Source organism: Pipistrellus hanaki (assembly GCF_964339955.1).
Source record: "Pipistrellus hanaki genome assembly, chromosome: 6".
In the NCBI taxonomy this organism is placed as follows: Eukaryota; Metazoa; Chordata; class Mammalia; order Chiroptera; family Vespertilionidae; genus Pipistrellus; species Pipistrellus hanaki.
In genome coordinates this window covers 1,967,948-2,040,036 of record NC_140508.1, presented here as the reverse complement: position 1 = coordinate 2,040,036, position 72,089 = coordinate 1,967,948, and positions in this window count along the sequence as shown.

Here is a 72,089-nt window from a genome sequence, read left to right as displayed (position 1 = left end):
TAACCCTCACCAGTGGCTAAGGCCCTGGGGCCCTATGAAACCTGGACGAGGGTCTCAAGTGCCCACAAAAGCCTCACCTGCCTGAGCTTCAGACTGGATGCCAGCAAGAGGGACCCTTGTCCTCAGGGCAGGGCGTTCCAGGCGAATGGGGCGAAAAGCAGACCCCCGGGGCCGGGCCACCAGACCAGTCAGAACCTCCGGAGGGGCCGGGGAGGTGCCCCCAGAGTGGAAAGTGATAATTTCTCGGACTTGACACAGCTCTCTCCCGGTTGTCAAAGCCCATAGGCAGGGCTCTGGGCGTCCCAGGACACTCTCCTCTGAGCTGCCCTTTGGTGGGAGCGATGTGGGCCGGGGAGGGGGGGTTAGAGGGCCGGCCCCGAGGCTCATGGAGGACCCTGGGTGTCCTGAAGGGATGGCTGGCTGGTCTGCCCACGCTTGGGGACCTGGGAGGCACCCTGTGAGCAGAGGGCTATGTGCCTTTACATCCCAGTGGTGGGGCTATTCCTCTGTGTTTGGGAGCAGGGCAGGCTGGCTGGTGCTGCTCGCTCATTGGTCGAATGGACCAGGGGCGTGGTTTCCGGAACCAGGATGCGGGCCCAGGCCCACAGCTGAGCCAGGTCAAGTCAAGGCGGGGGCGGGGCCAGGTGAGCAGCTGGAGGCGGTCACGGGATCAAGGGGGCGGGGCCAGGTGAACAGCCTGAAGTGGTGACGTAAGCAGGAGAGAGGGTCTCTGGCAGGGACACGGGTGACCAGCAGGCGGGTCTGCCGGCGGCAGGGGCCTAAAGAGGGGGCCCGGCGGCTTGGCCGGCCCCTTAGCTGACCTGCGGGAAGCGGTCAAGGGAAGAGTGGGTTGGGGCCGGTGTCAAAAGCTGGAGGTGGTCCAGTGGGGAAGGCCCTGGGGCCCGGTGAAGGTGCCCCAGGAGCACAAAGTGATTTTCTCGGACTTGACACAGCTGTCTCCCCGTTGTCAAAGGCTAACCCTAACCCTAAAACTAAGCCTATCCCTCAACCTAACCCTCACCAGTGGCTAAGGCCCTGGGGACCTGTGAAACCTGGACGAGGGTCTCAAGTGCCCACAAAAGCCTCACCTGCCTGAGCTTCAGACTGGATGCCAGCAAGAGGGACCCTTGTCCTCAGGGCAGGGCGTTCCAGGCGAATGGGGCGGAAAGCAGGCCCCCGGGGCCGTTCCACCAGACCAGTCAGAACCTCCGGAGGGGCCGAGGAGGTGCCCCCAGAGTGGAAAGTGATAATTTCTCGGACTTGACACAGCTCTCTCCCGGTTGTCAAAGCCCATAGGCAGGGCTCTGGGCGTCCCAGGACACTCGGCTCTGAGCTGCCCTTTGGTGGGAGCGATGTGGGCCGGGGCGGGGGGGTTAGAGGGCCGGCCCCGAGGCTCATGGAGGACCCTGGGTGTCCTGAAGGGAGGGCTGGCTGGTCTGCCCACGCTTGGGGACCTGGGAGGCACCCTGTGAGCACAGGGCTATGTGCCTTTACATCCCAGTGGTGGGGGCTATTCCTCTGTGTTTGGGAGCAGGGCAGACTGGCTGGTGCTGCTCGCTCATTGGTCGAATGGACCAGGGGCGTGGTTTCCGGAACCAGGAGGCGGGCCCAGGCCCACAGCTGAGCCAGGTCAAGTCAAGGCGGGGGCGGGGCCAGGTGAGCAGCTGGAGGCGGTCACGGGATCACGGGGGCGGGGCCAGGTGAACAGCCTGAAGTGGTGAGGTAAGCAGGAGAGAGGGTCGCGGGCAGGGACACGGGTGTCCAGCAGGCGGGTCTGCCGGCAGCATGTACCTAAAGAGGGGACCCCGCGGCTTGGACAACCCCTTAGCTGACCTGCGGGAAGCGGTCAAGGGAAGAGTGGGTTGGGGCCGGTGTCAAAAGCTGGAGGTGGTACAGTGGGGAAGGCCCTGGGGCCCGGTGAAGGTTCCCCAGGAGCGCAAAGTGATTTTCTCGGACTTGACACAGCTCTCTCCCCGTTGTCAAAGGCTAACCCTAACCCTAAAACTAAGCCTATCCCTCAACCTAACCCTCACCAGTGGCTAAGGCCCTGGGGCCCTGTGAAACCTGGACGAGGGTCTCAAGTGCCCACAAAAGCCTCACCTGCCTGAGCTTCAGACTGGATGCCAGGAAGAGGGACCCTTGTCCTCAGGGCAGGGCGTTCCAGGCGAATGGGGCAGAAAGCAGGCCCCCGGGGCCGGGCCACCAGACCACTCAGAACCTCCGGAGGTGCCGGGGAGGTGCCCCTAGAGTGGAAAGTGATGATTTCTCGGACTTGGCAGAGCTCTCTCCCGGTTTTCAAAGCCCATAGGCAGGGCTCTGGGCGTCCCAGGACACTCTCCTCTGAGCTGCCCTTTGGTGGGAGCGATGTGGGCCGGGGCGGGGGGGTTATAGGGCCGGCCCCGAGGCTCATGGAGGACCCTGGGTGTCCTGAAGGGATGGCTGGCTGGTCTGCCCACGCTTGGGGACCTGGGAGGCACCCTGTGAGCAGAGGGCTATGTGCCTTTACATCCCAGTGGTGTGGCTATTCCTCTGTGTTTGGGAGCAGGGCAGGCTGGCTGGTGCTGCTCGCTCATTGGTCGAATGGACCAGGGGCGTGGTTTCCGGAACCAGGATGCGGGCCCAGGCCCACAGCTGAGCCAGGTCAAGTCAAGGCGGGGGCGGGGCCAGGTGAGCAGCTGGAGGCGGTCACGGGATCAAGGGGGCGGGGCCAGGTGAACAGCCTGAAGTGGTGACGTAAGCAGGAGAGAGGGTCTCTGGCAGGGACACGGGTGACCAGCAGGCGGGTCTGCCGGCGGCAGGGGCCTAAAGAGGGGGCCCGGCGGCTTGGCCGGCCCCTTAGCTGACCTGCGGGAAGCGGTCAAGGGAAGAGTGGGTTGGGGCCGGTGTCAAAAGCTGGAGGTGGTCCAGTGGGGAAGGCCCTGGGGCCCGGTGAAGGTGCCCCAGGAGCACAAAGTGATTTTCTCGGACTTGACACAGCTCTCTCCCCGTTGTCAAAGGCTAACCCTAACCCTAAAACTAAGCCTATCCCTCAACCTAACCCTCACCAGTGGCTAAGGCCCTGGGGACCTGTGAAACCTGGACGAGGGTCTCAAGTGCCCACAAAAGCCTCACCTGCCTGAGCTTCAGACTGGATGCCAGCAAGAGGGACCCTTGTCCTCAGGGCAGGGCGTTCCAGGCGAATGGGGCGGAAAGCAGGCCCCCGGGGCCGTTCCACCAGACCAGTCAGAACCTCCGGAGGGGCCGAGGAGGTGCCCCCAGAGTGGAAAGTGATAATTTCTCGGACTTGACACAGCTCTCTCCCGGTTGTCAAAGCCCATAGGCAGGGCTCTGGGCGTCCCAGGACACTCGGCTCTGAGCTGCCGTTTGGTGGGAGCGATGTGGGCCGGGGCAGGGGGGTTAGAGGGCCGGCCCCGAGGCTCATGGAGGACCCTGGGTGTCCTGAAGGGAGGGCTGGCTGGTCAGCCCACGCTTGGGGACCTGGGAGGCACCCTGTGAGCAGAGGGATATGTGCCTTTACCTCCCAGTGGTGGGGGCTATTCCTCTGTGTTTGGGAGCAGGGCAGACTGGCTGGTGCTGCTCGCTCATTGGTCGAATGGACCAGGGGCGTGGTTTCCGGAACCAGGAGGCGGGCCCAGGCCCACAGCTGAGCCAGGTCAAGTCAAGGCGGGGGCGGGGCCAGGTGAGCAGCTGGAGGCGGTCACTGGATCAAGGGTGCGGGGCCAGGTGAACAGCCTGAAGTGGTGAGGTAAGCAGGAGAGAGGGTCGCGGGCAGGGACACGAGTGTCCAGCAGGCGGGTCTGCTGGCAGCATGTACCTAAAGAGGGGGCCCCGCGGCTTGGACGGCCCCTTAGCTGACCTGCGGGAAGTGGTCAAGGGAAGAGTGGGTTGGGGCCGGTGTCAAAAGCTGGAGGTGGTCCAGTGGGGAAGGCCCTGGGGCCCGGTGAAGGTGCCCCAGGAGCGCAAAGTGATTTTCTCGGACTTGACACAGCTCTCTCCCCGTTGTCAAAGGCTCACCCTAACCCTAAAACTAAGCCTATCCCTCAACCTAACCCTCACCAGTGGCTATGGCCCTGGGGCCCTGTGAAACCTGGACGAGGGTCTCAAGTGCCCACAAAAGCCTCACCTGCCTGAGCTTCAGACTGGATGCCAGCAAGAGGGACCCTTGTCCTCAGGGCAGGGCGTTCCAGGCGAATGGGGCAGAAAGCAGGCCCCCGGGGCCGGGCCACCAGACCACTCAGAACCTCCGGAGGTGCCGGGGAGGTTCCCCCAGAGTGGAAAGTGATAATTTCTCGGACTTGACACAGCTCTCTCCCGGTTGTCAAAGCCCATAGGCAGGGCTCTGGGCATCCCAGGACACTCGGCTCTGAGCTGCCCTTTGGTGGGAGCGATGTGGGCCGGGGCGGGGGGGTTAGAGGGCCGGCCCCGAGGCTCATGGAGGACCCTGGGTGTCCTGAAGGGAGGGCTGGCTGGTCTGCCCACGCTTGGGGACCTGGGAGGCACCCTGTGAGCACAGGGCTATGTGCCTTTACATCCCAGTGGTGGGGGCTATTCCTCTGTGTTTGGGAGCAGGGCAGACTGGCTGGTGCTGCTCGCTCATTGGTCGAATGGACCAGGGGCGTGGTTTCCGGAACCAGGAGGCGGGCCCAGGCCCACAGCTGAGCCAGGTCAAGTCAAGGCGGGGGCGGGGCCAGGTGAGCAGCTGGAGGCGGTCACGGGATCACGGGGGCGGGGCCAGGTGAACAGCCTGAAGTGGTGAGGTAAGCAGGAGAGAGGGTCGCGGGCAGGGACACGGGTGTCCAGCAGGCGGGTCTGCCGGCAGCATGTACCTAAAGAGGGGGCCCCGCGGCTTGGACAACCCCTTAGCTGACCTGCGGGAAGCGGTCAAGGGAAGAGTGGGTTGGGGCCGGTGTCAAAAGCTGGAGGTGGTACAGTGGGGAAGGCCCTGGGGCCCGGTGAAGTTTCCCCAGGAGTGCAAAGTGATTTTCTCGGACTTGACACAGCTCTCTCCCCGTTGTCAAAGGCTAACCGTAACCCTAAAACTAAGCCTATCCTTCAACCTAACCCTCACCAGTGGCTAAGGCCCTGGGGCCCTGTGAAACCTGGACGAGGGTCTCAAGTGCCCACAAAAGCCTCACCTGCCTGAGCTTCAGACTAGATGCCAGGAAGAGGGACCCTTGTCCTCAGGGCAGGGGGTTCCAGGCGAATGGGGTAGAAAGCAGGCCCCCGGGGCCGGGCCACCAGACCACTCAGAACCTCCGGAGGTGCCGGGGAGGTGCCCCTAGAGTGGAAAGTGATGATTTCTCGGACTTGGCACAGCTCTCTCCCGGTTTTCAAAGCCCATAGGCAGGGCTCTGGGCGTCCCAGGACACTCTCCTCTGAGCTGCCCTTTGGTGGGAGCGATGTGGGCTGGGGCGGGGGGGTTAGAGGGCCGGCCCCGAGGCTCATGGAGGACCCTGGGTGTCCTGAAGGGATGGCTGGCTGGTCTGCCCACGCTTGGGGACCTGGGAGGCACCCTGTGAGCAGAGGGCTATGTGCCTTTACATCCCAGTGGTGGGGCTATTCCTCTGTGTTTGGGAGCAGGGCAGGCTGGCTGGTGCTGCTCGCTCATTGGTCGAATGGACCAGGGGCGTGGTTTCCGGAACCAGGATGCGGGCCCAGGCCCACAGCTGAGCCAGGTCAAGTCAAGGCGGGGGCGGGGCCAGGTGAGCAGCTGGAGGCGGTCACGGGATCAAGGGGGCGGGGCCAGGTGAACAGCCTGAAGTGGTGACGTAAGCAGGAGAGAGGGTCTCTGGCAGGGACACGGGTGACCAGCAGGCGGGTCTGCCGGCGGCAGGGGCCTAAAGAGGGGGCCCGGCGGCTTGGCCGGCCCCTTAGCTGACCTGCGGGAAGCGGTCAAGGGAAGAGTGGGTTGGGGCCGGTGTCAAAAGCTGGAGGTGGTCCAGTGGGGAAGGCCCTGGGGCCCGGTGAAGGTGCCCCAGGAGCACAAAGTGATTTTCTCGGACTTGACACAGCTGTCTCCCCGTTGTCAAAGGCTAACCCTAACCCTAAAACTAAGCCTATCCCTCAACCTAACCCTCACCAGTGGCTAAGGCCCTGGGGACCTGTGAAACCTGGACGAGGGTCTCAAGTGCCCACAAAAGCCTCACCTGCCTGAGCTTCAGACTGGATGCCAGCAAGAGGGACCCTTGTCCTCAGGGCAGGGCGTTCCAGGCGAATGGGGCGGAAAGCAGGCCCCCGGGGCCGTTCCACCAGACCAGTCAGAACCTCCGGAGGGGCCGAGGAGGTGCCCCCAGAGTGGAAAGTGATAATTTCTCGGACTTGACACAGCTCTCTCCCGGTTGTCAAAGCCCATAGGCAGGGCTCTGGGCGTCCCAGGACACTCGGCTCTGAGCTGCCCTTTGGTGGGAGCGATGTGGGCCGGGGCGGGGGGCTTAGAGGGCCGGCCCCGAGGCTCATGGAGGACCCTGGGTGTCCTGAAGGGAGGGCTGGCTGGTCTGCCCACGCTTGGGGACCTGGGAGGCACCCTGTGAGCACAGGGCTATGTGCCTTTACATCCCAGTGGTGGGGGCTATTCCTCTGTGTTTGGGAGCAGGGCAGACTGGCTGGTGCTGCTCGCTCATTGGTCGAATGGACCAGGGGCGTGGTTTCCGGAACCAGGAGGCGGGCCCAGGCCCACAGCTGAGCCAGGTCAAGTCAAGGCGGGGGCGGGGCCAGGTGAGCAGCTGGAGGCGGTCACGGGATCACGGGGGCGGGGCCAGGTGAACAGCCTGAAGTGGTGAGGTAAGCAGGAGAGAGGGTCGCGGGCAGGGACACGGGTGTCCAGCAGGCGGGTCTGCCGGCAGCATGTACCTAAAGAGGGGGCCCCGCGGCTTGGACAACCCCTTAGCTGACCTGCAGGAAGCGGTCAAGGGAAGAGTGGGTTGGGGCCGGTGTCAAAAGCTGGAGGTGGTACAGTGGGGAAGGCCCTGGGGCCCGGTGAAGGTTCCCCAGGAGCGCAAAGTGATTTTCTCGGACTTGACACAGCTCTCTCCCCGTTGTCAAAGGCTAACCCTAACCCTAAAACTAAGCCTATCCCTCAACCTAACCCTCACCAGTGGCTAAGGCCCTGGGGCCCTGTGAAAGCTGGACGAGGGTCTCAAGTGCCCACAAAAGCCTCACCTGCCTGAGCTTCAGACTGGATGCCAGGAAGAGGGACCCTTGTCCTCAGGGCAGGGCGTTCCAGGCGAATGGGGCAGAAAGCAGGCCCCCGGGGCCGGGCCACCAGACCACTCAGAACCTCCGGAGGTGCCGGGGAGGTTCCCCCAGAGTGGAAAGTGATAATTTCTCGGACTTGACACAGCTCTCTCCCGGTTTTCAAAGCCCATAGGCAGGGCTCTGGGCGTCCCAGGACACTCGGCTCTGAGCTGCCCTTTGGTGGGAGCGATGTGGGCCGGGGCGGGGGGGTTAGAGGGCCGGCCCCGAGGCTCATGGAGGACCCTGGGTGTCCTGAAGGGAGGGCTGGCTGGTCTGCCCACGCTTGGGGACCTGGGAGGCACCCTGTGAGCACAGGGCTATGTGCCTTTACATCCCAGTGGTGGGGGCTATTCCTCTGTGTTTGGGAGCAGGGCAGACTGGCTGGTGCTGCTCGCTCATTGGTCGAATGGACCAGGGGCGTGGTTTCCGGAACCAGGAGGCGGGCCCAGGCCCACAGCTGAGCCAGGTCAAGTCAAGGCGGGGGCGGGGCCAGGTGAGCAGCTGGAGGCGGTCACGGGATCACGGGGGCGGGGCCAGGTGAACAGCCTGAAGTGGTGAGGTAAGCAGGAGAGAGGGTCGCGGGCAGGGACACGGGTGTCCAGCAGGCGGGTCTGCCGGCAGCATGTACCTAAAGAGGGGGCCCCGCGGCTTGGACAACCCCTTAGCTGACCTGCGGGAAGCGGTCAAGGGAAGAGTGGGTTGGGGCCGGTGTCAAAAGCTGGAGGTGGTACAGTGGGGAAGGCCCTGGGGCCCGGTGAAGGTTCCCCAGGAGTGCAAAGTGATTTTCTCGGACTTGACACAGCTCTCTCCCCGTTGTCAAAGGCTAACCGTAACCCTAAAACTAAGCCTATCCCTCAACCTAACCCTCACCAGTGGCTAAGGCCCTGGGGCCCTGTGAAACCTGGACGAGGGTCTCAAGTGCCCACAAAAGCCTCACCTGCCTGAGCTTCAGACTGGATGCCAGGAAGAGGGACCCTTGTCCTCAGGGCAGGGCGTTCCAGGCGAATGGGGCAGAAAGCAGGCCCCCGGGGCCGGGCCACCAGACCACTCAGAACCTCCGGAGGTGCCGGGGAGGTGCCCCTAGAGTGGAAAGTGATGATTTCTCGGACTTGGCACAGCTCTCTCCCGGTTTTCAAAGCCCATAGGCAGGGCTCTGGGCGTCCCAGGACACTCTCCTCTGAGCTGCCCTTTGGTGGGAGCGATGTGGGCCGGGGCGGGGGGGTTAGAGGGCCGGCCCCGAGGCTCATGGAGGACCCTGGGTGTCCTGAAGGGATGGCTGGCTGGTCTGCCCACGCTTGGGGACCTGGGAGGCACCCTGTGAGCACAGGGCTATGTGCCTTTACATCCCAGTGGTGGGGCTATTCCTCTGTGTTTGGGAGCAGGGCAGGCTGGCTGGTGCTGCTCGCTCATTGGTCGAATGGACCAGGGGCGTGGTTTCCGGAACCAGGATGCGGGCCCAGGCCCACAGCTGAGCCAGGTCAAGTCAAGGCGGGGGCGGGGCCAGGTGAGCAGCTGGAGGCGGTCACGGGATCAAGGGGGCGGGGCCAGGTGAACAGCCTGAAGTGGTGACGTAAGCAGGAGAGAGGGTCTCTGGCAGGGACACGGGTGACCAGCAGGCGGGTCTGCCGGCGGCAGGGGCCTAAAGAGGGGGCCCGGCGGCTTGGCCGGCCCCTTAGCTGACCTGCGGGAAGCGGTCAAGGGAAGAGTGGGTTGGGGCCGGTGTCAAAAGCTGGAGGTGGTACAGTGGGGAAGGCCCTGGGGCCCGGTGAAGGTTCCCCAGGAGCGCAAAGTGATTTTCTCGGACTTGACACAGCTCTCTCCCCGTTGTCAAAGGCTAACCGTAACCCTAAAACTAAGCCTATCCTTCAACCTAACCCTCACCAGTGGCTAAGGCCCTGGGGCCCTGTGAAACCTGGACGAGGGTCTCAAGTGCCCACAAAAGCCTCACCTGCCTGAGCTTCAGACTGGATGCCAGGAAGAGGGACCCTTTTCCTCAGGGCAGGGCGTTCCAGGCGAATGGGGCAGAAAGCAGGCCCCCGGGGCCGGGCCACCAGACCACTCAGAACCTCCGGAGGTGCCGGGGAGGTGCCCCTAGAGTGGAAAGTGATGATTTCTCGGACTTGGCACAGCTCTCTCCCGGTTTTCAAAGCCCATAGGCAGGGCTCTGGGCGTCCCAGGACACTCTCCTCTGAGCTGCCCTTTGGTGGGAGCGATGTGGGCCGGGGCGGGGGGGTTAGAGGGCCGGCCCCGAGGCTCATGGAGGACCCTGGGTGTCCTGAAGGGATGGCTGGCTGGTCTGCCCACGCTTGGGGACCTGGGAGGCACCCTGTGAGCAGAGGGCTATGTGCCTTTACATCCCAGTGGTGGGGCTATTCCTCTGTGTTTGGGAGCAGGTCAGGCTGGCTGGTGCTGCTCGCTCATTGGTCGAATGGACCAGGGGCGTGGTTTCCGGAACCAGGAGGCGGGCCCATGCCCACAGCTGAGCCAGGTCAAGTCAAGGCGGGGGCGGGGCCAGGTGAGCAGCTGGAGGCGGTCACGGGATCAAGGGGGCGGGGCCAGGTGAACAGCCTGAAGTGGTGAGGTAAGCAGGAGAGAGGGTCGCGGGCAGGGACACGGGTGTCCAGCAGGCGGGTCTGCTGGCAGCATGTACCTAAAGAGGGGGCCCCGCGGCTTGGACGGCCCCTTAGCTGACCTGCGGGAAGTGGTCAAGGGAAGAGTGGGTTGGGGCCGGTGTCAAAAGCTGGAGGTGGTCCAGTGGGGAAGGCCCTGGGGCCCGGTGAAGGTGCCCCAGGAGCGCAAAGTGATTTTCTCGGACTTGACACAGCTCTCTCCCCGTTGTCAAAGGCTAACCCTAACCCTAAAACTAAGCCTATCCCTCAACCTAACCCTCACCAGTGGCTAAGGCCCTGGGGCCCTGTGAAACCTGGACGAGGGTCTCAAGTGCCCACAAAAGCCTCACCTGCCTGAGCTTCAGACTGGATGCCAGCAAGAGGGACCCTTGTCCTCAGGGCAGGGCGTTCCAGGCGAATGGGGCAGAAAGCAGGCCCCCGGGGCCGGGCCACCAGACCACTCAGAACCTCCGGAGGTGCCGGGGAGGTGCCCCTAGAGTGGAAAGTGATGATTTCTCGGACTTGGCACAGCTCTCTCCCGGTTTTCAAAGCCCATAGGCAGGGCTCTGGGAGTCCCGGGACACTCTGCTCTGAGCTGCCCTTTGGTGGGAGCGATGGGGGCCGGGGCAGGGGGGTTAGAGGGCCGGCCCCGAGGCTCATGGAGGCCCCTGGGTGTCCTGAAGGGAGGGCTGGCTGGTCTGCCCACGCTTGGGGACCTGGGGGGCACCCTGTGAGCAGAGGGCTATGTGCCTTTACCTCCCAGTGGTGGGGGCTATTCCTTTGTGTTTGGGAGCAGGGCAGACTGGCTGGTGCTGCTCGCTTATTGGTCGAATGGACCAGGGGCGTGGTTTCCGGAACCAGGAGGCGGGCCCAGGCCCACAGCTGAGCCAGGTCAAGTCAAGGCGGGGGCGGGGCCAGGTGAGCAGCTGGAGGCGGTCACGGGATCAAGGGGGCGGGGCCAGGTGAACAGCCTGAAGTGGTGAGGTAAGCAGGAGAGAGGGTCGCGGGCAGGGACACGGGTGACCAGCAGGCGGGTCTGCCGGCGGCAGGGACCTAAAGAGGGGGCCCGGCGGCTTGGCCGGCCCCTTAGCTGACCTGCGGGAAGCGGTCAAGGGAAGAGTGGGTTGGGGCCAGTGTCAAAAGCTGGAGGTGGTCCAGTGGGGAAGGCCCTGGGGCCCGGTGAAGGTGCCCCAGGAGCGCAAAGTGATTTTCTCGGACTTGACACAGCTCTCTCCCCGTTGTCAAAGGCTCACCCTAACCCTAAAACTAAGCCTATCCCTCAACCTAACCCTCACCAGTGGCTAAGGCCCTGGGGCCCTATGAAACCTGGACGAGGGTCTCAAGTGCCCACAAAAGCCTCACCTGCCTGAGCTTCAGACTGGATGCCAGCAAGAGGGACCCTTGTCCTCAGGGCAGGGCGTTCCAGGCGAATGGGGCGAAAAGCAGGCCCCCGGGGCCGGGCCACCAGACCAGTCAGAACCTCCGGAGGGGCCGGGGAGGTGCCCCCAGAGTGGAAAGTGATAATTTCTCGGACTTGACACAGCTCTCTCGGTTGTCAAAGCCCATAGGCAGGGCTCTGGGTGTCCCAGGACAGTCTGCTCTGAGCTGCCCTTTGGTGGGAGCGATGGGGGCCGGGGCGGGGGGGTTAGAGGGCCGGCCCCAAGGCTCATGGAGGCCCCTGGGTGTCCTGAAGGGATGGCTGGCTGGTCCGCCCACGCTTGGGGACCTGGGAGGCACCCTGTGAGCAGAGGGCTATGTGCCTTTACATCCCAGTGGTGGGGCTATTCCTCTGTGTTTGGGAGCAGGGCAGGCTGGCTGGTGCTGCTCGCTCATTGGTCGAATGGACCAGGGGCGTGGTTTCCGGAACCAGGAGGCGGGCCCAGGCCCACAGCTGAGCCAGGTTAAGTCAAGGAGGGGGCGGGGCCAGGTGAGCAGCTGGAGGCGGTCACGGGAACACGGGGGCGGGGCCAGGTGAACAGCCTGAAGTGGTGAGGTAAGCAGGAGAGAGGGTCGCAGGCAGGGACAAGGGTGACCAGCAGGCGGGTCTGCCAGCGGCAGGGACCTAAAGAGGGGGCCCGGCGGCTTGGCCGGCCCCTTAGCTGACCTGCGGGAAGCGGTCAAGGGAAGAGTGTGTTGGGGCCGGTGTCAAAAGCTGGAGGTGGTCCAGTGGGGAAGGCCCTGGGGCCCGGTGAAGGTGCCCCAGGAGCGCAAAGTGATTTTCTCGGACTTGACACAGCTCTCTCCCCGTTGTCAAAGGCTCACGCTAACCCTAAAACTAAGCCTATCCCTCAACCTAACCCTCACCAGTGGCTAAGGCCCTGGGGCCCTGTGAAACCTGGACGAGGGTCTCAAGTGCCCACAAAAGCGTCACCTGCCTGAGCTTCAGACTGGATGCCAGCAAGAGGGACCCTTGTCCTCAGGGCAGGGCATTCCAGGCGAATGGGGCGGAAAGCAGGCCCCCGCGGCCGGGCCACCAGACCAGTCAGAACCTCCGGAGGGGTCGGGGAGGTGCCCCCAGAGTGGAAAGTGATAATTTCTCGGACTTGACACAGCTCTCTCCCGGTTGTCAAAGCCCATAGGCAGGGCTGTGGGTGTCCCAGGACACTCTGCTGTGAGCTGCCCTTTGGTGTGAGCCATGGGGACCGGGGGTGGAAGGGTGTGAGGGAGGAGGGCCGGCCCCGAGGCTCATGGAGTACCCTGGGTGTCCTGAAGGGAGGGCTGGCTGGTCTGCCCACGCTTGGGGACCTGGGAGGCACCCTGTGAGCAGAGGGCTATGTGCCTTTACATCCCAGTGGTGGGGGCTATTCCTTTGTGTTTGGGAGCAGGGCAGACTGGCTGGTGCTGCTCGCTCATTGGTCGAATGGACCAGGGGCGTGGTTTCCGGAACCAGGATGCGGGCCCATGCCCACAGCTGAGCCAGGTCAAGTCAAGGCGGGGGCGGGGCCAGGTGAGCAGCTGGAGGCGGTCACGGGATCAAGGGGGCGGGGCCAGGTGAACAGCCTGAAGTGGTGAGGTAAGCAGGAGAGAGGGTCGCGGGCAGGGACACGGGTGACCAGCAGGCGGGTCTGCCGGCCGCAGGGACCTAAAGAGGGGCCCAGCTGCTTGGCCGGCCCCTTAGCTGACCTGCGGGAAGCGGTCAAGGGAAGAGTGTGTTGGGGCCGGTGTCAAAAGCTGGAGGTGGTCCAGTGGGGAAGGCCCTGGGGCCCGGTGAAGGTGCCCCAGGAGCGCAAAGTGATTTTCTCGGACTTGACACAGCTCTCTCCCCGTTGTCAAAGGCTCACGCTAACCCTAAAACTAAGCCTATCCCTCAACCTAACCCTCACCAGTGGCTAAGGCCCTGGGGCCCTGTGAAACCTGGACGAGGGTCTCAAGTGCCCACAAAAGCGTCACCTGCCTGAGCTTCAGACTGGATGCCAGCAAGAGGGACCCTTGTCCTCAGGGCAGGGCGTTCCAGGCGAATCGGGCGGAAAGCAGGCCCCCGCGGCCAGGCCACCAGACCAGTCAGAACCTCCGGAGGGGTCGGGGAGGTGCCCCCAGAGTGGAAAGTGATAATTTCTCGGACTTGACACAGCTCTCTCCCGGTTGTCAAAGCCCATAGGCAGGGCTGTGGGTGTCCCAGGACACTCTGCTGTGAGCTGCCCTTTGGTGTGAGCCATGGGGACCGGGGGTGGAAGGGTGTGAGGGAGGAGGGCCGGCCCCGAGGCTCATGGAGGACCCTGGGTGTCCTGAAGGGAGGGCTGGCTGGTCTGCCCACGCTTGGGGACCTGGGAGGCACCCTGTGAGCAGAGGGCTATGTGCCTTTACATCCCAGTGGTGGGGGCTATTCCTCTGTGTTTGGGAGCAGGGCAGACTGGCTGGTGCTGCTCGATCATTGGTCGAATGGACCAGGGGCGTGGTTTCCGGAACCAGGAGGCGGGCCCAGGCCCACAGCTGAGCCAGGTCAAGTCAAGGCGGGGGCGGGGCCAGGTGAGCAGCTGGAGGCTGTCACGGGATCAAGGGGGCGGGGCCAGGTGAACAGCCTGAAGTGGTGAGGTAAGCAGGAGAGAGGGTCGCGGGCAGGGACACGGGTGACCAGCAGGCGGGTCTGCCGGCGGCAGGGACCTAAAGAGGGGGCCCGGCGGCTTGGCCGGCCCCTTAGCTGACCTGCGGGAAGCGGTCAAGGGAAGAGTGGGTTTGGGCCGGTGTCAAAAGCTGGAGGTGGTCCAGTGGGGAAGGCCCTGGGGCCCGGTGAAGGTGCCCCAGGAGCGCAAAGTGATTTTCTCGGACTTGACACAGCTCTCTCCCCGTTGTCAAAGGCTCACCCTAACCCTAAAACAAAGCCTATCCCTCAACCTAACCCTCACCAGTGGCTAAGGCCCTGGGGCCCTGTGAAACCTGGACGAGGGTCTCAAGTGCCCACAAAAGCCTCACCTGCCTGAGCTTCAGAATGGATGCCAGCAAGAGGGACCCTTGTCCTCAGGGCAGGGAGTTCCAGGCGAATGGGGCGGAAAGCAGGCCCCCGGGGCCGGGCCACCAGACCAGTCAGAACCTCCGGAGGGGCCAGGGAGGTGCCCCCAGAGTGGAAAGTGATAATTTCTCAGACTTGACACAGCTCTCTCCCGGTTGTCAAAGCCCATAGGCAGGGCTCTGGGCGTCCCAGGACACTCTCCTCTGAGCTGCCCTTTGGTGGGAGCGATTTGGGCCGGGGCGGGGGGGTTAGAGGGCCGGCCCCGAGGCTCATGGAGGACCCTGGGTGTCCTGAAGGGATGGCTGGCTGGTCTGCCCACGCTTGGGGACCTGGGAGGCACCCTGTGAGCAGAGGGCTATGTGCCTTTACATCCCAGTGGTGGGGCTATTCCTCTGTGTTTGGGAGCAGGGAAGGCTGGCTGGTGCTGCTCGCTCATTGGTCGAATGGACCAGGGGCGTGGTTTCCGGAACCAGGATGCTGGCCCAGGACCACAGCTGAGCCAGGTCAAGTCAAGGCGGGGGCGGGGCCAGGTGAGCAGCTGGAGGCGGTCACTGGATCAAGGGGGCGGGGCCAGGTGAACAGCCTGAAGTGGTGAGGTAAGCAGGAGAGAGGGTCGCGCGCAGGGACACAGGTGACCAGCAGGCGGGTCTGCCGGCGGCAGGGACCTAAAGAGGGGGCCCGGCGGCTTGGCCGGCCCCTTAGCTGACCTGCGGGAAGCGGTCAAGGGAAGAGTGGGTTGGGGCCGGTGTCAAAAGCTGGAGGTGGTCCAGTGGGGAAGGCCCTGGGGCCCGGTGAAGGTTCCCCAGGAGTGCAAAGTGATTTTCTGCCTTCTGGTCCAAGTATAAGCTTTGCCCACTTTATCAAACAACTTCCTACACACTGTTATGAACTGAGGCAGCTCGGGAACATTGTCTCTCAACTGTGTTATAGAGTGTAGTACTACATTTCAGTGAAGTGTAAGGCTTTCCAAAGCTGCCGAACGTGTTTCTTTCTCTATTTCAATGGTATTCTGCCTTGTATAACACCCATTTACCACTCTAGTCTCCTTTAAGTAAGGAATATAGGATTCATACAGTGTTTCATGTGATCTTAACTCGAATTAATGATTTCTCGGATCTTAGCTACCTTTACTACGCTAAGAACTGACTTGGAGAATCTCTTTGAGCGGTTCTAAACAAGTTCTCATCTGTTTACAGTCATTTTCTCTGAATTAATCATGTTTTCATGTAGTTTCCTATATTCTGCCTTCTGGTCCAAGTATAAGCTTTGCCCACTTTATCAAAGAACTTCCTACACACTGTTATGAACTGAGGCAGCTCGGGAACATTGTCTCTCTACTGTGTTACATAGTGTAGTACTATATTTCAGTGAAGTGTAAGGCTTTCCAAAGCTGCCGAATGTGTTTCTTTCTCTATTTCAATGGTATTCTGCCTTGTAAAACACACATTTACCACTCCAGTCTCCTTTAAGTAAAGAATATAGGATTCATACAGTGTTTCAAGTCATCTTAACTTGAATTAAGGATTTCCCGGATCTTAGCTACCTTTTCTACACTAAGAACTGACTGGAGAACCTGTTTCAGCTGTTCTGAACATGTTCTCATCTGTTTACAGTCATTTTCTCTGAATTATCCATGTTTTCATGTAGTTTCCTATATTCTGCCTTCTGGTCCTAGTATAAGCTTTGCCCACTTTATCAAACAACTTCCTACACACTGTTATGAACTGAGGCAGCTCGGGAACATTGTCTCTCAACTGTGTTATAGAGTGTAGTACTACATTTCAGTGAAGTGTAAGGATTTCCAAAGCTGCCGAACGTGTTTCTTTCTCTATTTCAATGGTATTCTGCCTTGTATAACACCCATTTACCACTCTAGTCTCCTTTAAGTAAGGAATATAGGATTCATACAGTGTTTCATGTGATCTTAACTCGAATAAATGATTTCCCGGATCTTAGCTACCTTTACTACGCTAAGAACTGACTTGGAGAATCTCTTTGAGCTGTTCTAAACAAGTTCTCATCTGTTTCCAGTCATTTTCTCTGAATTATCCATGTTTTCATGTAGTTTCCTATATTCTGCCTTCTGGTCCAAGTATAAGCTTTGCCCACTTTATCAAACAACTTCCTACACACTGTTATGAACTGAGGCAACTCGGGAACATTGTCTCTCAACTGTGTTATAGAGTGTAGTACTACATTTCAGTGAAGTGTAAGGCTTTCCAAAGCTGCCAAACGAGTTTAATTCTCTATTTCAATGGTATTCTACCTTGTATAACACAGATTTAGCACTCTAGTCTCCTTTAAGTAAAGAATATAGGATTCATACAGTGTTTCATGTGATCTTAACTCGAATTAAGGATTTCCCGGATCTTATCTACATTTACTACAATAAGAACTGAATGGAGAATCTCTTTGAGCTGTTCTAAACAAGTTTTCATCTGTTTATAGTCATTTTCTCTGAATTATCCATGTTTTCATGTAGTTTCCTATATTCTGCCTTCTGGTCCAAGTATAAGCTTTGCCCACTTTATCAAACAACTTCCTACACACTGTTTTGAACTGAGGCAGCTCGGGAACATTGTCTCTCAACTGTGTTATAGAGTGTAGTACTACGTTTCAGTGAAGTGTAAGGCTTTCCAAAGCTGCCTAACGTGTTTCTTTCTCTATTTCAACGGTATTCTGCCTTGTATAACACACATTTACCACTCTAGTCTCCTTTAAGTAAAGAATATAGGATTCATAGAGTGTTTCATGTCATCTTAACTAGAATTAATGATTTCCCGGATCTTAGCTACTTTTACTACGCTAAGAACTGACTGGAGAATCTCTTTGAGCTGTTCTAAACAAGTTCTCATCTGTTTCCAGTCATTTTCTCTGAATTATCCATGTTTTCATGTAGTTTCCTATATTCTGCCTTCTGGTCCAAGTATAAGCTTTGCCCACTTTATCAAACAACTTCCTACACACTGTTATGAACTGAGGCAGCTCGGGAACATTGTCTCTCAACTGTGTTATAGAGTGTAGTACTACATTTCAGAGAAGTGTAAGGCTTTCCAAAGCTGCCAATCGTGTTTAATTCTCTATTTCAATGGTATTCTACCTTGTATAACACACATTTAGCACTCTAGTCTCCTTTAAGTAAAGAATATAGGATTCATACAGTGTTTCATGTGATCTTAACTCGAATTAAGGATTTCCCGGATCTTATCTACATTTACTACAATAAGAACTGAATGGAGAATCTCTTTGAGCTGTTCTAAACAAGTTTTCATCTGTTTATAGTCATTTTCTCTGAATTATCCATGTTTTCATGTAGTTTCCTATATTCTGCCTTCTGGTCCAAGTATAAGCTTTGCCCACTTTATCAAACAACTTCCTACACACTGTTTTGAACTGAGGCAGCTCGGGAACATTGTCTCTCAACTGTGTTATAGAGTGTAGTACTACGTTTCAGTGAAGTGTAAGGCTTTCCAAAGCTGCCTAACGTGTTTCTTTCTCTATTTCAACGGTATTCTGCCTTGTATAACACACATTTACCACTCTAGTCTCCTTTAAGTAAAGAATATAGGATTCATAGAGTGTTTCATGTCATCTTAACTAGAATTAATGATTTCCCGGATCTTAGCTACTTTTACTACGCTAAGAACTGACTGGAGAATCTCTTTGAGCTGTTCTAAACAAGTTCTCATCTGTTTCCAGTCATTTTCTCTGAATTATCCATGTTTTCATGTAGTTTCCTATATTCTGCCTTCTGGTCCAAGTATAAGCTTTGCCCACTTTATCAAACAACTTCCTACACACTGTTATGAACTGAGGCAGCTCGGGAACATTGTCTCTCAACTGTGTTATAGAGTGTAGTACTACATTTCAGAGAAGTGTAAGGCTTTCCAAAGCTGCCAATCGTGTTTAATTCTCTATTTCAATGGTATTCTACCTTGTATAACACACATTTAGCACTCTAGTCTCCTTTAAGTAAAGAATATAGGATTCATACAGTGTTTCATGTGATCTTAACTCGAATTAAGGATTTCCCGGATCTTAGCTACATGTACTACAATAAGAACTGAATGGAGAATCTCTTTGAGCTGTTCTAAACAAGTTCTCATCTGTTTACAGTCATTTTCTCTGAATTATCCATGTTTTCATGTAGTTTCCTATATTCTGCCTTCTGGTCCAAGTATAAGCTTTGCCCACTTTATCAAACAACTTCCTACACACTGTTATGAACTGAGTCAGCTCGGGAACATTGTCTCTCAACTGTGTTACAGAGTGTAGTACTATATTTCAGTGAAGTGTAAGGCTTTCCAAAGCTGCCGAACGTGTTTCTTTCTCTATTTCAATGGTATTCTGCCTTGTATAACACCCATTTACCACTCTAGTCTCCTTTAAGTAAGGAATATAGGATTCATACAGTGTTTCATGTGATCTTAACTCGAATTAATGATTTCCCGGATCTTAGCTACCTTTACTTCGCTAAGAACTGACTTGGAGGATCTCTTTGAGCTGTTCTAAACAAGTTCTCATCTGTTTCCAGTCATTTTCTCTGAATTATCCATGTTTTCATGTAGTTTCCTATATTCTGCCTTCTGGTCCAAGTATAAGCTTTGCCCACTTTATCAAACAACTTCCTACACACTGTTATGAACTGAGGCAGCTCGGGAACATTGTCTCTCAACTGTGTTATAGAGTGTAGTACTACATTTCAGTGAAGTGTAAGGCTTTCCAAAGCTGCCAAACTTGTTTAATTCTCTATTTCAATGGTATTCTACCTTGTATAACACAGATTTAGCACTCTAGTCTCCTTTAAGTAAAGAATATAGGATTCATACAGTGTTTCATGTGATCTTAACTCGAATTAAGGATTTCCCGGATCTTAGCTACATTTACTACAATAAGAACTGAATGGAGAATCTCTTTGAGCTGTTCTAAACAAGTTCTCATCTGTTTATAGTCTTTTTCTCTGAATTATCCATGTTTTCATGTAGTTTCCTATATTCTGCCTTCTGGTCCAAGTATAAGCTTTGCCCACTTTATCAAACAACTTCCTACACACTGTTTTGAACTGAGGCAGCTCGGGAACATTGTCTCTCAACTGTGTTATAGAGTGTAGTACTACGTTTCAGTGAAGTGTAAGGCTTTCCAAAGCTGCCTAACGTGTTTCTTTCTCTATTTCAACGGTATTCTGCCTTGTATAACACACATTTACCACTCTAGTCTCCTTTAAGTAAAAATATAGGATTCATAGAGTGTTTCATGTCATCTTAACTCGAATTAAGGATTTCCCGGATCTTAGCTACATGTACTACAATAAGAACTGAATGGAGAATCTCTTTGAGCTGTTCTAAACAAGTTCTCATCTGTTTACAGTCATTTTCTCTGAATTATCCATGTTTTCATGTAGTTTCCTATATTCTGCCTTCTGGTCCAAGTATAAGCTTTGCCCACTTTATCAAACAACTTCCTACACACTGTTATGAACTGAGTCAGCTCGGGAACATTGTCTCTCAACTGTGTTACAGAGTGTAGTACTATATTTCAGTGAAGTGTAAGGCTTTCCAAAGCTGCCGAAAGTGTTTCTTTCTCTATTTCAATGGTATTCTGCCTTGTATAACACCCATTTACCACTCTAGTCTCCTTTAAGTAAGGAATATAGGATTCATACAGTGTTTCATGTGATCTTAACTCGAATTAATGATTTCCCGGATCTTAGCTACCTTTACTACGCTAAGAACTGACTTGGAGAATCTCTTTGAGCTGTTCTAAACAAGTTCTCATCTGTATATAGTCATTTTCTCTGAATTATCCATGTTTTCATGTAGTTTCCTATATTCTGCCTTCTGGTCCAAGTATAAGCTTTGCCCACTTTATCAAACAACTTCCTACACACTGTTATGAACTGAGGCAACTCGGGAACATTGTCTCTCAACTGTGTTATAGAGTGTAGTACTACGTTTCAGTGAAGTGTAAGGCTTTCCAAAGCTGCCTAACGTGTTTCTTTCTCTATTTCACCGGTATTCTGCCTTGTGTAACACACATTTACCACTCTAGTCTCCTTTAAGTAAAGAATATAGGATTCATAGAGTGTTTCATGTCATCTTAACTAGAATTAATGATTTCCCGGATCTTAGCTACTTTTACTACGCTAAGAACTGACTGGAGAATCTCTTTGAGCTGTTCTAAACAAGTTCTCATCTGTTTCCAGTCATTTTCTCTGAATTATCCATGTTTTCATGTAGTTTCCTATATTCTGCCTTCTGGTCCTAGAATAAGCTTTGCCCACTTTATCAAACAACTTCCTACACACTGTTATGAACTGAGGCAGCTCGGGAACCTTGTCTCTCAACTGTGTTATAGAGTGTAGTACTACATTTCAGTGAAGTGCAAGGCTTTCCAAAGCTGCCGAACGTGTTTCTTTCTCTATTTCAATGGTATTCTGCCTTAGCTACATAAGAACTGACTGGAGAATCTCTTTGAGCTGGTATTCTGCCTTAGGTACCTAAGAACTGACTGGAGAATCTCTTTGAGCTGTTCTAAACAAGTTCTCATCTGTTTACAGTCATTTTCTCTGAATTATCCTTGTTTTCATGTAGTTTCCTATATTCTGCCTTCTGGTCCAAGTATAAGCTTTGCCCACTTTATCAAACAACTTCCTACACACTGTTATGAACTGAGGCAGCTCGGGAACATTGTCTCTCAACTGTGTTATAGAGTGTAGTATTAAATTTCAGTGAAGTGTAAGGCTTTCCTAAGCTGACGAACGTGTTTCTTTCTCTATTTCAGTGGTATTCTGCCTTGTATAACACACATTTACCACTCTAGTCTCCTTCAAGTAAAGAATATAGGATTCATACAGTGTTTCATGTGATCTTAACTCGAATTAAGGATTTCCCGGATCTTAGCTACCTTTACTACACTAAGAACTGACTGGAGAATCTCTTTGAGCTGTTCTAAACAAGTTCTCATCTGTTTACAGTAATTTTCTCTGAATTATCCTTGTTTTCATGTATTTTCTTATATTCTGCCTTCTGGTCCAAGTATAAGCTTTGCCCACTTTATCAAACAACTTCCTACACACTGTTATGAACTGAGGCAGCTCAGGAACATTGTCTCTCAACTGTGTTATAGAGTGTAGTATTACATTTCAGTGAAGTGTAAGGCTTTCCAAAGCTGCCGAACATGTTTCTTTCTCTATTTCGATGGTATTCTGCCTTGTATAACACACATTTACCACTCTAGTCACCTTTAAGTAAAGAATATAGGATTCATACAGTGTTTTATGTCATCTTAACTCGAATTAAGGATTTCCCGGATCTTAGCTACCTTTTCTACACTAAGAACTGATTTGGAGAATCTCTTTCAGCTGTTCTAAACAATCTCTCATCTGTTTCCAGTCATTTTCTCTGAATTATCCATGTTTTCATGTAGTTTCCTATATTCTGCCTTCTGGTCCAAGTATAAGCTTTGCCCACTTTATCAAACAACTTCCTACACACTGTTATGAACTGAGGCAGCTCGGGAACCTTGTCTCTCAACTGTGTTATAGAGTGTAGTACTACATTTCAGTGAAGTGTAAGGCTTTCCAAAGCTGCCGAACGTGTTTCTTTCTCTATTTCAATGGTATTCTGCCTTAGCTACATAAGAACTGACTGGAGAATCTCTTTGAGCTGGTATTCTGCCTTAGGTACCTAAGAACTGACTGGAGATTCTCTTTGAGCTGTTCTAAACAAGTTCTCATCTGTTTACAGTCATTTTCTCTGAATTATCCTTGTTTTCATGTAGTTTCCTATATTCTGCCTTCTGGTCCAAGTATAAGCTTTGACCACTTTATGAAACAACTTCCTACACACTGTTATGAACTGAGGCAGCTCGGGAACATTGTCTCTCAACTGTGTTATAGAGTGTAGTATTAAATTTCAGTGAAGTGTAAGGCTTTCCAAAGCTGCCAAACGTGTTTAATTCTCTATTTCAATGGTATTCTACCTTGTATAACACACATTTAGCACTCTAGTCTCCTTTAAGTAAAGAATATAGGATTCATACAGTGTTTCATGTGATCTTAACTCGAATTAAGATTTCCCGGATCTTAGCTACATTTACTACAATAAGAACTGAATGGAGAATCTCTTTGAGCTGTTCTAAACAAGTTCTCATCTGTTTACAGTCATTTTCTCTGAATTATGCATGTTTTCATGTAGTTTCCTATATTCTGCCTTCTGGTCCAAGTATAAGCTTTGCCCACTTTATCAAACAACTTCCTACACACCGTTATGAACTGAGGCAGCTCGGGAACCTTGTCTCTCAACTGTGTTATAGAGTGTAGTACTACATTTCAGTGAAGTGTAAGGCTTTCCAAAGCTGCCGAACGTGTTTCTTTCTCTATTTCAATGGTATTCTGCCTTGTATAACACACATTTACCACTCTAGTCTCCTTCAAGTAAAGAATATAGGATTCATACAGTGTTTCATGTGATCTTAACTCGAATTAAGGATTTCCCGAATCTTAGCTACCTTTACTACGCTAAGAACTAACTGGAGAATCTCTTTGAGCTTTTCTAAACAAGTTCTCATCTGTTTACAGTCATTTTCTCTGAATTATCCATGTTTTCATGTAGTTTCCTATATTCTGCCTTCTGGTCCAAGTATAAGCTTTGCCCACTTTATCAAACAACTTCCTACACACTGTTATGAACTGAGGCAGCTCAGGAACATTGTCTCTCAACTGTGTTATAGAGTGTAGTATTACATTTCAGTGAAGTGTAAGGCTTTCCAAAGCTGCCGAACATGTTTCTTTCTCTATTTCGATGGTATTCTGCCTTGTATAACACACATTTACCACTCTAGTCTCCTTTAAGTAAAGAATATAGGATTCATACAGTGTTTTATGTCATCTTAACTCGAATTAAGGATTTCCCGGATCTTAGCTACATTTTCTACACTAAGAACTGATTTGGAAAATCTCTTTCAGCTGTTCTAAACAATCTCTCATCTGTTTCCAGTCATTTTCTCTGAATTATCCATGTTTTCATTTAGTTTCCTATATTCTGCCTTTTGGTCCAAGTATAAGCTTTGCCCACTTTATCAAACAACTTCCTACACACTGTTATGAACTGAGGCAGCTCGGGAACATTTTCTCTCAACTGTGTTATAGAGTGTAGTACTACATTTCAGTGAAGTGTAAGGCTTTCCAAAGCTGCCAAACGTGTTTAATTCTCTATTTCAATGGTATTCTACCTTGTATAACACACATTTAGCACTCTAGTCTCCTTTAAGTAAAGAATATAGGATTCATACAGTGTTTCATGTGATCTTAACTCGAATTAAGATTTCCCGGATCTTAGCTACATTTACTACAATAAGAACTGAATGGAGAATCTCTTTGAGCTGTTCTAAACAAGTTCTCATCTGTTTACAGTCATTTTCTCTGAATTATGCATGTTTTCATGTAGTTTCCTATATTCTGCCTTCTGGTCCAAGTATAAGCTTTGCCCACTTTATCAAACAACTTCCTACACACCGTTATGAACTGAGGCAGCTCGGGAACCTTGTCTCTCAACTGTGTTATAGAGTGTAGTACTACATTTCAGTGAAGTGAAAGGCTTTCCAAACCTGCCGAACGTGTTTCTTTCTCTATTTCAATGGTATTCTGCCTTGTATAACACACATTTACCACTCTAGTCTCCTTCAAGTAAAGAATATAGGATTCATACAGTGTTTCATGTGATCTTAACTCGAATTAAGGATTTCCCGAATCTTAGCTACCTTTACTACGCTAAGAACTAACTGGAGAATCTCTTTGAGCTTTTCTAAACAAGTTCTCATCTGTTTACAGTCATTTTCTCTGAATTATCCATGTTTTCATGTAGTTTCCTATATTCTGCCTTCTGGTCCAAGTATAAGCTTTGCCCACTTTATCAAACAACTTGCTACACACTGTTATGAACTGAGGCAGCTCGGGAACCTTGTCTCTCAACTGTGTTATAGAGTGTAGTACTACATTTTAGTGAAGTGTAATGCTTTCCAAATATGTCGAATGCGTTTCTTTCTCTATTTCAATGGCATTCTGCCTTGTATAACACACATTTACCACTCTATTCTCCCTTAAGTAAAGAATATAGGATTCATACAGTGTTTCATGTCATCTTAACTCGAATTAAGGATTTCCCAGATCTTAGCTACCTTTACTACACTAAGAACTGATTGGAGAATCTCTTTGAGCTGTTCTAAACAAGTTCTCATCTTTTTACAGTCATTTTCTCTGAATTATCCATGTTTTCATGTAGTTTCCTATATTCTGCCTTCTGGTCCAAGTATAAGCTTTGCCCACTTTATCAAACAACTTCCTACACACTGTTATGAATTGAGGCAGCTCGGGAACATTGTCTCTCAACTGTGTTATAGAGTGTAGTATTACATTTCAGTGAAGTGTAAGGCTTTCCAAAGCTGCCGAACGTGTTTCTTTCTCTATTTCAGTGGTATTCTGCCTTGTATAACACACATGTACCACTCCAGTCTCCTTTAAGTAAAGAATATAGGATTCATACAGTGTTTCATGTGATCTTAACTTGAATTAAGGATTTCCCGGATCTCAGCTACCTTTTCTACACTAAGAACTGACTTGGAGAATCTCTTTGAGCTGTTCTAAACAAGTTGTCATCTGTTCACAGTCATTTTCTCTGAATTATCCATGTTTTCATGTAGTTTCCTATATTCAGCCTTCTGGTCCAAGTATAAGCTTTGCCCACTTTATCAAACAACTTCCTACACACTGTTATGAAGTGAGGCAGCTCGGGAACATTGTCTCTCAACTGTGTTATAGAGTGTAGTACTACATTTCAGTGAAGTGTAAGGCTTTCCAAAGCTGCCGAACGTGTTTCTTTCTCTATTTCAGTGGTATTCTGCCTTGTATAACATACATTTACCACTCTAGTCTCCTTCAAGTAAAGAATATAGGATTCATACAGTGTTTCATGTGATCTTAACTCGAATTAAGGATTTCCCGGATCTTAGCTACCTTTACTACGCCAAGAACTGACTGGAGAATCTCTTTGAGCTGTTCTAAACAAGTTCTCATCTGTTTACAGTCATTTTCTCTGAATTATCCATGTTTTCATGTAGTTTCCTATATTCTGCCTTCTGGTCCAAGTATAAGCTTTGCCCACTTTATCAAACAACTTCCTACACACTGTTATGAACTGAGTCAGCTCGGGAACATTGTCTCTCAACTGTGTTACAGAGTGTAGTACTATATTTCAGTGAAGTGTAAGGCTTTCCAAAGCTGCCGAAAGTGTTTCTTTCTCTATTTCAATGGTATTCTGCCTTGTATAACACCCATTTACCACTCTAGTCTCCTTTAAGTAAGGAATATAGGATTCATACAGTGTTTCATGTGATCTTAACTCGAATTAATGATTTCCCGGATCTTAGCTACCTTTACTACGCTAAGAACTGACTTGGAGAATCTCTTTGAGCTGTTCTAAACAAGTTCTCATCTGTTTAGAGTCATTTTCTCTGAATTATCCATGTTTTCATGTAGTTTCCTATATTCTGCCTTCTTGTCCAAGTATAAGCTTTGCCCACTTTATCAAACAACTTCCTACACACTGTTATGAACTGAGGCAACTCGGGAACATTGTCTCTCAACTGTGTTATAGAGTGTAGTACTACGTTTCAGTGAAGTGTAAGGCTTTCCAAAGCTGCCTAACGTGTTTCTTTCTCTATTTCAACGGTATTCTGCCTTGTATAACACACATTTACCACTCTAGTCTCCTTTAAGTAAAGAATATAGGATTCATAGAGTGTTTCATGTCATCTTAACTAGAATTAATGATTTCCCGGATCTTAGCTACTTTTACTACGCTAAGAACTGACTGGAGAATCTCTTTGAGCTGTTCTAAACAAGTTCTCATTTGTTTCCAGTCATTTTCTCTGAATTATCCATGTTTTCATGTAGTTTCCTATATTCTGCCTTCTGGTCCAAGTATAAGCTTTGCCCACTTTATCAAACAACTTCCTACACACTGTTATGAACTGAGGCAGCTCGGGAACATTGTGTCTCAACTGTGTTATAGAGTGTAGTACTACATTTCAGTGAAGTGTAAGGCTTTCCAAAGCTGCCGAACGTGTTTCTTTCTCTATTTCAATGGTATTCTGCCTTAGCTACCTAAGAACTGACTGGAGAATCTCTTTGAGCTAGTATTCTGCCTTAGGTACCTAAGAACTGACTGGAGAATCTCTTTGAGCTGTTCTAAACAAGTTCTCATCTGTTTACAGTCATTTTCTCTGAATTATCCATGTTTTCATGTAGTTTCCTATATTCTGCCTTCTGGTCCAAGTATAAGCTTTGCCCACTTTATCAAACAACTTCCTACACACCGTTATGAACTGAGGCAGCTCGGGAACCTTGTCTCTCAACTGTGTTATAGAGTGTAGTACTACATTTCAGTGAAGTGTAAGGCTTTCCAAAGCTGCCGAACGTGTTTCTTTCTCTATTTCAATGGTATTCTGCCTTGTATAACACACATTTACCACTCTAGTCTCCTTCAAGTAAAGAATATAGGATTCATACAGTGTTTCATGTGATCTTAACTCGAATTAAGGATTTCCCGAATCTTAGCTACCTTTACTACGCTAAGAACTAACTGGAGAATCTCTTTGAGCTTTTCTAAACAAGTTCTCATCTGTTTACACTCATTTTCTCTGAATTATCCATGTTTTCATGTAGTTTCCTATATTCTGCCTTCTGGTCCAAGTATAAGCTTTGCCCACTTTATCAAACAACTTCCTACACACTGTTATGAACTGAGGCAGCTCGGGAACATTGTCTCTCAACTGTGTTATAGAGTGTAGTACTACATTTCAGTGAAGTGTAAGGCTTTCCAAAGCTGCTGAACGTGTTTCTTTCTCTATTTCAATGGTATTCTGCCTTGTATAACACACATTTACCACTCTAGTCTCCTTTAAGTAAAGAATATAGGATTCATAGAGTGTTTCAAGTCATCTTAACTTGAATTAAGGATTTCCCGGATCTTAGCTACCTTTTCTACACTAAGAACTGATTTGGAGAATCTCTTTCAGTGTTCTAAACAAGTTCTCATCTGTTTCCTGTCATTTTCTCTGAATTATCCATGTTTTCATGTAGTTTCCTATATTCTGCCTTCTGGTCCTAGTATAAGCTTTGCCCACTTTATCAAACAACTTCCTACACACTGTTATGAACTGAGGCAGCTCGGGAACATTGTCTCTCAACTGTGTTATAGTGTGTAGTACTACATTTCAGTGAAGTGTAAGGCTTTCCAAAGCTGCCGAACGTGTTTCTTTCTCTATTTCAATGGTATTCTGCCTTGTATAACACACATTTACCACTCTAGTCTCCTTTAAGTAAGGAATATAGGATTCATACAGTGTTTCATGTGATCTTAACTCGAATTAATGATTTCCCGGATCTTAGCTACCTTTACTACGCTAAGAACTGACTTGGAGAATCTCTTTGAGCTGTTCTAAACAAGTTCTCATCTGTTTACAGTCATTTTCTCTGAATTATCCATGTTTTCATTTAGTTTCCTATATTCTGCCTTCTGGTCCAAGTATAAGCTTTGCCCACTTTATCAAACAACTTCCTACACACTGTTATGAACTGAGGCAGCTCGGGAACATTGTCTCTCAACTGTGTTATAGAGTGTAGTACTACATTTCAGTGAAGTGTAAGGCTTTCCAAAGCTGCTGAACGTGTTTCTTTCTCTATTTCAATGGTATTCTGCCTTGTATAACACACATTTACGACTCTAGTCTCCTTTAAGTAAAGAATATAGGATTCATAGAGTGTTTCAAGTCATCTTAACTTGAATTAAGGATTTCCCGGATCTTAGCTACCTTTTCTACACTAAGAACTGATTTGGAGAATCTCTTTCAGTGTTCTAAACAAGTTCTCATCTGTTTCCTGTCATTTTCTCTGAATTATCCATGTTTTCATGTAGTTTCCTATATTCTGCCTTCTGGTCCTAGTATAAGCTTTGCCCACTTTATCAAACAACTTCCTACACACTGTTATGAACTGAGGCAGCTCGGGAACATTGTCTCTCAACTGTGTTATAGTGTGTAGTACTACATTTCAGTGAAGTGTAAGGCTTTCCAAAGCTGCCGAACGTGTTTCTTTCTCTATTTCAATGGTATTCTGCCTTAGCTACCTAAGAACTGACTGGAGAATCTCTTTGAGCTGGTATTCTGCCTTAGGTACCTAAGAACTGACTGGAGAATCTCTTTGAGCTGTTCTAAACAAGTTCTCATCTGTTTACAGTCATTTTCTCTGAATTATCCATGTTTTCATGTAGTTTCCTATATTCTGCCTTCTGGTCCAAGTATAAGCTTTGCCCACTTTATCAAACAACTTGCTACACACTGTTATGAACTGAGGCAGCTCGGGAACCTTGTCTCTCAACTGTGTTATAGAGTGTAGTACTACATTTTAGTGAAGTGTAATGCTTTCCAAATATGTCGAATGCGTTTCTTTCTCTATTTCAATGGCATTCTGCCTTGTATAACACACATTTACCACTCTATTCTCCCTTAAGTAAAGAATATAGGATTCATACAGTGTTTCATGTCATCTTAACTCGAATTAAGGATTTCCCAGATCTTAGCTACCTTTACTACACTAAGAACTGATTGGAGAATCTCTTTGAGCTGTTCTAAACAAGTTCTCATCTTTTTACAGTCATTTTCTCTGAATTATCCATGTTTTCATGTAGTTTCCTATATTCTGCCTTCTGGTCCAAGTATAAGCTTTGCCCACTTTATCAAACAACTTCCTACACACTGTTATGAATTGAGGCAGCTCGGGAACATTGTCTCTCAACTGTGTTATAGAGTGTAGTATTACATTTCAGTGAAGTGTAAGGCTTTCCAAAGCTGCCGAACGTGTTTCTTTCTCTATTTCAGTGGTATTCTGCCTTGTATAACACACATGTACCACTCCAGTCTCCTTTAAGTAAAGAATATAGGATTCATACAGTGTTTCATGTGATCTTAACTTGAATTAAGGATTTCCCGGATCTCAGCTACCTTTTCTACACTAAGAACTGACTTGGAGAATCTCTTTGAGCTGTTCTAAACAAGTTGTCATCTGTTCACAGTCATTTTCTCTGAATTATCCATGTTTTCATGTAGTTTCCTATATTCAGCCTTCTGGTCCAAGTATAAGCTTTGCCCACTTTATCAAACAACTTCCTACACACTGTTATGAAGTGAGGCAGCTCGGGAACATTGTCTCTCAACTGTGTTATAGAGTGTAGTACTACATTTCAGTGAAGTGTAAGGCTTTCCAAAGCTGCCGAACGTGTTTCTTTCTCTATTTCAGTGGTATTCTGCCTTGTATAACATACATTTACCACTCTAGTCTCCTTCAAGTAAAGAATATAGGATTCATACAGTGTTTCATGTGATCTTAACTCGAATTAAGGATTTCCCGGATCTTAGCTACCTTTACTACGCCAAGAACTGACTGGAGAATCTCTTTGAGCTGTTCTAAACAAGTTCTCATCTGTTTACAGTCATTTTCTCTGAATTATCCATGTTTTCATGTAGTTTCCTATATTCTGCCTTCTGGTCCAAGTATAAGCTTTGCCCACTTTATCAAACAACTTCCTACACACTGTTATGAACTGAGTCAGCTCGGGAACATTGTCTCTCAACTGTGTTACAGAGTGTAGTACTATATTTCAGTGAAGTGTAAGGCTTTCCAAAGCTGCCGAAAGTGTTTCTTTCTCTATTTCAATGGTATTCTGCCTTGTATAACACCCATTTACCACTCTAGTCTCCTTTAAGTAAGGAATATAGGATTCATACAGTGTTTCATGTGATCTTAACTCGAATTAATGATTTCCCGGATCTTAGCTACCTTTACTACGCTAAGAACTGACTTGGAGAATCTCTTTGAGCTGTTCTAAACAAGTTCTCATCTGTTTAGAGTCATTTTCTCTGAATTATCCATGTTTTCATGTAGTTTCCTATATTCTGCCTTCTTGTCCAAGTATAAGCTTTGCCCACTTTATCAAACAACTTCCTACACACTGTTATGAACTGAGGCAACTCGGGAACATTGTCTCTCAACTGTGTTATAGAGTGTAGTACTACGTTTCAGTGAAGTGTAAGGCTTTCCAAAGCTGCCTAACGTGTTTCTTTCTCTATTTCAACGGTATTCTGCCTTGTATAACACACATTTACCACTCTAGTCTCCTTTAAGTAAAGAATATAGGATTCATAGAGTGTTTCATGTCATCTTAACTAGAATTAATGATTTCCCGGATCTTAGCTACTTTTACTACGCTAAGAACTGACTGGAGAATCTCTTTGAGCTGTTCTAAACAAGTTCTCATTTGTTTCCAGTCATTTTCTCTGAATTATCCATGTTTTCATGTAGTTTCCTATATTCTGCCTTCTGGTCCAAGTATAAGCTTTGCCCACTTTATCAAACAACTTCCTACACACTGTTATGAACTGAGGCAGCTCGGGAACATTGTGTCTCAACTGTGTTATAGAGTGTAGTACTACATTTCAGTGAAGTGTAAGGCTTTCCAAAGCTGCCGAACGTGTTTCTTTCTCTATTTCAATGGTATTCTGCCTTAGCTACCTAAGAACTGACTGGAGAATCTCTTTGAGCTAGTATTCTGCCTTAGGTACCTAAGAACTGACTGGAGAATCTCTTTGAGCTGTTCTAAACAAGTTCTCATCTGTTTACAGTCATTTTCTCTGAATTATCCATGTTTTCATGTAGTTTCCTATATTCTGCCTTCTGGTCCAAGTATAAGCTTTGCCCACTTTATCAAACAACTTCCTACACACCGTTATGAACTGAGGCAGCTCGGGAACCTTGTCTCTCAACTGTGTTATAGAGTGTAGTACTACATTTCAGTGAAGTGTAAGGCTTTCCAAAGCTGCCGAACGTGTTTCTTTCTCTATTTCAATGGTATTCTGCCTTGTATAACACACATTTACCACTCTAGTCTCCTTCAAGTAAAGAATATAGGATTCATACAGTGTTTCATGTGATCTTAACTCGAATTAAGGATTTCCCGAATCTTAGCTACCTTTACTACGCTAAGAACTAACTGGAGAATCTCTTTGAGCTTTTCTAAACAAGTTCTCATCTGTTTACACTCATTTTCTCTGAATTATCCATGTTTTCATGTAGTTTCCTATATTCTGCCTTCTGGTCCAAGTATAAGCTTTGCCCACTTTATCAAACAACTTCCTACACACTGTTATGAACTGAGGCAGCTCGGGAACATTGTCTCTCAACTGTGTTATAGAGTGTAGTACTACATTTCAGTGAAGTGTAAGGCTTTCCAAAGCTGCTGAACGTGTTTCTTTCTCTATTTCAATGGTATTCTGCCTTGTATAACACACATTTACCACTCTAGTCTCCTTTAAGTAAAGAATATAGGATTCATAGAGTGTTTCAAGTCATCTTAACTTGAATTAAGGATTTCCCGGATCTTAGCTACCTTTTCTACACTAAGAACTGATTTGGAGAATCTCTTTCAGTGTTCTAAACAAGTTCTCATCTGTTTCCTGTCATTTTCTCTGAATTATCCATGTTTTCATGTAGTTTCCTATATTCTGCCTTCTGGTCCTAGTATAAGCTTTGCCCACTTTATCAAACAACTTCCTACACACTGTTATGAACTGAGGCAGCTCGGGAACATTGTCTCTCAACTGTGTTATAGTGTGTAGTACTACATTTCAGTGAAGTGTAAGGCTTTCCAAAGCTGCCGAACGTGTTTCTTTCTCTATTTCAATGGTATTCTGCCTTGTATAACACACATTTACCACTCTAGTCTCCTTTAAGTAAGGAATATAGGATTCATACAGTGTTTCATGTGATCTTAACTCGAATTAATGATTTCCCGGATCTTAGCTACCTTTACTACGCTAAGAACTGACTTGGAGAATCTCTTTGAGCTGTTCTAAACAAGTTCTCATCTGTTTACAGTCATTTTCTCTGAATTATCCATGTTTTCATGTAGTTTCCTATATTCTGCCTTCTGGTCCAAGTATAAGCTTTGCCCACTTTATCAAACAACTTCCTACACACTGTTATGAATTGAGGCAGCTCGGGAACATTGTCTCTCAACTGTGTTATAGAGTGTAGTATTACATTTCAGTGAAGTGTAAGGCTTTCCAAAGCTGCCGAACGTGTTTCTTTCTCTATTTCAGTGGTATTCTGCCTTGTATAACACACATGTACCACTCCAGTCTCCTTTAAGTAAAGAATATAGGATTCATACAGTGTTTCATGTGATCTTAACTTGAATTAAGGATTTCCCGGATCTCAGCTACCTTTTCTACACTAAGAACTGACTTGGAGAATCTCTTTGAGCTGTTCTAAACAAGTTGTCATCTGTTCACAGTCATTTTCTCTGAATTATCCATGTTTTCATGTAGTTTCCTATATTCAGCCTTCTGGTCCAAGTATAAGCTTTGCCCACTTTATCAAACAACTTCCTACACACTGTTATGAAGTGAGGCAGCTCGGGAACATTGTCTCTCAACTGTGTTATAGAGTGTAGTACTACATTTCAGTGAAGTGTAAGGCTTTCCAAAGCTGCCGAACGTGTTTCTTTCTCTATTTCAGTGGTATTCTGCCTTGTATAACATACATTTACCACTCTAGTCTCCTTCAAGTAAAGAATATAGGATTCATACAGTGTTTCATGTGATCTTAACTCGAATTAAGGATTTCCCGGATCTTAGCTACCTTTACTACGCCAAGAACTGACTGGAGAATCTCTTTGAGCTGTTCTAAACAAGTTCTCATCTGTTTACAGTCATTTTCTCTGAATTATCCATGTTTTCATGTAGTTTCCTATATTCTGCCTTCTGGTCCAAGTATAAGCTTTGCCCACTTTATCAAACAACTTCCTACACACTGTTATGAACTGAGTCAGCTCGGGAACATTGTCTCTCAACTGTGTTACAGAGTGTAGTACTATATTTCAGTGAAGTGTAAGGCTTTCCAAAGCTGCCGAAAGTGTTTCTTTCTCTATTTCAATGGTATTCTGCCTTGTATAACACCCATTTACCACTCTAGTCTCCTTTAAGTAAGGAATATAGGATTCATACAGTGTTTCATGTGATCTTAACTCGAATTAATGATTTCCCGGATCTTAGCTACCTTTACTACGCTAAGAACTGACTTGGAGAATCTCTTTGAGCTGTTCTAAACAAGTTCTCATCTGTTTAGAGTCATTTTCTCTGAATTATCCATGTTTTCATGTAGTTTCCTATATTCTGCCTTCTTGTCCAAGTATAAGCTTTGCCCACTTTATCAAACAACTTCCTACACACTGTTATGAACTGAGGCAACTCGGGAACATTGTCTCTCAACTGTGTTATAGAGTGTAGTACTACGTTTCAGTGAAGTGTAAGGCTTTCCAAAGCTGCCTAACGTGTTTCTTTCTCTATTTCAACGGTATTCTGCCTTGTATAACACACATTTACCACTCTAGTCTCCTTTAAGTAAAGAATATAGGATTCATAGAGTGTTTCATGTCATCTTAACTAGAATTAATGATTTCCCGGATCTTAGCTACTTTTACTACGCTAAGAACTGACTGGAGAATCTCTTTGAGCTGTTCTAAACAAGTTCTCATTTGTTTCCAGTCATTTTCTCTGAATTATCCATGTTTTCATGTAGTTTCCTATATTCTGCCTTCTGGTCCAAGTATAAGCTTTGCCCACTTTATCAAACAACTTCCTACACACTGTTATGAACTGAGGCAGCTCGGGAACATTGTGTCTCAACTGTGTTATAGAGTGTAGTACTACATTTCAGTGAAGTGTAAGGCTTTCCAAAGCTGCCGAACGTGTTTCTTTCTCTATTTCAATGGTATTCTGCCTTAGCTACCTAAGAACTGACTGGAGAATCTCTTTGAGCTAGTATTCTGCCTTAGGTACCTAAGAACTGACTGGAGAATCTCTTTGAGCTGTTCTAAACAAGTTCTCATCTGTTTACAGTCATTTTCTCTGAATTATCCATGTTTTCATGTAGTTTCCTATATTCTGCCTTCTGGTCCAAGTATAAGCTTTGCCCACTTTATCAAACAACTTCCTACACACCGTTATGAACTGAGGCAGCTCGGGAACCTTGTCTCTCAACTGTGTTATAGAGTGTAGTACTACATTTCAGTGAAGTGTAAGGCTTTCCAAAGCTGCCGAACGTGTTTCTTTCTCTATTTCAATGGTATTCTGCCTTGTATAACACACATTTACCACTCTAGTCTCCTTCAAGTAAAGAATATAGGATTCATACAGTGTTTCATGTGATCTTAACTCGAATTAAGGATTTCCCGAATCTTAGCTACCTTTACTACGCTAAGAACTAACTGGAGAATCTCTTTGAGCTTTTCTAAACAAGTTCTCATCTGTTTACACTCATTTTCTCTGAATTATCCATGTTTTCATGTAGTTTCCTATATTCTGCCTTCTGGTCCAAGTATAAGCTTTGCCCACTTTATCAAACAACTTCCTACACACTGTTATGAACTGAGGCAGCTCGGGAACATTGTCTCTCAACTGTGTTATAGAGTGTAGTACTACATTTCAGTGAAGTGTAAGGCTTTCCAAAGCTGCTGAACGTGTTTCTTTCTCTATTTCAATGGTATTCTGCCTTGTATAACACACATTTACCACTCTAGTCTCCTTTAAGTAAAGAATATAGGATTCATAGAGTGTTTCAAGTCATCTTAACTTGAATTAAGGATTTCCCGGATCTTAGCTACCTTTTCTACACTAAGAACTGATTTGGAGAATCTCTTTCAGTGTTCTAAACAAGTTCTCATCTGTTTCCTGTCATTTTCTCTGAATTATCCATGTTTTCATGTAGTTTCCTATATTCTGCCTTCTGGTCCTAGTATAAGCTTTGCCCACTTTATCAAACAACTTCCTACACACTGTTATGAACTGAGGCAGCTCGGGAACATTGTCTCTCAACTGTGTTATAGTGTGTAGTACTACATTTCAGTGAAGTGTAAGGCTTTCCAAAGCTGCCGAACGTGTTTCTTTCTCTATTTCAGTGGTATTCTGCCTTGTATAACACACATTTACCACTCTAGTCTCCTTTAAGTAAGGAATATAGGATTCATACAGTGTTTCATGTGATCTTAACTCGAATTAATGATTTCCCGGATCTTAGCTACCTTTACTACGCTAAGAACTGACTTGGAGAATCTCTTTGAGCTGTTCTAAACAAGTTCTCATCTGTTTACAGTCATTTTCTCTGAATTATCCATGTTTTCATTTAGTTTCCTATATTCTGCCTTCTGGTCCAAGTATAAGCTTTGCCCACTTTATCAAACAACTTCCTACACACTGTTATGAACTGAGGCAGCTCGGGAACATTGTCTCTCAACTGTGTTATAGAGTGTAGTACTACATTTCAGTGAAGTGTAAGGCTTTCCAAAGCTGCTGAACGTGTTTCTTTCTCTATTTCAATGGTATTCTGCCTTGTATAACACACATTTACGACTCTAGTCTCCTTTAAGTAAAGAATATAGGATTCATAGAGTGTTTCAAGTCATCTTAACTTGAATTAAGGATTTCCCGGATCTTAGCTACCTTTTCTACACTAAGAACTGATTTGGAGAATCTCTTTCAGGGTTCTAAACAAGTTCTCATCTGTTTCCTGTCATTTTCTCTGAATTATCCATGTTTTCATGTAGTTTCCTATATTCTGCCTTCTGGTCCTAGTATAAGCTTTGCCCACTTTATCAAACAACTTCCTACACACTGTTATGAACTGAGGCAGCTCGGGAACATTGTCTCTCAACTGTGTTATAGTGTGTAGTACTACATTTCAGTGAAGTGTAAGGCTTTCCAAAGCTGCCGAACGTGTTTCTTTCTCTATTTCAATGGTATTCTGCCTTAGCTACCTAAGAACTGACTGGAGAATCTCTTTGAGCTGGTATTCTGCCTTAGGTACCTAAGAACTGACTGGAGAATCTCTTTGAGCTGTTCTAAACAAGTTCTCATCTGTTTACAGTCATTTTCTCTGAATTATCCATGTTTTCATGTAGTTTCCTATATTCTGCCTTCTGGTCCAAGTATAAGCTTTGCCCACTTTATCAAACAACTTCCTACACACTGTTATGAACTGAGGCAGCTCGGGAACATTGTCTCTCAACTGTGTTATAGAGTGTAGTATTAAATTTCAGTGAAGTGTAAGGCTTTCCAAAGCTGCCAAACGTGTTTAATTCTCTATTTCAATGGTATTCTACCTTGTATAACACACATTTAGCACTCTAGTCTCCTTTAAGTAAAGAATATAGGATTCATACAGTGTTTCATGTGATCTTAACTCGAATTAAGATTTCCCGGATCTTAGCTACATTTACTACAATAAGAACTGAATGGAGAATCTCTTTGAGCTGTTCTAAACAAGTTCTCATCTGTTTACAGTCATTTTCTCTGAATTATGCATGTTTTCATGTAGTTTCCTATATTCTGCCTTCTGGTCCAAGTATAAGCTTTGCCCACTTTATCAAACAACTTCCTACACACCGTTATGAACTGAGGCAGCTCGGGAACCTTGTCTCTCAACTGTGTTATAGAGTGTAGTACTACATTTCAGTGAAGTGTAAGGCTTTCCAAAGCTGCCGAACGTGTTTCTTTCTCTATTTCAATGGTATTCTGCCTTGTATAACACACATTTACCACTCTAGTCTCCTTCAAGTAAAGAATATAGGATTCATACAGTGTTTCATGTGATCTTAACTCGAATTAAGGATTTCCCGAATCTTAGCTACCTTTACTACGCTAAGAACTAACTGGAGAATCTCTTTGAGCTTTTCTAAACAAGTTCTCATCTGTTTACAGTCATTTTCTCTGAATTATCCATGTTTTCATGTAGTTTCCTATATTCTGCCTTCTGGTCCAAGTATAAGCTTTGCCCACTTTATCAAACAACTTCCTACACACTGTTATGAACTGAGGCAGCTCAGGAACATTGTCTCTCAACTGTGTTATAGAGTGTAGTATTACATTTCAGTGAAGTGTAAGGCTTTCCAAAGCTGCCGAACATGTTTCTTTCTCTATTTCGATGGTATTCTGCCTTGTATAACACACATTTACCACTCTAGTCTCCTTTAAGTAAAGAATATAGGATTCATACAGTGTTTTATGTCATCTTAACTCGAATTAAGGATTTCCCGGATCTTAGCTACATTTTCTACACTAAGAACTGATTTGGAGAATCTCTTTCAGCTGTTCTAAACAATCTCTCATCTGTTTCCAGTCATTTTCTCTGAATTATCCATGTTTTCATTTAGTTTCCTATATTCTGCCTTCTGGTCCAAGTATAAGCTTTGCCCACTTTATCAAACAACTTCCTACACACTGTTATGAACTGAGGCAGCTCGGGAACATTTTCTCTCAACTGTGTTATAGACTGTAGTACTACATTTCAGTGAAGTGTAAGGCTTTCCAAAGCTGCCAAACGTGTTTAATTCTCTATTTCAATGGTATTCTACCTTGTATAACACACATTTAGCACTCTAGTCTCCTTTAAGTAAAGAATATAGGATTCATACAGTGTTTCATGTGATCTTAACTCGAATTAAGATTTCCCGGATCTTAGCTACATTTACTACAATAAGAACTGAATGGAGAATCTCTTTGAGCTGTTCTAAACAAGTTCTCATCTGTTTACAGTCATTTTCTCTGAATTATGCATGTTTTCATGTAGTTTCCTATATTCTGCCTTCTGGTCCAAGTATAAGCTTTGCCCACTTTATCAAACAACTTCCTACACACCGTTATGAACTGAGGCAGCTCGGGAACCTTGTCTCTCAACTGTGTTATAGAGTGTAGTACTACATTTCAGTGAAGTGAAAGGCTTTCCAAACCTGCCGAACGTGTTTCTTTCTCTATTTCAATGGTATTCTGCCTTGTATAACACACATTTACCACTCTAGTCTCCTTCAAGTAAAGAATATAGGATTCATACAGTGTTTCATGTGATCTTAACTCGAATTAAGGATTTCCCGAATCTTAGCTACCTTTACTACGCTAAGAACTAACTGGAGAATCTCTTTGAGCTTTTCTAAACAAGTTCTCATCTGTTTACAGTCATTTTCTCTGAATTATCCATGTTTTCATGTAGTTTCCTATATTCTGCCTTCTGGTCCAAGTATAAGCTTTGCCCACTTTATCAAACAACTTGCTACACACTGTTATGAACTGAGGCAGCTCGGGAACCTTGTCTCTCAACTGTGTTATAGAGTGTAGTACTACATTTTAGTGAAGTGTAATGCTTTCCAAATATGTCGAATGCGTTTCTTTCTCTATTTCAATGGCATTCTGCCTTGTATAACACACATTTACCACTCTATTCTCCCTTAAGTAAAGAATATAGGATTCATACAGTGTTTCATGTCATCTTAACTCGAATTAAGGATTTCCCAGATCTTAGCTACCTTTACTACACTAAGAACTGATTGGAGAATCTCTTTGAGCTGTTCTAAACAAGTTCTCATCTTTTTACAGTCATTTTCTCTGAATTATCCATGTTTTCATGTAGTTTCCTATATTCTGCCTTCTGGTCCAAGTATAAGCTTTGCCCACTTTATCAAACAACTTCCTACACACTGTTATGAATTGAGGCAGCTCGGGAACATTGTCTCTCAACTGTGTTATAGAGTGTAGTATTACATTTCAGTGAAGTGTAAGGCTTTCCAAAGCTGCCGAACGTGTTTCTTTCTCTATTTCAGTGGTATTCTGCCTTGTATAACACACATGTACCACTCCAGTCTCCTTTAAGTAAAGAATATAGGATTCATACAGTGTTTCATGTGATCTTAACTTGAATTAAGGATTTCCCGGATCTCAGCTACCTTTTCTACACTAAGAACTGACTTGGAGAATCTCTTTGAGCTGTTCTAAACAAGTTCTCATCTGTTCACAGTCATTTTCTCTGAATTATCCATGTTTTCATGTAGTTTCCTATATTCAGCCTTCTGGTCCAAGTATAAGCTTTGCCCACTTTATCAAACAACTTCCTACACACTGTTATGAAGTGAGGCAGCTCGGGAACATTGTCTCTCAACTGTGTTATAGAGTGTAGTACTACATTTCAGTGAAGTGTAAGGCTTTCCAAAGCTGCCGAACGTGTTTCTTTCTCTATTTCAGTGGTATTCTGCCTTGTATAACATACATTTACCACTCTAGTCTCCTTCAAGTAAAGAATATAGGATTCATACAGTGTTTCATGTGATCTTAACTCGAATTAAGGATTTCCCGGATCTTAGCTACCTTTACTACGCCAAGAACTGACTGGAGAATCTCTTTGAGCTGTTCTAAACAAGTTCTCATCTGTTTACAGTCATTTTCTCTGAATTATCCATGTTTTCATGTAGTTTCCTATATTCTGCCTTCTGGTCCAAGTATAAGCTTTGCCCACTTTATCAAACAACTTCCTACACACTGTTATGAACTGAGTCAGCTCGGGAACATTGTCTCTCAACTGTGTTACAGAGTGTAGTACTATATTTCAGTGAAGTGTAAGGCTTTCCAAAGCTGCCGAAAGTGTTTCTTTCTCTATTTCAATGGTATTCTGCCTTGTATAACACCCATTTACCACTCTAGTCTCCTTTAAGTAAGGAATATAGGATTCATACAGTGTTTCATGTGATCTTAACTCGAATTAATGATTTCCCGGATCTTAGCTACCTTTACTACGCTAAGAACTGACTTGGAGAATCTCTTTGAGCTGTTCTAAACAAGTTCTCATCTGTTTAGAGTCATTTTCTCTGAATTATCCATGTTTTCATGTAGTTTCCTATATTCTGCCTTCTTGTCCAAGTATAAGCTTTGCCCACTTTATCAAACAACTTCCTACACACTGTTATGAACTGAGGCAACTCGGGAACATTGTCTCTCAACTGTGTTATAGAGTGTAGTACTACGTTTCAGTGAAGTGTAAGGCTTTCCAAAGCTGCCTAACGTGTTTCTTTCTCTATTTCAACGGTATTCTGCCTTGTATAACACACATTTACCACTCTAGTCTCCTTTAAGTAAAGAATATAGGATTCATAGAGTGTTTCATGTCATCTTAACTAGAATTAATGATTTCCCGGATCTTAGCTACTTTTACTACACTAAGAACTGACTGGAGAATCTCTTTGAGCTGTTCTAAACAAGTTCTCATTTGTTTCCAGTCATTTTCTCTGAATTATCCATGTTTTCATGTAGTTTCCTATATTCTGCCTTCTGGTCCAAGTATAAGCTTTGCCCACTTTATCAAACAACTTCCTACACACTGTTATGAACTGAGGCAGCTCGGGAACATTGTGTCTCAACTGTGTTATAGAGTGTAGTACTACATTTCAGTGAAGTGTAAGGCTTTCCAAAGCTGCCGAACGTGTTTCTTTCTCTATTTCAATGGTATTCTGCCTTAGCTACCTAAGAACTGACTGGAGAATCTCTTTGAGCTAGTATTCTGCCTTAGGTACCTAAGAACTGACTGGAGAATCTCTTTGAGCTGTTCTAAACAAGTTCTCATCTGTTTACAGTCATTTTCTCTGAATTATCCATGTTTTCATGTAGTTTCCTATATTCTGCCTTCTGGTCCAAGTATAAGCTTTGCCCACTTTATCAAACAACTTCCTACACACCGTTATGAACTGAGGCAGCTCGGGAACCTTGTCTCTCAACTGTGTTATAGAGTGTAGTACTACATTTCAGTGAAGTGTAAGGCTTTCCAAAGCTGCCGAACGTGTTTCTTTCTCTATTTCAATGGTATTCTGCCTTGTATAACACACATTTACCACTCTAGTCTCCTTCAAGTAAAGAATATAGGATTCATACAGTGTTTCATGTGATCTTAACTCGAATTAAGGATTTCCCGAATCTTAGCTACCTTTACTACGCTAAGAACTAACTGGAGAATCTCTTTGAGCTTTTCTAAACAAGTTCTCATCTGTTTACACTCATTTTCTCTGAATTATCCATGTTTTCATGTAGTTTCCTATATTCTGCCTTCTGGTCCAAGTATAAGCTTTGCCCACTTTATCAAACAACTTCCTACACACTGTTATGAACTGAGGCAGCTCGGGAACATTGTCTCTCAACTGTGTTATAGAGTGTAGTACTACATTTCAGTGAAGTGTAAGGCTTTCCAAAGCTGCTGAACGTGTTTCTTTCTCTATTTCAATGGTATTCTGCCTTGTATAACACACATTTACCACTCTAGTCTCCTTTAAGTAAAGAATATAGGATTCATAGAGTGTTTCAAGTCATCTTAACTTGAATTAAGGATTTCCCGGATCTTAGCTACCTTTTCTACACTAAGAACTGATTTGGAGAATCTCTTTCAGTGTTCTAAACAAGTTCTCATCTGTTTCCTGTCATTTTCTCTGAATTATCCATGTTTTCATGTAGTTTCCTATATTCTGCCTTCTGGTCCTAGTATAAGCTTTGCCCACTTTATCAAACAACTTCCTACACACTGTTATGAACTGAGGCAGCTCGGGAACATTGTCTCTCAACTGTGTTATAGTGTGTAGTACTACATTTCAGTGAAGTGTAAGGCTTTCCAAAGCTGCCGAACGTGTTTCTTTCTCTATTTCAATGGTATTCTGCCTTGTATAACACACATTTACCACTCTAGTCTCCTTTAAGTAAGGAATATAGGATTCATACAGTGTTTCATGTGATCTTAACTCGAATTAATGATTTCCCGGATCTTAGCTACCTTTACTACGCTAAGAACTGACTTGGAGAATCTCTTTGAGCTGTTCTAAACAAGTTCTCATCTGTTTACAGTCATTTTCTCTGAATTATCCATGTTTTCATTTAGTTTCCTATATTCTGCCTTCTGGTCCAAGTATAAGCTTTGCCCACTTTATCAAACAACTTCCTACACACTGTTATGAACTGAGGCAGCTCGGGAACATTGTCTCTCAACTGTGTTAAAGAGTGTAGTACTACATTTCAGTGAAGTGTAAGGCTTTCCAAAGCTGCTGAACGTGTTTCTTTCTCTATTTCAATGGTATTCTGCCTTGTATAACACACATTTACGACTCTAGTCTCCTTTAAGTAAAGAATATAGGATTCATAGAGTGTTTCAAGTCATCTTAACTTGAATTAAGGATTTCCCGGATCTTAGCTACCTTTTCTACACTAAGAACTGATTTGGAGAATCTCTTTCAGTGTTCTAAACAAGTTCTCATCTGTTTCCTGTCATTTTCTCTGAATTATCCATGTTTTCATGTAGTTTCCTATATTCTGCCTTCTGGTCCTAGTATAAGCTTTGCCCACTTTATCAAACAACTTCCTACACACTGTTATGAACTGAGGCAGCTCGGGAACATTGTCTCTCAACTGTGTTATAGTGTGTAGTACTACATTTCAGTGAAGTGTAAGGCTTTCCAAAGCTGCCGAACGTGTTTCTTTCTCTATTTCAATGGTATTCTGCCTTAGCTACCTAAGAACTGACTGGAGAATCTCTTTGAGCTGGTATTCTGCCTTAGGTACCTAAGAACTGACTGGAGAATCTCTTTGAGCTGTTCTAAACAAGTTCTCATCTGTTTACAGTCATTTTCTCTGAATTAACCATGTTTTCATGTAGTTTCCTATATTCTGCCTTCTGGTCCAAGTATAAGCTTTGCCCACTTTATCAAACAACTTCCTACACACTGTTATGAACTGAGGCAGCTCGGGAACATTGTCTCTCAACTGTGTTATAGAGTGTAGTATTACATTTCAGTGAAGTGTAAGGCTTTCCAAAGCTGCCGAACGTGTTTCTTTCTCTATTTCAGTGGTATTCTGCCTTGTATAACACACATTTACCACTCTAGTCTCCTTCAAGTAAAGAATATAGGATTCATACAGTGTTTCATGTGATCTTAACTCGAATTAAGGATTTCCCGAATCTTAGCTACCTTTACTACGCTAAGAACTAACTGGAGAATCTCTTTGAGCTTTTCTAAACAAGTTCTCATCTGTTTACAGTCATTTTCTCTGAATTATCCATGTTTTCATTTAGTTTCCTATATTCTGCCTTCTGGTCCAAGTATAAGCTTTGCCCACATTATCAAACAACTTCCTACACACTGCTATGAACTGAGTCAGCTCGGGAACATTGTCTCTCAACTGTGTTATAGAGTGTAGTACTATATTTCAGTGAAGTGTAAGGCTTTCCAAAGCTGCTGAACGTGTTTCTTTCTCTATTTCAATGGTATTCTGCCTTGTATAACACACATTTACGACTCTAGTCTCCTTTAAGTAAAGAATATAGGATTCATAGAGTGTTTCAAGTCATCTTAACTTGAATTAAGGATTTCCCGGATCTTAGCTACCTTTTGTACCCTAAGAACTGATTTGGAGAATCTCTTTCAGTGTTCTAAACAAGTTCTCATCTGTTTCCTGTCATTTTCTCTGAATTATCCATGTTTTCATGTAGTTTCCTATATTCTGCCTTCTGGTCCTAGTATAAGCTTTGCCCACTTTATCAAACAACTTCCTACACACTGTTATGAACTGAGGCAGCTCGGGAACATTTTCTCTCAACTGTGTTATAGAGTGTAGTACTACATTTCAGTGAAGTGTAAGGCTTTCCAAAGCTGCCAAACGTGTTTAATTCTCTATTTCAATGGTATTCTACCTTGTATAACACACATTTAGCACTCTAGTCTCCTTTAAGTAAAGAATATAGGATTCATACAGTGTTTCATGTGATCTTAACTCGAATTAAGATTTCCCGGATCTTAGCTACATTTACTACAATAAGAACTGAATGGAGAATCTCTTTGAGCTGTTCTAAACAAGTTCTCATCTTTTTACAGTCATTTTCTCTGAATTATCCATGTTTTCATGTAGTTTCCTATATTCTGCCTTCTGGTCCAAGTATAAGCTTTGCCCACTTTATCAAACAACTTCCTACACACTGTTATGAATTGAGGCAGCTCGGGAACATTGTCTCTCAACTGTGTTATAGAGTGTAGTATTACATTTCAGTGAAGTGTAAGGCTTTCCAAAGCTGCCGAACGTGTTTCTTTCTCTATTTCAGTGGTATTCTGCCTTGTATAACACACATTTACCACTCCAGTCTCCTTTAAGTAAAGAATATAGGATTCATACAGTGTTTCATGTGATCTTAACTTGAATTAAGGATTTCCCGGATCTCAGCTACCTTTTCTACACTAAGAACTGACTTGGAGAATCTCTTTGAGCTGTTCTAAACAAGTTCTCATCTGTTTACAGTCATTTTCTCTGAATTATCCATGTTTTCATGTAGTTTCCTATATTCTGCCTTCTGGTCCAAGTATAAGCTTTGCCCACATTATCAAACAACTTCCTACACACTGCTATGAACTGAGTCAGCTCGGGAACATTGTCTCTCAACTGTGTTATAGAGTGTAGTACTATATTTCAGTGAAGTGTAAGGCTTTCCAAAGCTGCTGAACGTGTTTCTTTCTCTATTTCAATGGTATTCTGCCTTGTATAACACACATTTACGACTCTAGTCTCCTTTAAGTAAAGAATATAGGATTCATAGAGTGTTTCAAGTCATCTTAACTTGAATTAAGGATTTCCCGGATCTTAGCTACCTTTTGTACCCTAAGAACTGATTTGGAGAATCTCTTTCAGTGTTCTAAACAAGTTCTCATCTGTTTCCTGTCATTTTCTCTGAATTATCCATGTTTTCATGTAGTTTCCTATATTCTGCCTTCTGGTCCTAGTATAAGCTTTGCCCACTTTATCAAACAACTTCCTACACACTGTTATGAACTGAGGCAGCTCGGGAACATTGTCTCTCAACTGTGTTATAGTGTGTAGTACTACATTTCAGTGAAGTGTAAGGCTTTCCAAAGCTGCCGAACGTGTTTCTTTCTCTATTTCAATGGTATTCTGCCTTGTATAACACATATTTACCACTCTAGTCTCCTTTAAGTAAGGAATATAGGATTCATACAGTGTTTCATGTGATCTTAACTCGAATTAATGATTTCCCGGATCTTAGCTACCTTTACTACGCTAAGAACTGACTTGGAGAATCTCTTTGAGCTGTTCTAAACAAGTTCTCATCTGTTTACAGTCATTTTCTCTGAATTATCCATGTTTTCATTTAGTTTCCTATATTCTGCCTTCTGGTCCAAGTATAAGCTTTGCCCACTTTATCAAACAACTTCCTACACACTGTTATGAACTGAGGCAGCTCGGGAACATTTTCTCTCAACTGTGTTATAGACTGTAGTACTACATTTCAGTGAAGTGTAAGGCTTTCCAAAGCTGCCAAACGTGTTTAATTCTCTATTTCAATGGTATTCTACCTTGTATAACACACATTTAGCACTCTAGTCTCCTTTAAGTAAAGAATATAGGATTCATACAGTGTTTCATGTGATCTTAACTCGAATTAAGATTTCCCGGATCTTAGCTACATTTACTACAATAAGAACTGAATGGAGAATCTCTTTGAGCTGTTCTAAACAAGTTCTCATCTTTTTACAGTCATTTTCTCTGAATTATCCATGTTTTCATGTAGTTTCCTATATTCTGCCTTCTGGTCCAAGTATAAGCTTTGCCCACTTTATCAAACAACTTCCTACACACTGTTATGAATTGAGGCAGCTCGGGAACATTGTCTCTCAACTGTGTTATAGAGTGTAGTATTACATTTCAGTGAAGTGTAAGGCTTTCCAAAGCTGCCGAACGTGTTTTTTTCTCTATTTCAGTGGTATTCTGCCTTGTATAACACACATTTACCACTCCAGTCTCCTTTAAGTAAAGAATATAGGATTCATACAGTGTTTCATGTGATCTTAACTTGAATTAAGGATTTCCCGGATCTCAGCTACCTTTTCTACACTAAGAACTGACTTGGAGAATCTCTTTGAGCTGTTCTAAACAAGTTCTCATCTGTTTACAGTCATTTTCTCTGAATTATCCATGTTTTCATGTAGTTTCCTATATTCAGCCTTCTGGTCCAAGTATAAGCTTTGCCCACTTTATCAAACAACTTCCTACACACTGTTATGAAGTGAGGCAGCTCGGGAACATTGTCTCTCAACTGTGTTATAGAGTGTAGTACTACATTTCAGTGAAGTGTAATGCTTTCCAAAGATGTCGAATGTCTTTCTTTCTCTATTTCAATGGCATTCTGCCTTGTATAACACACATTTACCACTCTATTCTCCTTTAAGTAAAGAATATAGGATTCATACAGTGTTTCAAGTCATCTTAACTTGAATTAAGGATTTCCCGGATCTTAGCTACCTTTTCTACACTAAGAACTGATTGGAGAATCTCTTTGAGCTGTTCTGAACAAGTTCTCATCTGTTTACAGTCATTTTCTCTGAATTATCCATGTTTTCATGTAGTTTCCTATATTCTGCCTTCTGGTCCTAGTATAAGCTTTGCCCACTTTATCAAACAACTTCCTACACACTGTTATGAACTGAGGCAGCTCGGGAACCTTGTCTCTCAACTGTGTTATAGAGTGTAGTACTACATTTCAGTGAAGTGTAAGGCTTTCCAAAGCTGCCGAACGTGTTTCTTTCTCTATTTCAATGGTATTCTGCCTTGTATAACACATATTTACCACTCTAGTCTCCTTTAAGTAAGGAATATAGGATTCATACAGTGTTTCATGTGATCTTAACTCGAATTAATGATTTCCCGGATCTTAGCTACCTTTACTACGCTAAGAACTGACTTGGAGAATCTCTTTGAGCTGTTCTAAACAAGTTCTCATCTGTTTACAGTCATTTTCTCTGAATTATCCATGTTTTCATTTAGTTTCCTATATTCTGCCTTCTGGTCCAAGTATAAGCTTTGCCCACTTTATCAAACAACTTCCTACACACTGTTATGAACTGAGGCAGCTCGGGAACATTTTCTCTCAACTGTGTTATAGAGTGTAGTACTACATTTCAGTGAAGTGTAAGGCTTTCCAAAGCTGCCAAACGTGTTTAATTCTCTATTTCAATGGTATTCTACCTTGTATAACACACATTTAGCACTCTAGTCTCCTTTAAGTAAAGAATATAGGATTCATACAGTGTTTCATGTGATCTTAACTCGAATTAAGATTTCCCGGATCTTAGCTACATTTACTACAATAAGAACTGAATGGAGAATCTCTTTGAGCTGTTCTAAACAAGTTCTCATCTTTTTACAGTCATTTTCTCTGAATTATCCATGTTTTCATGTAGTTTCCTATATTCTGCCTTCTGGTCCAAGTATAAGCTTTGCCCACTTTATCAAACAACTTCCTACACACTGTTATGAATTGAGGCAGCTCGGGAACATTGTCTCTCAACTGTGTTATAGAGTGTAGTACTACATTTCAGTGAAGTGTAAGGCTTTCCAAAGCTGCCGAACGTGTTTCTTTCTCTATTTCAGTGGTATTCTGCCTTGTATAACACACATTTACCACTCCAGTCTCCTTTAAGTAAAGAATATAGGATTCATACAGTGTTTCATGTGATCTTAACTTGAATTAAGGATTTCCCGGATCTCAGCTACCTTTTCTACACTAAGAACTGACTTGGAGAATCTCTTTGAGCTGTTCTAAACAAGTTCTCATCTGTTTACAGTCATTTTCTCTGAATTATCCATGTTTTCATGTAGTTTCCTATATTCTGCCTTCTGGTCCAAGTATAAGCTTTGCCCACATTATCAAACAACTTCCTACACACTGCTATGAACTGAGTCAGCTCGGGAACATTGTCTCTCAACTGTGTTATAGAGTGTAGTACTATATTTCAGTGAAGTGTAAGGCTTTCCAAAGCTGCTGAACGTGTTTCTTTCTCTATTTCAATGGTATTCTGCCTTGTATAACACACATTTACGACTCTAGTCTCCTTTAAGTAAAGAATATAGGATTCATAGAGTGTTTCAAGTCATCTTAACTTGAATTAAGGATTTCCCGGATCTTAGCTACCTTTTGTACCCTAAGAACTGATTTGGAGAATCTCTTTCAGTGTTCTAAACAAGTTCTCATCTGTTTCCTGTCATTTTCTCTGAATTATCCATGTTTTCATGTAGTTTCCTATATTCTGCCTTCTGGTCCTAGTATAAGCTTTGCCCACTTTATCAAACAACTTCCTACACACTGTTATGAACTGAGGCAGCTCGGGAACATTGTCTCTCAACTGTGTTATAGTGTGTAGTACTACATTTCAGTGAAGTGTAAGGCTTTCCAAAGCTGCCGAACGTGTTTCTTTCTCTATTTCAATGGTATTCTGCCTTGTATAACACATATTTACCACTCTAGTCTCCTTTAAGTAAGGAATATAGGATTCATACAGTGTTTCATGTGATCTTAACTCGAATTAATGATTTCCCGGATCTTAGCTACCTTTACTACGCTAAGAACTGACTTGGAGAATCTCTTTGAGCTGTTCTAAACAAGTTCTCATCTGTTTACAGTCATTTTCTCTGAATTATCCATGTTTTCATTTAGTTTCCTATATTCTGCCTTCTGGTCCAAGTATAAGCTTTGCCCACTTTATCAAACAACTTCCTACACACTGTTATGAACTGAGGCAGCTCGGGAACATTTTCTCTCAACTGTGTTATAGAGTGTAGTACTACATTTCAGTGAAGTGTAAGGCTTTCCAAAGCTGCCAAACGTGTTTAATTCTCTATTTCAATGGTATTCTACCTTGTATAACACACATTTAGCACTCTAGTCTCCTTTAAGTAAAGAATATAGGATTCATACAGTGTTTCATGTGATCTTAACTCGAATTAAGATTTCCCGGATCTTAGCTACATTTACTACAATAAGAACTGAATGGAGAATCTCTTTGAGCTGTTCTAAACAAGTTCTCATCTTTTTACAGTCATTTTCTCTGAATTATCCATGTTTTCATGTAGTTTCCTATATTCTGCCTTCTGGTCCAAGTATAAGCTTTGCCCACTTTATCAAACAACTTCCTACACACTGTTATGAATTGAGGCAGCTCGGGAACATTGTCTCTCAACTGTGTTATAGAGTGTAGTATTACATTTCAGTGAAGTGTAAGGCTTTCCAAAGCTGCCGAACGTGTTTTTTTCTCTATTTCAGTGGTATTCTGCCTTGTATAACACACATTTACCACTCCAGTCTCCTTTAAGTAAAGAATATAGGATTCATACAGTGTTTCATGTGATCTTAACTTGAATTAAGGATTTCCCGGATCTCAGCTACCTTTTCTACACTAAGAACTGACTTGGAGAATCTCTTTGAGCTGTTCTAAACAAGTTCTCATCTGTTTACAGTCATTTTCTCTGAATTATCCATGTTTTCATGTAGTTTCCTATATTCAGCCTTCTGGTCCAAGTATAAGCTTTGCCCACTTTATCAAACAACTTCCTACACACTGTTATGAAGTGAGGCAGCTCGGGAACATTGTCTCTCAACTGTGTTATAGAGTGTAGTACTACATTTCAGTGAAGTGTAATGCTTTCCAAAGATGTCGAATGTCTTTCTTTCTCTATTTCAATGGCATTCTGCCTTGTATAACACACATTTACCACTCTATTCTCCTTTAAGTAAAGAATATAGGATTCATACAGTGTTTCAAGTCATCTTAACTTGAATTAAGGATTTCCCGGATCTTAGCTACCTTTTCTACACTAAGAACTGATTGGAGAATCTCTTTGAGCTGTTCTGAACAAGTTCTCATCTGTTTACAGTCATTTTCTCTGAATTATCCATGTTTTCATGTAGTTTCCTATATTCTGCCTTCTGGTCCTAGTATAAGCTTTGCCCACTTTATCAAACAACTTCCTACACACTGTTATGAACTGAGGCAGCTCGGGAACCTTGTCTCTCAACTGTGTTATAGAGTGTAGTACTACATTTCAGTGAAGTGTAAGGCTTTCCAAAGCTGCCGAACGTGTTTCTTTCTCTATTTCAATGGTATTCTGCCTTAGCTACCTAAGAACTGACTGGAGAATCTCTTTGAGCTGGTATTCTGCCTTAGGTACCTAAGAACTGACTGGAGAATCTCTTTGAGCTGTTCTAAACAAGTTCTCATCTGTTTACAGTCATTTTCTCTGAATTATCCATGTTTTCATGTAGTTTCCTATATTCTGCCTTCTGGTCCAAGTATAAGCTTTGCCCACTTTATCAAACAACTTCCTACACACTGTTATGAACTGAGGCAGCTCGGGAACATTGTCTCTCAACTGTGTTATAGAGTGTAGTATTACATTTCAGTGAAGTGTAAGGCTTTCCAAAGCTGCCGAACGTGTTTCTTTCTCTATTTCAGTGGTATTCTGCCTTGTATAACACACATTTACCACTCTAGTCTCCTTCAAGTAAAGAATATAGGATTCATACAGTGTTTCATGTGATCTTAACTCGAATTAAGGATTTCCCGGATCTTAGCTACCTTTACTACACTAAGAACTGACTGGAGAATCTCTTTGAGCTGTTCTAAACAAGTTCTCATCTGTTTACAGTCATTTTCTCTGAATTATCCATGTTTTCATGTAGTTTCCTATATTCTGCCTTCTGGTCCAAGTATAAGCTTTGCCCACTTTATCAAACAACTTCATACACACTGTTATGAACTGAGTCAGCTCGGGAACATTGTCTCTCAACTGTGTTACAGAGTGTAGTACTATATTTCAGTGAAGTGTAAGGCTTTCCAAAGCTGCCGAACATGTTTCTTTCTCTATTTCGATGGTATTCTGCCTTGTATAACACCCATTTACCACTCTAGTCTCCTTTAAGTAAGGAATATAGTATTCATACAGTGTTTCATGTGATCTTAACTCGAATTAATGATTTCCCGGATCTTAGCTACCTTTACTACGCTAAGAACTGACTTGGAGAATCTCTTTGAGCTGTTCTAAACAAGTTCTCATCTGGTTATAGTCATTTTCTCTGAATTATCCATGTTTTCATGTAGTTTCCTATATTCTGCCTTCTGGTCCAAGTATAAGCTTTGCCCACTTTATCAAACAACTTCCTACACACCGTTATGAACTGAGGCAGCTCGGGAACCTTGTCTCTCAACTGTGTTATAGAGTGTAGTACTACATTTCAGTGAAGTGTAAGGCTTTCCAAAGCTGCCGAACGTGTTTCTTTCTCTATTTCAATGGTATTCTGCCTTGTATAACACACATTTACCACTCTAGTCTCCTTCAAGTAAAGAATATAGGATTCATACAGTGTTTCATGTGATCTTAACTCGAATTAAGGATTTCCCGAATCTTAGCTACCTTTACTACGCTAAGAACTAACTGGAGAATCTCTTTGAGCTTTTCTAAACAAGTTCTCATCTGTTTACACTCATTTTCTCTGAATTATCCATGTTTTCATGTAGTTTCCTATATTCTGCCTTCTGGTCCAAGTATAAGCTTTGCCCACTTTATCAAACAACTTCCTACACACTGTTATGAACTGAGGCAGCTCAGGAACATTGTCTCTCAACTGTGTTATAGAGTGTAGTATTACATTTCAGTGAAGTGTAAGGCTTTCCAAAGCTGCGGAACATGTTTCTTTCTCTATTTCGATGGTATTCTGCCTTGTATAACACACATTTACCACTCTAGTCTCCTTTAAGTAAAGAATATAGGATTCATACAGTGTTTTATGTCATCTTAACTCGAATTAAGGATTTCCCGGATCTTAGCTACATTTTCTACACTAAGAACTGATTTGGAGAATCTCTTTCAGCTGTTCTAAACAATCTCTCATCTGTTTCCAGTCATTTTCTCTGAATTATCTATGTTTTCATGTAGTTTCCTATATTCTGCCTTCTGGTCCAAGTATAAGCTTTGCCCACTTTATCAAACAACTTCCTACACACTGTTATGAACTGAGGCAGCTCGGGAACATTGTCTCTCAACTGTGTTATAGAGTGTAGTACTACATTTCAGTGAAGTGTAAGGCTTTCCAAAGCTGCTGAACGTGTTTCTTTCTCTATTTCAATGGTATTCTGCCTTGTATAACACACATTTACGACTCTAGTCTCCTTTAAGTAAAGAATATAGGATTCATAGAGTGTTTCAAGTCATCTTAACTTGAATTAAGGATTTCCCGGATCTTAGCTACCTTTTCTACACTAAGAACTGATTTGGAGAATCTCTTTCAGTGTTCTAAACAAGTTCTCATCTGTTTCCTGTCATTTTCTCTGAATTATCCATGTTTTCATGTAGTTTCCTATATTCTGCCTTCTGGTCCTAGTATAAGCTTTGCCCACTTTATCAAACAACTTCCTACACACTGTTATGAACTGAGGCAGCTCGGGAACATTGTCTCTCAACTGTGTTATAGTGTGTAGTACTACATTTCAGTGAAGTGTAAGGCTTTCCAAAGCTGCCGAACGTGTTTCTTTCTCTATTTCAATGGTATTCTGCCTTGTATAACACACATTTACCACTCTAGTCTCCTTTAAGTAAGGAATATAGGATTCATACAGTGTTTCATGTGATCTTAACTCGAATTAATGATTTCCCGGATCTTAGCTACCTTTACGACGCTAAGAACTGACTTGGAGAATCTCTTTGAGCTGTTCTAAACAAGTTCTCATCTGTTTACAGTCATTTTCTCTGAATTATCCATGTTTTCATTTAGTTTCCTATATTCTGCCTTCTGGTCCAAGTATAAGCTTTGCCCACTTTATCAAACAACTTCCTACACACTGTTATGAACTGAGGCAGCTCGGGAACATTGTCTCTCAACTGTGTTATAGAGTGTAGTACTACATTTCAGTGAAGTGTAAGGCTTTCCAAAGCTGCCAAACGTGTTTAATTCTCTATTTCAATGGTATTCTACCTTGTATAACACACATTTAGCACTCTAGTCTCCTTTAAGTAAAGAATATAGGATTCATACAGTGTTTCATGTGATCTTAACTCGAATTAAGATTTCCCGGATCTTAGCTACATTTACTACAATAAGAACTGAATGGAGAATCTCTTTGAACTGTTCTAAACAAGTTCTCATCTGTTTACAGTCATTTTCTCTGAATTATGCATGTTTTCATGTAGTTTCCTATATTCTGCCTTCTGGTCCAAGTATAAGCTTTGCCCACTTTATCAAACAACTTCCTACACACCGTTATGAACTGAGGCAGCTCGGGAACCTTGTCTCTCAACTGTGTTATAGAGTGTAGTACTACATTTCAGTGAAGTGTAAGGCTTTCCAAAGCTGCCGAACGTGTTTCTTTCTCTATTTCAATGGTATTCTGCCTTGTATAACACACATTTACCACTCTAGTCTCCTTCAATTAAAGAATATAGGATTCATACAGTGTTTCATGTGATCTTAACTCGAATTAAGGATTTCCCGAATCTTAGCTACCTTTACTACGCTAAGAACTAACTGGAGAATCTCTTTGAGCTTTTCTAAACAAGTTCTCATCTGTTTGCAGTCATTTTCTCTGAATTATCCATGTTTTCATGTAGTTTCCTATATTCTGCCTTCTGGTCCAAGTATAAGCTTTGCCCACTTTATCAAACAACTTCCTACACACTGTTATGAACTGAGGCAGCTCAGGAACATTGTCTCTCAACTGTGTTATAGAGTGTAGTATTACATTTCAGTGAAGTGTAAGGCTTTCCAAAGCTGCGGAACATGTTTCTTTCTCTATTTCGATGGTATTCTGCCTTGTATAACACACATTTACCACTCTAGTCTCCTTTAAGTAAAGAATATAGGATTCATACAGTGTTTTATGTCATCTTAACTCGAATTAAGGATTTCCCGGATCTTAGCTACATTTTCTACACTAAGAACTGATTTGGAGAATCTCTTTCAGCTGTTCTAAACAATCTCTCATCTGTTTCCAGTCATTTTCTCTGAATTATCTATGTTTTCATGTAGTTTCCTATATTCTGCCTTCTGGTCCAAGTATAAGCTTTGCCCACTTTATCAAACAACTTCCTACACACTGTTATGAACTGAGGCAGCTCGGGAACATTGTCTCTCAACTGTGTTATAGAGTGTAGTACTACATTTCAGTGAAGTGTAAGGCTTTCCAAAGCTGCTGAACGTGTTTCTTTCTCTATTTCAATGGTATTCTGCCTTGTATAACACACATTTACGACTCTAGTCTCCTTTAAGTAAAGAATATAGGATTCATAGAGTGTTTCAAGTCATCTTAACTTGAATTAAGGATTTCCCGGATCTTAGCTACCTTTTCTACACTAAGAACTGATTTGGAGAATCTCTTTCAGTGTTCTAAACAAGTTCTCATCTGTTTCCTGTCATTTTCTCTGAATTATCCATGTTTTCATGTAGTTTCCTATATTCTGCCTTCTGGTCCTAGTATAAGCTTTGCCCACTTTATCAAACAACTTCCTACACACTGTTATGAACTGAGGCAGCTCGGGAACATTGTCTCTCAACTGTGTTATAGTGTGTAGTACTACATTTCAGTGAAGTGTAAGGCTTTCCAAAGCTGCCGAACGTGTTTCTTTCTCTATTTCAATGGTATTCTGCCTTGTATAACACACATTTACCACTCTAGTCTCCTTTAAGTAAGGAATATAGGATTCATACAGTGTTTCATGTGATCTTAACTCGAATTAATGATTTCCCGGATCTTAGCTACCTTTACGACGCTAAGAACTGACTTGGAGAATCTCTTTGAGCTGTTCTAAACAAGTTCTCATCTGTTTACAGTCATTTTCTCTGAATTATCCATGTTTTCATTTAGTTTCCTATATTCTGCCTTCTGGTCCAAGTATAAGCTTTGCCCACTTTATCAAACAACTTCCTACACACTGTTATGAACTGAGGCAGCTCGGGAACATTGTCTCTCAACTGTGTTATAGAGTGTAGTACTACATTTCAGTGAAGTGTAAGGCTTTCCAAAGCTGCCAAACGTGTTTAATTCTCTATTTCAATGGTATTCTACCTTGTATAACACACATTTAGCACTCTAGTCTCCTTTAAGTAAAGAATATAGGATTCATACAGTGTTTCATGTGATCTTAACTCGAATTAAGATTTCCCGGATCTTAGCTACATTTACTACAATAAGAACTGAATGGAGAATCTCTTTGAACTGTTCTAAACAAGTTCTCATCTGTTTACAGTCATTTTCTCTGAATTATGCATGTTTTCATGTAGTTTCCTATATTCTGCCTTCTGGTCCAAGTATAAGCTTTGCCCACTTTATCAAACAACTTCCTACACACCGTTATGAACTGAGGCAGCTCGGGAACCTTGTCTCTCAACTGTGTTATAGAGTGTAGTACTACATTTCAGTGAAGTGTAAGGCTTTCCAAAGCTGCCGAACGTGTTTCTTTCTCTATTTCAATGGTATTCTGCCTTGTATAACACACATTTACCACTCTAGTCTCCTTCAATTAAAGAATATAGGATTCATACAGTGTTTCATGTGATCTTAACTCGAATTAAGGATTTCCCGAATCTTAGCTACCTTTACTACGCTAAGAACTAACTGGAGAATCTCTTTGAGCTTTTCTAAACAAGTTCTCATCTGTTTGCAGTCATTTTCTCTGAATTATCCATGTTTTCATGTAGTTTCCTATATTCTGCCTTCTGGTCCAAGTATAAGCTTTGCCCACTTTATCAAACAACTTCCTACACACTGTTATGAACTGAGGCAGCTCAGGAACATTGTCTCTCAACTGTGTTATAGAGTGTAGTATTACATTTCAGTGAAGTGTAAGGCTTTCCAAAGCTGCCGAACATGTTTCTTTCCCTATTTCGATGGTATTCTGCCTTGTATAACACACATTTACCACTCTAGTCTCCTTTAAGTAAAGAATATAGGATTCATACAGTGTTTTATGTCATCTTAACTCGAATTAAGGATTTCCCGGATCTTAGCTACATTTTCTACACTAAGAACTGATTTGGAGAGTCTCTTTCAGCTGTTCTAAACAATCTCTCATCTGTTTCCAGTCATTTTCTCTGAATTATCCATGTTTTCATGTAGTTTCCTATATTCTGCCTTCTGGTCCAAGTATAAGCTTTGCCCACTTTATCAAACAACTTCCTACACACTGTTATGAACTGAGGCAGCTCGGGAACATTGTCTCTCAACTGTGTTATAGAGTGTAGTACTACATTTCAGTGAAGTGTAAGGCTTTCCAAAGCTGCTGAACGTGTTTCTTTCTCTATTTCAATGGTATTCTGCCTTGTATAACATACATTTACGACTCTAGTCTCCTTTAAGTAAAGAATATAGGATTCAAAGAGTGTTTCAAGTCATCTTAACTTGAATTAAGGATTTCCCGGATCTTAGCTACCTTTTCTACACTAAGAACTGATTTGGAGAATCTCTTTCAGTGTTCTAAACAAGTTCTCATCTGTTTCCTGTCATTTTCTCTGAATTATCCATGTTTTCATGTAGTTTCCTATATTCTGCCTTCTGGTCCTAGTATAAGCTTTGCCCACTTTATCAAACAACTTCCTACACAGTGTTATGAACTGAGGCAGCTCGGGAACATTGTCTCTCAACTGTGTTATAGTGTGTAGTACTACATTTCAGTGAAGTGTAAGGCTTTCCAAAGCTGCGGAACGTGTTTCTTTCTCTATTTCAATGGTATTCTGCCTTGTATAACACACATTTACCACTCTAGTCTCCTTTAAGTAAGGAATATGGGATTCATACAGTGTTTCATGTGATCTTAACTCGAATTAATGATTTCCCGGATCTTAGCTACCTTTACTACGCTAAGAACTGACTTGGAGAATCTCTTTGAGCTGTTCTAAACAAGTTCTCATCTGTTTACAGTCATTTTCTCTGAATTATCCATGTTTTCATTTAGTTTCCTATATTCTGCCTTCTGGTCCAAGTATAAGCTTTGCCCACTTTATCAAACAACTTCCTACACACTGTTATGAACTGAGGCAGCTCGGGAACATTGTCTCTCTACTGTGTTATAGAGTGTAGTACTACATTTCAGTGAAGTGTAAGGCTTTCCAAAGCTGCCAAACGTGTTTAATTCTCTATTTCAATGGTATTCTACCTTGTATAACACACATTTAGCACTCTAGTCTCCTTTAAGTAAAGAATATAGGATTCATACAGTGTTTCATGTGATCTTAACTCGAATTAAGATTTCCCGGATCTTAGCTACATTTACTACAATAAGAACTGAATGGAGAATCTCTTTGAGCTGTTCTAAACAAGTTCTCATCTGTTTACAGTCATTTTCTCTGAATTATGCATGTTTTCATGTAGTTTCCTATATTCTGCCTTCTGGTCCAAGTATAAGCTTTGCCCACTTTATCAAACAACTTCCTACACACTGTTATGAACTGAGGCAGCTCGGGAACCTTGTGTCTCAACTGTGTTATAGAGTGTAGTACTACATTTCAGTGAAGTGTAAGGCTTTCCAAAGCTGCCGAACGTGTTTCTTTCTCTATTTCAATGGTATTCTGCCTGGTATAACACACATTTACCACTCTAGTCTCCTTCAAGTAAAGAATATAGGATTCATACAGTGTTTCATGTGATCTTAACTCGAATTAAGGATTTCCCGAATCTTAGCTACCTTTACTACGCTAAGAACTAACTGGAGAATCTCTTTGAGCTTTTCTAAACAAGTTCTCATCTGTTTACAGTCATTTTCTCTGAATTATCCATGTTTTCATGTAGTTTCCTATATTCTGCCTTCCGGTCCAAGTATAAGCTTTGCCCACTATATCAAACAACTTCCTACACACTGTTATGAACTGAGGCAGCTTGGGAACATTGTCTCTCAACTGTGTTATAGAGTGTAGTATTACATTTCAGTTAAGTGTAAGGCTTTCCAAAGCTGCCGAACATGTTTCTTACTCTATTTCGATGGTATTCTGCCTTGTATAACACACATTTACCACTCTAGTCTACTTTAAGTAAAGAATATAGGATTCATACAGTGTTTTATGTCATCTTAACTCGAATTAAGGATTTCCCGGATCTTAGCTACATTTTCTACACTAAGAACTGATTTGGAGAATCTCTTTAAGCTGTTCTAAACAATCTCTCATCTGTTTCCAGTCATTTTCTCTGAATTATCCATGTTTTCATGTAGTTTCCTATATTCTGCCTTCTGGTCCAAGTATAAGCTTTGCCCACTTTATCAAACAACTTCCTACACACTGTTATGACGTGAGGCAGCTCGGGAACATTGTCTCTCAACTGTGTTATAGAGTGTAGTATTACATTTCAGTGAAGTGTAAGGCTTTCCAAAGCTGCCGAACCTGTTTCTTTCTCTATTTCAGTGGTATTCTGCCTTGTATAACACACATTTACCACTCCAGTCTCCTTTAAGTAAAGAATATAGGATTCATACAGTGTTTCATGTGATCTTAACTTGAATTAAGGATTTCCCAGATCTTAGCTACATTTACTACAATAAGAACTGAATGGAGAATCTCTTTGAGCTGTTCTAAACAAGTTCTCATCTGTTTACAGTCATTTTCTCTGAATTATGCATGTTTTCATGTAGTTTCCTATATTCTGCCTTCTGGTCCAAGTATAAGCTTTGCCCACTTTATCAAACAACTTCCTACACACTGTTATGAACTGAGGCAGCTCGGGAACATTGTCTCTCAACTGTGTTATAGAGTGTAGTACTACATTTCAGTGAAGTGTAATGCTTTCCAAATATGTCGAATGCGTTTCTTTCTCTATTTCAATGGCATTCTGCCCTGTATAACACACATTTACCACTCTATTCTCCCTTAAGTAAAGAATATAGGATTTATACAGTGTTTCATGTCATCTTAACTCGAATTAAGGGTTTCCCGGATCTTAGCTACCTTTACTACACTAAGAACTGATTGGAGAATCTCTTTGAGCTGTTCTAAACAAGTTCTCATCTTTTTACAGTCATTTTCTCTGAATTATCCATGTTTTCATGTAGTTTCCTATATTCTGCCTTCTGGTCCAAGTATAAGCTTTGCCCACTTTATCAAACAACTTCCTACACACTGTTATGAATTGAGGCAGCTCGGGAACATTGTCTCTCAACTGTGTTATAGAGTGTAGTATTACATTTCAGTGAAGTGTAAGGCTTTCCAAAGCTGCCGAACGTGTTTCTTTCTCTATTTCAGTGGTATTCTGCCTTGTATAACACACATTTACCACTCCAGTCTCCTTTAAGTAAAGAATATAGGATTCATACAGTGTTTCATGTGATCTTAACTTGAATTAAGGATTTCCCGGATCTCAGCTACCTTTTCTACACTAAGAACTGACTTGGAGAATCTCTTTGAGCTGTTCTAAACAAGTTCTCATCTGTTTACAGTCATTTTCTCTGAATTATCCATGTTTTCATGTAGTTTCCTATATTCAGCCTTCTGGTCCAAGTATAAGCTTTGCCCACTTTATCAAACAACTTCCTACACACTGTTATGAAGTGAGGCAGCTCGGGAACATTGTCTCTCAACTGTGTTATAGAGTGTAGTACTACATTTCAGTGAAGTGTAATGCTTTCCAAAGATGTCGAATGTCTTTCTTTCTCTATTTCAATGGCATTCTGCCTTGTATAACACACATTTACCACTCTATTCTCCTTTAAGTAAAGAATATAGGATTCATACCGTGTTTCATGTCAACTTAACTCGAATTAAGGATTTCCTGGATCTTAGCTACCTTTACTACACTAAGAACTGATTGGAGAATCTCTTTGAGCTGTTCTAAACAAGTTCTCATCTGTTTACAGTCATTTTCTCTGAATTATCCATGTTTTCATGTAGTTTCCTATATTCTGCCTTCTGGTCCAAGTATAAGCTTTGCCCACTTTATCAAACAAATTCCTACACACTGTTATGAACTGAGGCAGCTCGGGAACATTGTCTCTCAACTGTGTTATAGAGTGTAGTATTACATTTCAGTGAAGTGTAAGGCTTTCCAAAGCTGCCGAACGTGTTTCCTTCTCTATTTCAGTGGTATTCTGCCTTGTATAACACACATTTACCACTCTAGTCTCCTTCAAGTAAAGAATATAGGATTCATACAGTGTTTCATGTGATCTTAACTCGAATTAAGGATTTCCCGGATCTTAGCTACCTTTACTACGCTAAGAACTGACTGGAGAATCTCTTTGAGCTGTTCTAAACAAGTTCTCATATGTTTACAGTCATTTTCTCTGAATTATCCATGTTTTCATGTCGTTTCCTATATTCTGCCTTCTGGTCCAAGTATAAGCTTTGCCCACTTTATCAAACAACTTCCTACACACTGTTATGAACTGAGGCAGCTCGGGAACATTGTCTCTCAACTGTGTTACAGAGTGTAGTACTATATTTCAGTGAAGTGTAAGGCTTTCCAAAGCTGCCGAACGAGTTTCTTTCTCTATTTCAATGGTATTCTGCCTTGTAAAACACACATTTACCACTCCAGTCTCCTTTTAGTAAAGAATATAGGATTCATACAGTGTTTCAAGTCATCTTAACTTGAATTAAGGATTTCCCGGATCTTAGCTACCTTTTCTACACTAAGAACTGATTTGGAGAATCTCTTTCAGCTTTTCTAAACAATCTCTCATCTGTTTCCAGTCATTTTCTCTGAATTATCCATGTTTTCATGTAGTTTCCTATATTCTGCCTTCTGGTCCAAGTATAACCTTTGCCCACTTTATCAAACAACTTCCTACACACTGTTATGAACTGAGGCAGCTCGGGAACATTGTCTCTCAACTGTGTTATAGAGTGTAGTACTACATTTCAGTGAAGTGTAATGCTTTCCAAAGATGTCGAATGTGTTTCTTTCTCTATTTCAATGGCATTCTGCCTTGTATAACACACATTTACCACTCTATTCTCCTTTAAGTAAAGAATATAGGATTCATACAGTGTTTCATGTCATCTTAACTCGAATTAAGGATTTCCTGGATCTTAGCTACCTTTACTACACTAAGAACTGATTGGAGAATCTCTTTGAGCTGTTCTAAACAAGTTCTCATCTGTTTACAGTCATTTTCTCTGAGTTATCCATGTTTTCATGTAGTTTCCTATATTCTGCCTTCTGGTCCAAGTATAAGCTTTGCCCACGTTATCAAACAACTTCATACACACTGTTATGAACTGAGGCAGCTCGGGAACATTGTCTCTCAACTGTGTTATAGAGTGTAGTACTACATTTCAGTGAAGTGTAAGGCTTTCCAAAGCTGCCAAACGTGTTTCTTTCTCTATTTAAATGGTATTGTGCCTTGTATAACGCACATTTACCACTCTATTCTCCTTTAAGTAAAGAATATAGGATTCATACAGTGTTTCATGTGATCTTAACTCGAATTAAGGATTTCCCGGATCTTAGCTACCTTTACTACGCTAAGAACTGACTGGAGAATCTCTTTGAGCTGTTCTAAACAAGTTCTCATCTGTTTACAGTCATTTTCTCTGAATTATCCATGTTTTCATGTTGTTTCCTATATTCTGCCTTCTGGTCCAAGTATAAGCTTTGCCCACTTTATCAAACAACTTCCTACACACTGTTATGAACTGAGGCAGCTCAGGAACATTGTCTCTCAACTGTGTTATAGAGTGTAGTATTACATTTCAGTGAAGTATAAGGGTTTCCAAAGCTGCCAAACATGTTTCTTTCTCTATTTCGATGGTATTCTGCCTTGTATAACACACATTTAGCACTCTAGTCTCCTTTAAGTAAAGAATATAGGATTCATACAGTGTTTTATGTCATCTTAACTCGAATTAAGGATTTCCCGGATCTTAGCTACCTTTACTATGCTGAGAACTGACCGGAGAATCTCTTAGAGCTGTTCTAAACTAGTTCTCATATGTTTACAGTCATTTTCTCTGAATTATCCATGTTTTCATGTAGTTTCCTATATTCTGCCTTCTGGTCCAAGTATAAGCTTTGCCTACTTTATCAAACAACTTCCTACACACTGTTATGAACTGAGGCAGCTCGGGAACATTGTCTCTCAACTGTGTTACAGAGTGTAGTACTATATTTCAGTGAAGTGTAAGGCTTTCCAAAGCTGCCGAACGAGTTTCTTTCTCTATTTCAATGGTATTCTGCCTTGTAAAACACACATTTACCACTCCAGTCTCCTTTTAGTAAAGAATATAGGATTCATACAGTGTTTCAAGTCATCTTAACTTGAATTAAGGATTTCCCGGATCTTAGCTACCTTTTCTACACTAAGAACTGATTTGGAGAATCTCTTTCAGCTGTTCTAAACAATCTCTCATCTGTTTCCAGTCATTTTCTCTGAATTATCCATGTTTTCATGTAGTTTCCTATATTCTGCCTTCTGGTCCAAGTATAAGCTTTGCCCACTTTATCAAACAACTTCCTACACACTGTTATGAACTGAGGCAGCTCGGGAACATTGTCTCTCAACTGTGTTATAGAGTGTAGTACTACATTTCAGTGAAGTGTAATGCTTTCCAAAGATGTCGAATGTGTTTCTTTCTCTATTTCAATGGCATTCTGCCTTGTATAACACACATTTACCACTCTATTCTCCTTTAAGTAAAGAATATAGGATTCATACAGTGTTTCATGTCATCTTAACTCGAATTAAGGATTTCCTGGATCTTAGCTACCTTTACTACACTAAGAACTGATTGGAGAATCTCTTTGAGCTGTTCTCAACAAGTTCTCATCTGTTTACAGTCATTTTCTCTGAGTTATCCATGTTTTCATGTAGTTTCCTATATTCTGCCTTCTGGTCCAAGTATAAGCTTTGCCCACTTTATCAAACAACTTCCTACACACTGTTATGAACTGAGGCAGCTCGGGAACATTGTCTCTCAACTGTGTTACAGAGTGTAGTACTACATTTCAGTGAAGTGTATGGCTTTCCAAAGCTGCCGAAAGTGTTTCTTTCTCTATTTCAATGGTATTCTGCCTTGTATAACACACATTTACCACTCTAGTCTCCTTTAAGTAAAGAATATAGGATTCATAGAGTGTTTCAAGTCATCTTAACTTGAATTAAGGATTTCCCGGATCTTAGCTACCTTTTCTACACTAAGAAATGATTTGGAGAATCTCTTTCAGCTGTTCTAAACAAGTTATCTGTTTACAGTCATTTTCTCTGAATTATCCATGTTTTCATGTAGTTTCCTATATTCTGCCTTCTGGACCAAGTATAAGCTTTGCCCACTTTATCAAACAACTTCCTACACACTGTTATGAACTGAGGCAGCTCGGGAACATTGTCAATCAAGTGTGTTACACAGTGTTGTACTATATTTTAGTGAAGTGTAAGGCTTTCCAAAGCTGCCGAAAGTGTTTCTTTCTCTATTTCAATGGTATTCTGCCTTGGATAACACACATTTACCACTCTAGTCTCCTTTAAGTAAAGAATATAGGATTCATACAGTGTTTCATGTGATCCTAACTCGAATTAAGTATTTCCCGGATCTTAGCTACCTTTACTACACTAAGAACTGACTGGAGAATCTCTTTGAGCTGTTCTAAACAAGTTCTCATCTGTTTCCAGTCATTTTGTCTGAATTATCCATGTTTTCATGTAGTTTCCTATATTCTGCCTTCTGGACCAAGTATAAGCTTTGCCCACTTTATCAAACAACTTCCTACACACTGTTATGAACTGAGGCAGCTCGGGAACATTGTCTCTCAACTGTGTTATAGAGTGTAGTACTACATTTCAGTGAAGTGTAAGGCTTTCCAAAGCTGCCAAACGTGTTTCTTTCTCTATTTCAATGGTATTCTGCCTTGTAAAACACACATTTACCACTCAAGTGTCCTTGAAGTAAAGAATATAGGATTCCTACAGTGTTTCAAGTCATCTTAACTGAAATTAAGGATTTCCCGGATCTTAGCTACCTTTTCTACACTAAGAACTGATTTGGAGAATCTCTTTCAGCATTTCTAAACAAGTTCTCATCTGTTTCCAGTCATTTTCTCTGAATTATCCATGTTTTCATGTAGTTTCCTATATTCTGCCTTCTGGTCCAAGTATAAGCTTTGCCCACTTTATCAAACAACTTCCTACACACTGTTATGAACTGAGGCAGCTCGGGAACATTGTCTGTCAACTGTGTTATAGAGTGTAGTACTACATTTCAGTGAAGTATAAGGCTTTCCAAAGCTGCCGAACGTGTTTCTTTCTCTATTTCAATGGTATTCTGCCTTGTATAACACACATTTACCACTCTAGTCTCCTTTAAGTAAAGAATATAGGATTCATACAGTGTTTCATGTCATCTTAACTCGAAATAAGGATTTCCCGTATCTTAGCTACATTTACTACAATAAGAACTGACTGGAGAATCTCTTTGAGCTGTTCTAAACAAGTTCTCATCTGTTTACAGTCATTTTCTCTGAATTATCCATGTTTTCATGTAGTTTCCTATATTCTGCCTTCTATTCCAAGTATAAGCTTTTTCCACTTTATCAAACAACTTCCTACACACTGTTATGAACTGAGGCAGCTTGGGAACATTGTCTCTCAACTGTGTTACAGAGTGTAGTACTACATTTCAGTGAAGTGTATGGCTTTCCAAAGCTGCCGAAAGTGTTTCTTTCTCTATTTCAATGGTATTCTGCCTTGTATAACACACATTTACCACTCTAGTCTCCTTTAAGTAAAGAATATAGGATTCATAGAGTGTTTCAAGTCATCTTAACTTGAATTAAGGATTTCCCGGATCTTAGCTACCTTTTCTACACTAAGAAATGATTTGGAGAATCTCTTTCAGCTGTTCTAAACAAGTTATCTGTTTACAGTCATTTTCTCTGAATTATCTATGTTTTCATGTAGTTTCCTATATTCTGCCTTCTGGACCAAGTATAAGCTTTGCCCACTTTATCAAACAACTTCCTACACACTGTTATGAACTGAGGCAGCTCGGGAACATTGTCAATCAAGTGTGTTACAGAGTGTTGTACTATATTTTAGTGAAGTGTAAGGCTTTCCAAAGCTGCCGAAAGTGTTTCTTTCTCTATTTCAATGGTATTCTGCCTTGGATAACACACATTTACCACTCTAGTCTCCTTTAAGTAAAGAATATAGGATTCATACAGTGTTTCATGTGATCCTAACTCGAATTAAGGATTTCCCGGATCTTAGCTACCTTTACTACACTAAGAACTGACTGGAGAATCTCTTTGAGCTGTTCTAAACAAGTTCTCATCTGTTTCCAGTCATTTTGTCTGAATTATCCATGTTTTCATGTAGTTTCCTATATTCTGCCTTCTGGACCAAGTATAAGCTTTGCCCACTTTATCAAACAACTTCCTACACACTGTTATGAACTGAGGCAGCTCGGGAACATTGTCTCTCAACTGTGTTATAGAGTGTAGTACTACATTTCAGTGAAGTGTAAGGCTTTCCAAAGCTGCCAAACGTGTTTCTTTCTCTATTTCAATGGTATTCTGCCTTGTAAAACACACATTTACCACTCAAGTGTCCTTGAAGTAAAGAATATAGGATTCCTACAGTGTTTCATGTCATCTTAACTGAAATTAAGGATTTCCCGGATCTTAGCTACCTTTTCTACACTAAGAACTGATTTGGAGAATCTCTTTCAGCATTTCTAAACAAGTTCTCATCTGTTTCCAGTCATTTTCTCTGAATTATCCATGTTTTCATGTAGTTTCCTATATTCTGCCTTCTGGTCCAAGTATAAGCTTTGCCCACTTTATCAAACAACTTCCTACACACTGTTATGAACTGAGGCAGCTCGGGAACATTGTCTGTCAACTGTGTTATAGAGTGTAGTACTACATTTCAGTGAAGTGTAATGCTTTCCAAAGCTGCCAAACGTGTTTAATTCTCTATTTCAATGGTATTCTACCTTGTATAACACACATTTAGCACTCTAGTCTACTTTAAGTAAAGAATATAGGATTCATACAGTGTTTCATGTGATCTTAACTCGAATTAAGGATTTCCCGGATCTTAGCTACATTTACTACAATAAGAACTGACTGGAGAATCTCTTTGAGCTGTTCTAAACAAGTTCTCATCTGTTTACAGTCATTTTCTCTGAATTATCCATGTTTTCATGTAGTTTCCTATATTCTGCCTTCTGGACCAAGTATAAGCTTTGCCCAGGTTATCAAACAACTTCCTACACACTGTTAAGAACTGAGGCAGCTCGGGAACATTGTCAATCAAGTGTGTTACAGAGTGTTGTACTATATTTTAGTGAAGTGTAAGGCTTTCCAAAGCTGCCGAAAGTGTTTCTTTCTCTATTTCAATGGTATTCTGCCTTGGATAACACACATTTACCACTCTAGTCTCCTTTAAGTAAAGAATATAGGATTCATACAGTGTTTCATGTGATCCTAACTCGAATTAAGGATTTCCCGGATCTTAGCTACCTTTACTACACTAAGAACTGACTGGAGAATCTCTTTGAGCTGTTCTAAACAAGTTCTCATCTGTTTACAGTCATTTTCTCTGAATTATCCATGTTTTCATGTAGTTTCCTATATTCTGCCTTCTGGACCAAGTATAAGCTTTGCCCACTTTATCAAACAACTTCCTACACACTGTTATGAACTTAGGCAGCTCGGGAACATTGTCTCTCAACTGTGTTATAGAGTGTAGTACTACATTTCAGTGAAGTGTAAGGCTTTCCAAAGCTGCCAAACGTGTTTAATTCTCTATTTCAATGGTATTCTACCTTGTATAACACACATTTAGCACTCTAGTCTCCTTTAAGTAAAGAATATAGGATTCATACAGTGTTTCATGTGATCTTAACTCGAATTAAGGATTTCCCGGATCTTAGCTACATTTACTACAATAAGAACTGACTGGAGAATCTCTTTGAGCTGTTCTAAACAAGTTCTCATCTGTTTACAGTCATTTTCTCTGAATTATCCATGTTTTCATGTAGTTTCCTATATTCTGCCTTCTGGACCAAGTATAAGCTTTGCCCAGGTTATCAAACAACTTCCTACACACTGTTATGAACTGAGGCATCTCGGGAACATTGTCTCTCAACTGTGTTATAGAGTGTAGTACTACATTTCAGTGAAGTATAAGGCTTTCCAAAGCTGCCGAACGTGTTTCTTTCTCTATTTCAATGGTATTCTGCCTTGTATAACACACATTTACCACTCTAGTCTCCTTTAAGTAAAGAATATAGGATTCATACAGTGTTTCATGTCATCTTAACTCGAAATAAGGATTTCCCGTATCTTAGCTACATTTACTACAATAAGAACTGACTGGAGAATCTCTTTGAGCTGTTCTAAACAAGTTCTCATCTGTTTACAGTCATTTTCTCTGAATTATCCATGTTTTCATGTAGTTTCCTATATTCTGCCTTCTGTTCCAAGTATAAGCTTTTTACACTTTATCAAACAACTTCCTACACACTGTTATGAACTGAGGCAGCTTGGGAACATTGTCTCTCAACTGTGTTACAGAGTGTAGTACTACATTTCAGTGAAGTGTATGGCTTTCCAAAGCTGCCGAAAGTGTTTCTTTCTCTATTTCAATGGTATTCTGCCTTGTATAACACACATTTACCACTCTAGTCTCCTTTAAGTAAAGAATATAGGATTCATAGAGTGTTTCAAGTCATCTTAACTTGAATTAAGGATTTCCCGGATCTTAGCTACCTTTTCTACACTAAGAAATGATTTGGAGAATCTCTTTCAGCTGTTCTAAACAAGTTATCTGTTTACAGTCATTTTCTCTGAATTATCCATGTTTTCATGTAGTTTCCTATATTCTGCCTTCTGGACCAAGTATAAGCTTTGCCCACTTTATCAAACAACTTCCTACACACTGTTATGAACTGAGGCAGCTCGGGAACATTGTCAATCAAGTGTGTTACAGAGTGTTGTACTATATTTTAGTGAAGTGTAAGGCTTTCCAAAGCTGCCGAAAGTGTTTCTTTCTCTATTTCAATGGTATTCTGCCTTGGATAACACACATTTACCACTCTAGTCTCCTTTAAGTAAAGAATATAGGATTCATACAGTGTTTCATGTGATCCTAACTCGAATTAAGGATTTCCCGGATCTTAGCTACCTTTACTACACTAAGAACTGACTGGAGAATCTCTTTGAGCTGTTCTAAACAAGTTCTCATCTGTTTACAGTCATTTTCTCTGAATTATCCATGTTTTCATGTAGTTTCCTATATTCTGCCTTCTGGACCAAGTATAAGCTTTGCCCACTTTATCAAACAACTTCCTACACACTGTTATGAACTTAGGCAGCTCGGGAACATTGTCTCTCAACTGTGTTATAGAGTGTAGTACTACATTTCAGTGAAGTGTAAGGCTTTCCAAAGCTGCCAAACGTGTTTAATTCTCTATTTCAATGGTATTCTACCTTGTATAACACACATTTAGCACTCTAGTCTCCTTTAAGTAAAGAATATAGGATTCATACAGTGTTTCATGTGATCTTAACTCGAATTAAGAATTTCCCGGATCTTAGCTACATTTACTACAATAAGAACTGACTGGAGAATCTCTTTGAGCTGTTCTAAACAAGTTCTCATCTGTTTACAGTCATTTTCTCTGAATTATCCATGTTTTCATGTAGTTTCCTATATTCTGCCTTCTGGACCAAGTATAAGCTTTGCCCAGGTTATCAAACAACTTCCTACACACTGTTATGAACTGAGGCATCTCGGGAACATTGTCTCTCAACTGTGTTATAGAGTGTAGTACTACATTTCAGTGAAGTATAAGGCTTTCCAAAGCTGCCGAACGTGTTTCTTTCTCTATTTCAATGGTATTCTGCCTTGTATAACACACATTTACCACTCTAGTCTCCTTTAAGTAAAGAATATAGGATTCATACAGTGTTTCATGTCATCTTAACTCGAAATAAGGATTTCCCGTATCTTAGCTACATTTACTACAATAAGAACTGACTGGAGAATCTCTTTGAGCTGTTCTAAACAAGTTCTCATCTGTTTACAGTCATTTTCTCTGAATTATCCATGTTTTCATGTAGTTTCCTATATTCTGCCTTCTGTTCCAAGTATAAGCTTTTTCCACTTTATCAAACAACTTCCTACACACTGTTATGAACTGAGGCAGCTTGGGAACATTGTCTCTCAACTGTGTTACAGAGTGTAGTACTACATTTCAGTGAAGTGTATGGCTTTCCAAAGCTGCCGAAAGTGTTTCTTTCTCTATTTCAATGGTATTCTGCCTTGTATAACACACATTTACCACTCTAGTCTCCTTTAAGTAAAGAATATAGGATTCATAGAGTGTTTCAAGTCATCTTAACTTGAATTAAGGATTTCCCGGATCTTAGCTACCTTTTCTACACTAAGAAATGATTTGGAGAATCTCTTTCAGCTGTTCTAAACAAGTTATCTCTTTACAGTCATTTTCTCTGAATTATCCATGTTTTCATGTAGTTTCCTATATTCTGCCTTCTGGACCAAGTATAAGCTTTGCCCACTTTATCAAACAACTTCCTACACACTGTTATGAACTGAGGCAGCTCGGGAACATTGTCAATCAAGTGTGTTACAGAGTGTTGTACTATATTTTAGTGAAGTGTAAGGCTTTCCAAAGCTGCCGAAAGTGTTTCTTTCTCTATTTCAATGGTATTCTGCCTTGGATAACACACATTTACCACTCTAGTCTCCTTTAAGTAAAGAATATAGGATTCATACAGTGTTTCATGTGATCCTAACTCGAATTAAGGATTTCCCGGATCTTAGCTACCTTTACTACACTAAGAACTGACTGGAGAATCTCTTTGAGCTGTTCTAAACAAGTTCTCATCTGTTTACAGTCATTTTCTCTGAATTATCCATGTTTTCATGTAGTTTCCTATATTCTGCCTTCTGGACCAAGTATAAGCTTTGCCCACTTTATCAAACAACTTCCTACACACTGTTATGAACTTAGGCAGCTCGGGAACATTGTCTCTCAACTGTGTTATAGAGTGTAGTACTACATTTCAGTGAAGTGTAAGGCTTTCCAAAGCTGCCAAACGTGTTTAATTCTCTATTTCAATGGTATTCTACCTTGTATAACACACATTTAGCACTCTAGTCTCCTTTAAGTAAAGAATATAGGATTCATACAGTGTTTCATGTGATCTTAACTCGAATTAAGGATTTCCCGGATCTTAGCTACATTTACTACAATAAGAACTGACTTGGAGAATCTCTTTGAGCGGTTCTAAACAAGTTCTAATCTGTTTACAGTCATTTTCTCTGAATTATCCATGTTTTCATGTAGTTTCCTATATTCTGCCTTCTGGACCAAGTATAAGCTTTGCCCACTTTATCAAACAACTTCCTACACACTGTTATGAACTGAGGCAGCTCGGGAACATTGTCAATCAAGTGTGTTACAGAGTGTTGTACTATATTTTAGTGAAGTGTAAGGCTTTCCAAAGCTGCCGAAAGTGTTTCTTTCTCTATTTCAATGGTATTCTGCCTTGGATAACACACATTTACCACTCTAGTCTCCTTTAAGTAAAGAATATAGGATTCATACAGTGTTTCATGTGATCCTAACTCGAATTAAGGATTTCCCGGATCTTAGCTACCTTTACTACACTAAGAACTGACTGGAGAATCTCTTTGAGCTGTTCTAAACAAGTTCTCATCTGTTTACAGTCATTTTCTCTGAATTATCCATGTTTTCATGTAGTTTCCTATATTCTGCCTTCTGGTCCTAGTATAAGCTTTGCCCACTTTATCAAACAACTTCCTACACACTGTTATGAACTGAGGCAGCTTGGGAACATTGTCTCTCAACTGTGTTACAGAGTGTAGTACTACATTTCAGTGAAGTGTATGGCTTTCCAAAGCTGCCGAAAGTGTTTCTTTCTCTATTTCAATGGTATTCTGCCTTGTATAACACACATTTACCACTCTAGTCTCCTTTAAGTAAAGAATATAGGATTCATAGAGTGTTTCAAGTCATCTTAACTTGAATTAAGGATTTCCCGGATGTTAGCTACCTTTTCTACACTAAGAAATGATTTGGAGAATCTCTTTCAGCTGTTCTAAACAAGTTATCTGTTTACAGTCATTTTCTCTGAATTATCCATGTTTTCATGTAGTTTCCTATATTCTGCCTTCTGGACCAAGTATAAGCTTTGCCCAGGTTATCAAACAACTTCCTACACACTGTTATGAACTGAGGCATCTCGGGAACATTGTCTCTCAACTGTGTTATAGAGTGTAGTACTACATTTCAGTGAAGTGTAAGGCTTTCCTAAGCTGCCGAACGTGTTTCTTTCTCTATTTCAATGGTATTCTGCCTTGTATAACACACATTTACCACTCTAGTCTCCTTTAAGTAAAGAATATAGGATTCATACAGTGTTTCATGTCATCTTAACTTGAATTAAGGATTTCCCGGATCTTAGCTACCTTTTCTACACTAATAACTGACTTGGAGAATCTCTTTGAGCGGTTCTAAACAAGTTCTCATCTGTTTACAGTCATTTTCTCTGAATTATCCATGTTTTCATGTAGTTTCCTATATTCTGCCTTCTGGTCCAAGTATAAGCTTTGCTCACGTTATCAAGCAACTTCCTACACACTGTTATGAACTGAGGTAGCTCGGGAACATTAACTGTATTATAGAGTGCAGTACTACATTTCAGTGAAGTATAAGGCTTTCTAAAGCTGGCGAACGTGTTTCTTTCTCTATTTCAATGGTATTCTGCCTTGTATAACACACATTTACCACTCTAGTCTCCTTTAAGTAAAGAATATAGGATTCATACAGTGTTTTATGTCATCTTAACTCGAATTAAGGATTTCCCGGATCTTAGCTACCTTTACTAGGCTAAGAACTGACTGGAGAATCTCTTTGAGCTGTTCTAAACAAGTTCTCATCTGTTTACAGTCATTTTCTCTGAATTATCCATGTTTTCATGTAGTTTCCTATATTCTGCCTTCTGGTCCAAGTATAAGCTTTTTCCACTTTATCAAACAACTTC